Below are 69,206 nucleotides of genomic sequence, written 5' to 3'. Positions count from 1 at the left end.
AGCTGAGGGGCATCCATTAGGCTCAGTGAACCAACTCCAAGACCCCCGACAACTGGGCCAGGGGCAGCTACACTGTCCCCTGCACCCAAGTTCCTTCCACTGCCCTGTGCCAGGTGGCAGTGAGGGCGAGTCCCTGAACTCCACATGGATGGCCAGGTCACACCCACCACCTGCAAGCTTGGGGGTCTGTCCTGCTCACTCTGCACCCTGGCTCTGGGGACCAGTCCCTCCTGCCCCATTGGCACACAGAGACAGGCTGGGTGGGGGGGAGTCTAGGTGTGGGTAGGCGGGGTGGACAGGGGTGGGGCAGGAGGTGGGGGAGGAGTGCCCGGCCCTGGGCAGACGATGTGGACGGCCGGCCCGGGCCCTGCCCACTCCGAAGGCGGCTGTGCCAGGGCACCCCCGGCCCCCCGCGCCCCGAGTGCATTAGCGGCCTTGACTGCGGGAGCGGCTGCAGACGCCGCATTTATATTCCCGAGCAGAGGACTTGTTAATGCAGAGCCCGCCGCGGGGGGCGTGGGGGGCGCACGGGGTGGACAGTGACAAATCGCAGCCCCGCGGGCCGGCTGCGAGCGCGAACACTCACCCGCATCTCATCCATCAGGGCCCGTGGGCTCGTGGCCGGACACGCGCCGGGACTGGCTGGACGGCCGAGCACGGCCGGCCCACGCAGGGCAGCGCCCGAGCCGCAGAGTGGACAGGGCCGGGTCCGAACCCCAGGATTCATTGGGACCCACTTCTTCCTGCTTCCGGGACCCCGAGCTCCGCGGGGTCCTCCTGGGCCACAAGGGCCGCTGGCTGTGGCCCGTGTCCAGTCCGGCCTGTGGGTCAAACGGAGTCAGCCGCGGCGCAGGTTCCAGCAGGGGCGAGGTAGGAGCTGGACTCGCGCGCACACGCACGCAAGCACGCACACCTGCTCCGTACCTGCACGGAGGTGCGCGCAGGCGCAGGGCGGGGTAGAGCAGGGTCGGATGGGCAGGTGGCGCAGGGCAGGGCCGGATGGGCAGGGGCACAGGGCACGGCCGGATGAGCAGGTGGCACAAAGCAGGATCCGATAGGCAGGTGGCACAGGGCAGGGCAGATGGCACAGCGGGGTCCAGGTGGAGCAGGTGGCACAGGGCAGGGCCAGGTGGGGCAGGTGGCACAGGGCAGGGCCGGTCGCTGCTGTCGCAGGCGCGCGCAGTGCCGCTCCCTGGCGCTGGGCAGGGCGCGCGGGGTGAGTAATGGTGGGCGCGGGATGCTCCCGCATCCTGATAAGGAAGAATAATAACTTGTCAAAGATATATATGATATGTGTTTGCTCTCCGGCGGAATCGCTCGGGGCTAATTCATCAAGCCCGAGGGCTGGCTTTGGACCAAGGAGGGACGAGGGACGGGGAGCGAGGGGTGCTGCGGGCTGGCCCTGCCCAGCAGGGGCCAGCGGGATGACCAGCAGGCGGTGCTTCCTGCAGAGAAGGCGCGAAAGGTGGAAGTCTGGGGAGCACCCCAAGACCCCTCCACGCTGGCAGGGACCCCCACTCCCCCTTCCCACGCTGGGAGGAAGGCTCAGGACAGTCCTTGCAAGGACGCCTCAAAGCGGCCAGTGTGCGCTCACCAGACTGTCTGTCCTGCCTTCCAGCTCAGGAAGCCACATGCCCCCAGGGTCCCTCCCCTACCCTCCACCCCCTGCAGCTGCAGCACTGCCCAGAGAGCTGGGCCCATCCCCACAGCTGCAGAGACCCTCCTGGCTGCTCCCCGCCTCCCTGCTTCCCTTCTCTCCTTCCTCCTCCCTCCCTCGTCCTCTTCTTCCCTCCCTTCTATCCTCCCTTCCTTTCCTCTTTCCCTCCCTGCTTCCCTGCTTCCTCCTTCCTTCCCGTTTCCCCTCCCTCCTTCCCTCATCCCCTTGTTCCTCCGTCCCCTTCTCCTCCCTTCCCTCCCCTTCCCTCCCTCCCTTCCTTTCCATCTTCCACCTGCTTCTCCCTTCCTTCCTCCTCCCCTTCCTCCCTTCTTCCCTTCCTTTCCTCCCCCTACCCCCTCCTTCATCCTTCCCCTCCTTCCTTTCCTCCTCCTCCTCCTCTCCTTCCTCCTCCCTCCCCTCCTCTTCCCGCCTTCCTTCCACTCTTCCTCTCCAGCCCCTTTGCCCTTCCCTGGCCCTCTATCCCCGTGCACAAGCCTGAGAGATGCCCCCACCATGCTCACAGGCCCCCTACCCCAGGGACGTCCTGGCAGAAGCCGCCACCTCCCACGCCCCAGGACACCAACCTCTACAGCTCAACAGGCCTTCCCTGACCCCCTAACTGCCCTATCCCCACAGGGCAACAGCAGTCAGCTCGGCCTGGAGAAGCCCAGCAGAGGCACCTAGGATTGTTCACCTTCATCATCAGAGACACACTTGCCCCGTCTGACAGAGACACACCTGCCCAGTGAGACAGAGACACACCTGCCCAGCAGGCAGTGACACACCTGCCCAATCAGACACAGACACACCTGCCCAGTCAGACACAGACACACCTGCCCAGTCAGACAGTGACACACCTGCCCAGTCAGACACAGACACACCTGCCCTGTCAGTGACACACCTGCCCAGTCAGACAGTGATGCATCTGCCCAGTCAGATACAGACACACCTTCCCTGTCAGTGACACACCTGCCCAGTCATACAATGACACACCTGCCCAGTCAGACACAGACACATCTGCCCAGTCAGACACATATACACCTGCCCTGTCAGTGACACACCTGCCCAGTCAGACACAAACACACCTGTTCAGTCAGACACAGACACATCTGCCTAGTCAGACACAGACACACCTGCCCCGGGCAGATATGAATCACCTGACTCCTAGGGCTCCATGCTCCCTGCACTGTGCACACATGCACACACATGTACACATGCAAAATTTTGCTCACACACATTCAGACACATTCATACACATAATCACATAGTCATACATACAAACAAATGCTCACACATATTCACCCATTCACACACTGCTTACAAACACAGTCGCACGCATCCACACACGCTCATACACATGCACACGCTCACATGCATTCACACATATGCTCACATGTGTACACATGCACATATTCAGGCTTACACTCACAAATTCACTCACAAATACAAACACAAAGACAGCTCACACACTCACAAATTCACTCACGCTCACATATGCTCACACTCATGCACTCGCCTATGCTCGCACACAGACATACTTGCTCATACTTGCACACTCAAGTACAAATTCACACAGATGGCCATACAAATGCACACATGCAAACTCAAACACACGCTCACTCACATGCTCACAAACTTACACTCCCAGGCACAGACACATCCCATTCACACATATGAAAACAAACGTGCTCACACACTCACATGCACACTCATGCACTCACAAATCCTCAGATACACACCACACACACTCACCCCCTCACACCCATACACAAACACATTCGCATTTGCATACACACGCATGCGCACACACAGCCCTCTCTCACACTACACACACACACAAACACACACATGCACACACACACACCATGTACCAGGGTCCCCGTGTACACATCGGCCATGCTGGGCCGTGCCAGTGGCTGTGCACAAACCTATCTCCCGACCCCGTTGGGCCTCGGCTCACCCATGCTCCCTGCACTCGCTACTCCGCATCCCTGCACTGGACCAGCTGTGAGCTGTTCCACGCCCCGCATTGCACGCGGATGCCTGGCAGCTGCCTGTTGGAAAAAGCCGTCCGGAGACGCATGTCCAGGCCCACCCCCGCCCCTGACACACTCCTAAAAGCCACTTTATTTCAAGCACTGAGTTAATGGGGTACAAATGACATGCACCATGATGTGAAATTAGCATATGTCTGCTGCACTTTTTTTTTCCAGAAAAGATTTTGTATGTGCGTGGAAAAGTCGGCGGCTTGAACCCCTGTCTGCCGGGGCTGTTCCGATCGGGTTGTCTGACAGCAGGGACCTGGCTTTGTATTCGGAGGCAAAAGACAGACCCCAGGAGGGAGTGAAGGGAAGTGGGTGCAGAGGGCCCCCCGGGCCTCTCCTTCCTCCACCCACCCCTCCCCACCAGCCCTCACTATGGTGGCTCCGTCCCCCAGATGCCCTCGCCCAGGGACCCAGTGGCAGACAGAAAGAGACCCACTTGGGTTTCCATGGCAACTGCAGGCATCAGGAGGCAGCCGCCAACAAGGCAGCTGGTTTGAAGGTGCTGATCTCTCCGCAGACCAGCGAGGCATAGCCGGGGGCGCAGACGAAGCCACCGAGCTGGGTGGGGGGTGACGGACACAGGACCCAGCACAGGGTGTCCACGAGGGGGGAGCCTGTCTTCTGAGCTGGCATGTCTGAAGGTGTGAAGGTCCCCACACCCCCGGCCCTCCTCACATGCCCCCATCGAGGGCCGAGGCACAGGCTGAGACCCCCCCCCACCCCGATCTGTGAGTTACATCCCGGAGCGCCCAGGCCAGGGGCACCGACACAGACGCTCCCTCACATCCGACCACCCCAGCTGCACGGGGCCAGGCCCTGCATACAAACGCGACCACAGGGGACCTGCAGAGATGGACGGGGACCCCATGTGGACTCTGCTCTGTGCGCACACACTGTCCCTACCGCACATGCACGAGCACCCGCACACACCAGGGGTGCGCCCAGTTCCCACCCAGCCGCAGAGCGGAGCCTCCCAGAACTGTCACTGCAAAGGGAGCACCAAGTTGCACTCACACAGCCCTGCCCCGACTCAGCCAGGACCAGCTGCTGCCTCAGGACTGCGCCTGCCCTCTGCTCACAGGGACAGGGGCCGGCCGGCCAGTGGGGGTGAAGAGGGGCTTACCCCACATATGCTCTGACCTGGGGGCTCGCTGCCCGCTGCCCCTCGAGGTGGGCAGGATGGGAGGGGGTGGACAGAGGCCCTGGGGAGTTGCTTCCCATTGAGCATGCCCTGGAGCACCTTTGAGGACCTGTGGCAATGTGTCCCCAGAGAAGCCTGTGTATTTCTGAATCAGTGACTCCCAGAGCGGCAGTGTGAGTGCTCGGCTGCCATCATAACCCTGGTGTTTGGTTGCTTGTGAACATCACTGAGTCTGAGCCCTCAGTGGCTGCTAGAGTCTAAACACTCTCAGTGTTGGCGGCAGTAGCGCCAACGGCACCAGCACTGGTCTGGTCGCGCCCTGCACGGCTCCTGCGTGCCGGGCACCAGCTGGGTGAGTCACACAGGACTAAGATCCAGACCCAGGGCCCAGAGAGGCTTGAAGGGCCGAGCTATAGCTTCACAGGCAGGAGACCCAGAACCTCCAGGTCCCGAGCACGGCAGATCCCACCCCACCCCCCAAGACAGATCCTGAGGGACCCGCATTCTAGTGCGGAAGGGGATGGAGCCCCCGCCGAACTCGCTGCCATGTCACCTCTGGTGGTCACAAAGGTGAAGGACACAGAGGAGGGGGACAATGATTGACAGGAAAGGACCAGGAAGGGGCAGGAAATAAAAGCCATGGTGGGAAGGGGGTCACCTTCTCCGTCCCAGCCAGAGGCAGGGCTGCAGAAAGGGGGTGTCGCTCCTGGGAGACCAGATCCAGGGGTCCCAATGGGAGGAACGAAGCTACAGAGGTAGCTGAGGCCACATTCCCACTGGTCAGCGGGGACCTGTGGCCCGGTGAGTCCTCTGCGCTCTGGGGACATCGTGGGGAGACTAGGTAAAATCCCACCCCTCCCGGGACAGGCCTGAGCCCAGCACCATGGCGGGGCCTGACCACACAAGTCCTCCACAAATGGTTGCTAAGCCACCTGGTGGCCAGGAAAATGCAATGAAGAGGTAGGTGTCCTGGAGGTCAGTCCATGCCCTACTGATGGACTCCGGGAGACTGGCCACAAGTCACCCCTCTGGTCTCGATTCCCGCAACAGCAAAACAGGAAGGTCCCCACTCACAGAAGGTCTCAGCTCTGGGCAGGATGCAGGATGCAGGGTACAGAATGCAGGGTGAAGGATGTGGGATGTGGGATGTGGGATGCAGGATGCAGGATTTGGGATGTGCGATGCAACATGTGGGATGCAGAATGCAGGATGTGGGGTACGGGGTGTGGGATGAAGGATACGGAGTGCAGGATGTGGGGTGCGGGATGTGGGGTACAGGATGTGGGGTGTGGGGTGCACCCTGGCAGGCCCTTTCTGCACAACGTAGGGTGAGGGGCCTGAGGCTGATCTCACCAGCCCTAAGCTCCTCCTTTCCTTGCATTATCATGCAGAAAGAACTGGATATGGGGAACACTGGCTAAGAGCATGTCCCCATCTTCCATGGGCTCCTGGCACACCCCAGCAGGTGGCGGGCAGCTGGGGTCGTTGCCCCACTTCACCTGAGGAAAAGGGAGAGAAGGAGCTGGAACCAACGTGAGGCAGTGGGGGCCCTAGGATGCCACTCTTAGCTCTGGCAGAGGGACCAGCACTCCAGATTGGGGGGCACCACGTGAGGCTGCATGTCCCTCTCTCTGTGTGACCCCAGCCAGCCACATCTCCCCTGCTCCTGGGCTCCCTTTGCCTGGGCCCACTAGCCAGGCAGAGGAAGGGAGGTTTAAGAGCTGGGACCCCAGGGCGTCTCTTAAACGGGGAGTCGAAGGCTCTAATTGGATCTCTGCATTCGGGGTTGACCCCGCACTCCCCGGCGCTGCTGGGTGTGACCCAGAAACCAAAAGTAATGAGAGCAGAGATGGGACACAGGCCAACGGGCCCCAGTGGCTTCCCTTCCTCCTCCAGGAGTCAGATTCACACACCGGAGACCCCCCCCGCCCCGCACTCCTGCCACACCCCTGGGCAGGCTCCTCCAGGGGAGAGGGCATGGGGTCTGGAGAAAGGCCGTGAGTCACCAGCCCCAGCTGCTGTCACACCTCAAAGGGATTTATCTAGTGGTGCCCAGAAATCTCTGACCAATTTAAGAGTGTGACTTGTTGGCTGCCATTGGGTGTTGTTGGGCTGTTGTTGGGCTGCTGTTGGGTGTTGGTGGGCTGTTGGTTATTGCTGGTCTGTTGTTGGGCAGCTGGTGGGTGTTGCTGGGTTGTTGTTGGGTGGCTGTTGGGTGTTGCTGGGCTGTTGTTGGTTGTTGTTGGGCTATTGTTTGAGCAGCTGGGTGGTGTTTCTGGACTGTCTTTAGGTGTTGTTGGCTGTTGCTGGATGTTGTTGGGATGCTGCTGGGTTGCTCTTGGGCTGTTGTTGGGATGCTGTTGGGCTGCTCTTGGGTGTTGTCAGGCTGTTGTTGGGTTGCTATTGGGCTGTTGCTGGGATGCTGTTGGGCTGTTGTTGGGCTGTTGCTGGACTGTTGCTGACCAAATTCAAGCATCTGCTTTGATGCATTACTTTCGATGGCAACAGAGATGCCATCTCCATGTAATCCCCGGCTGCCAAGCTGGGGCATGCGTGGGAACGGAATCTCCCAACCTTCAGCCCTGATGTTCCACCTGCAGCCACCTCTGACCACGCCCACGAGAAACACTCCCTCCGGTGGGCTGGGCCGGGTAGGTGGGCTCCCAACTCCTCAGCAGGACTCCAAGGAGTTTGGCTCATCTGTCTCTGTCTGTGGACAGGCTTGGCCATGGCGGGCTGGTGACCTATCCAGAAATGCATCTACTTTACACTGATCACTGGAGATATTTCCCCTGTGGAGGGCAGGGAGGGGTCACAGCCATGGGGACAGGGATGGGAGGAAGGGACAGGACTGGAGTCTGGCATTACATTACAAGGCTCCTGTGTTGTTACGAGGGTGATGGTGACACGTCCTGGGCCCCCAGTCCTCACACCCTGGTCCCCCCACAGAGAATGGGCCCAACCTCCGGGCTCTCCTACACCATGCTGCCCCCCCGCCCCCGCACTTACCCAAAGAACCCCACTGGGGACCCTCGTGGGCTGAGGTGTGCACTGAGCCCCCATGGTCTGCATGAGGCACATTCCCGAGAGCTCAGTGAGCACCCAGAGCTCAGCCGGGCAGCACCATTCATCTGGGCGCTGGGCCACTGTCCACAGTGGGGCAGCGCCAAGAGGCCAGAAGGCCAGCAGGAGAGGGGCCAGGGCAGGGCACAGGCACCCCTCAGTCGGCCGCCAACAGTGGAAGCGACAGGTGGGCAGCAGGGGCTGGGCCTCACGGGGCCTGTGTGAGTGCAGGTGTGGGTGTGGGTGTGGGTGCAGGTGTGGGTGCGGGAGTGGGTGCTGGTGCGGGTGTGGGTGTGGGTGTGGGTGTGGGTGTGGGTGTGGGTGCAGGTGTGGATGTAGGGGTGAGTGCAGGTGTATGTGGGGGTGCAGGAGTGAGCGCAGGTGTGGGTGTGAGCACAGGTGTGGGTACAGTTTTGTGTGTGGGTATAGGGGTGAGTGCAGATGTGAGTGGGGGGTGCAGGTGTGGGTACAGGTGTGTGGGGTGCAGGGGTGAGTGCAGGTATGGGTGTGATAATCAGGGCTGGCACCTGGGCTCATTGCTCTTCCACTCCCATAGGCTGGGCGGGTAGGCTGGACACTCAGGGATCCTCATCCCCACCCCTTAACCCAGTCCCACCCCAAGCACCCAGTCCCCGATCCGAGGACTGCTGGACCCACTCAGGTTGGACCTTGCTGCTAGGCACCGAGCAAGAGGACAAATTCCTAGGCCAGGAAGCGGCCCTGCAGCCAGGGAGGGGACTACAGGGCCAAGAAGAGCCACAACCGAGGCTGGAGTGACAGTACAGTGGGTAGGGCATTTGCTTTGCACGTGGCCGACCCAGGTTCAATTCCCAGCATCCCATATGGTCCTCTGAGTACCGTCAGGAGTAATTCCTGAGTGCATGAGCCAGGAGTAACCCCTGAGCATCGCTGGTGTGACTCAAAAAGCAAAAAAAAGAAAGAGAAGCCACGACCAGCAGAAACTCCACAGGGCTCAGGGGAGCCAGGCCAGGAGGACAAGGTCAGGGCAGAGCAGGGAGAAGCACCAAATCAGGCCTGGGAGGCTCAGGGCAGGGGGCAGAGGGCAGGGGGCAGGGGGCAGGAGCCAGGGGCAGTGGCCAGGACCTGCCAGTGGGACGTCACCATGCCAGTGACAGGGACTGCGGGACCTGTGGCAAGCAGCAGGTTGGCACCCAGGCCCCCTCGGGGGAGGCAGAAGTGGAGGCAGCCAGAGAAGAGGGCAGGAGGGCAGAGAGGGGTGCGGAGGGCCGGGGACAAAGCGTGGGGGGAGGGGAGGGGCAGTGCCTCATCTGTTCCTTTCCGGCAGGTCCCCAGCCTCGGGGTGAAGGGGAGGTGAGGGGCCAGTACCCCCCCCCCAGCCGCGGTGGCCACCACAAGCAAGGACTTATGTCGAGTAATTAATCACTAGCTAATGAGAAATGTGTTTTCTCTCCCGGCCTAGCCCCACATCATCTTCTTATTAGCTGAGGTTATTACAATAGTAATCATGCGTGCTCCAGGCACAAATTGGGTGTTTTGCTCCACTGCCACCAATTTAGAAAACCATTAATGGCGAGATAAAGCCCCCAGTGGATCACACCAGGCCAGGCTGGACTGGCAGGGCGCCCCCAGCGGCTTCCCACTCCCAGCTCTGCAGCCACACCCCAGGCCACAGAGGGCGCCCCTCTGGACTCCCAGGGGCCAGGCAGGGTGGGCTGGGCTGGAATTCATCAGAAACCCCCTACAAGCACACACAACATATATGTGCACAGGGCCCGCACTGTTGCTCAGGCAGGATGGGCTCATGGATGGGGCCCAAGGCCTAGGTCACCCCAGCCTTGCCCTGGGGGCCACTCTCTGGAGGGGGCAGGCTCCACCCACGAACCCCAGCACAGTCCCCACCCGGAGCTCACTCACGAACACGCTTCATCAGAGAAATGGAGCGGGACCACGTTAGGACGGTAAAAGCACAGTTAATCGACGCTGGGAGAATCTTCCCATGGCTTGAGTTCGGGGCCACACCCAGTGGTGCTCAGGGTCTGCCCTGCCTCAGTGCTCAGAGGTGCTGGGGGTGGAACCCAGCCTCCTGCATGCAAAGGGGATGCCCCAACTCCAAGCCTCTCTCCAGCCCCAAGAGACAGTCTGAGTTCTGAAACTGTCCCTCTTATTCCATGGTTCTCACACACAGATGTGTGTGCACGCAGGTATGTACCTGTGTGCCCGTGTGCAGGTGTGTATGTGTCAACATGTGTGTGCATGTGTATGTGCACACTTATGTGTGCGCATGTGTTCAGATGTGTATGTTTGTGCATGTGTGTGCATGTGTGTTTGTGTGTGCATGTGCATGTGTGTACATGCATGTCTGTGTGTGTATCTTAGTCATATAGAACTGTTCTGATAATTACTCTAGACTCTCAGTTACCAGGAGACTGAAAGTGGGGCTGGAGCGATAGCACAGCAGGGAGCGTGTTTGCCTTGCCAGCGGTCAACCTGGGTTCAGTCCCCGGCACCACAAATAACCCCCCAAGCACAGTCAGAAGTGATCCCTGAGCACAAAGCTGTGAGTAAGGCCTGAGCACTGCCAGGTGTGGCCCCAAAACTAGAACAAACCAAAATAAACAAAATAAACCATCCTATACCGGGAACAGACATCTATCCATGTGAACTCCCTCTCGGGAACTCTAGGAAAGGCCCCAGATCATGGGGCCTGCAGAGGCCCCGTCCCTCACCACCACCCCATAAACACACACACACACACACACACACACACACACACACACACACACACACACCACACCCCAACATCAAAGCAAGTCTCAGCACCTCATGTAGCCACCAGGGCTGCCATGGCTCCAGCAACATCCCTGGGAGAGGAAACCTTTCAGACCTGCCCGAGATTCCTCACGGGGTCAGGTCAGGGTGCCAGTGCTGGCAGGGCCAGGCCGACATCTATCTGGAAGGTTCTCTCAGCCCGGAGCTCAGAGCACAGCGCCTGACAGAGGGAACTCCCCGTGCCTAGAGCCTGTGTCAGTGTGAAGATCTTTCCTGCACTCGGAGCCCCTGGGAACCCCCGTGCTCTCTCTGGCCCCCTCACGGGCCTCGAGTGCATCTCAGAAACGGCCTGCGAGCGCCCAGGAGCCCAGGGATGGCCCCATCTTTCAGGGTGCTGCTCAGCTCCGACTGACCCCCGTGGGGGCATTCGAGGTTCTTGGGGTGCTGCTGGCATTGTGGGAGGGGCATGCTAACACCTCAGCTGGGGTGCCTCCTTCCCTTCCCTTGAAGCTCTCACCTCTCTCTGCAGCACGTTTCCTTTTTATTTTCTCTCCCTTTTAATAAAAATTTCTCTACTTAAAAGATAAAGTAGGGGGCTGGAGCGATAGTACGACATGTAGGGCTTTGCCTTGTATGCACGCAGACAACCCAGGCTTGATCCCCGGCATCTCATAGGGTTCCCCGGGCACGACCAGGAGGGATTCCTGAATGCAGAGTCAGGTGTAACCCCTGAGCACCACCGGGTGTGACTCAATAAGCCACTGTAAGCACTGTCCTCCCATTGTTCATCGATTTGCTCGAGCAGGCACCAGTAACATCTCTATCGTGAGACTTGTTGTTACTGATTTTGTCATATCGAATACGCCATGAGGAGCTTGCCAGGCTCTGCTGTGCGGGCGGGATACTCCGGTGGCTTGCCGGGCTCTCTGAGAGGGACAGAGGAATCGAACCTGGGTTGGCTGCATGCAAGACAAATGCCCTACCTGCTGTGCTATCACTCCAGTCCATAAATAAATAAATATAAAGAAAAAGCAAACTATAATACAATGGGTAGGGTGTTTGCCTGGCACATGGCTGACCAGGTTTAATCCCCGGCACCCTCTATAATTCCCCTGAGCCCCACCAGGAGTGATCCCTAAACGCAGAAGCAGGAGTCAGTCCTGAGCACGGCTGGGTGTGCCCCCCCACCCCCCGCCCCCCAAAAAAATATTTTGAGAAGAGAAGCTGTCTGCCACCTACACCACATGAGGTTCAGGGGAGATGAGGCCGGAGAGAAGCTTCTGGGTGGCCAGCTGATTCGGCGCCCTGATTCACTCAGCACCCCGGAAATCTACCAAGCACACCAACAGGAAGTGGCCCTGTTGCACACACCCCACATCATGGTTCTGGCATTGGGGGGGGGGGGTGTCACTCCGGGAAAGACGCTTTAAGGATGGTATTTCTGTTTCCAGGGGGCCTGGTAGGGGGGGCGTCTCCTGATGTCAGGGGCTGGGGAGGGGTCGCCCAAGCTGAGCTGTGCAGGGGAGACTGAGGCAGGCAGACAGCCTCTCGCTGAGGCCCCAGGCTAACCCCTCTCACCACGCATGCCCTGGCTGACCTGGGCTGGACGGCAGAGGGCGGCCTCGGACGCCTGTCCCAAGAGAGCCAACCGTCCCCTGGGTGGGACCTTCCACGGATGCTCTGGCTCCCCATGGCCCTGTATCTCCAGTGAGGTCAAGACTCCCCGCAGCTAATTAGCCGCAATCAGCTCAGCTCCCGTGGCCCTGGGGAGAGGGGGCCCCCAGACTTCCTCCCCCCTGCAGCGAAGGCACAGCTGGGGATGGAGGCTGGGGGCAGGAAAGGGGAGGGCGGAGGGGCTGAAGTGGGTAATCCCGGGGGATGGAAGGTGGCGGCTTGCTGCTTTTCTCTTTTCCTTTTTGGCTAAATATTGAGTCCTTACAAGAACTAGCAAGAAAGTACTTTGTAGAACAAAGCCCTTTCCCAGACTTCTCATCAGTGAAGGCAGCAAACACGCCCGGGAAAGAGAGGGTTTGAAATGCCTTTCTTCTCTGCCTCCCCTGAGGGAGGGCGCCAGCCTCCTGGGCCCCAAGTGCAGGAGCCGTAGGGCGATGGACAGACAGATGTGAAGATAGAAGGATGGATGGATGGATGGATGGATGGATGGATGGATGGATGGATGGACGGATGGACGGATGGACAGATGAATGTAATGATGGAAGGGGTAATGGATGGAAAGGCAGATGGATTGATAGATGGATGAATAGATGGATGGATGGATGAATGGATCAATGGACAGATGGATAGACAAATGGATGAATGGACAGATGGATGAATGGACGGATTGATAGAGGGAGAGATGGACAGATGGATGGAAAGATGGATGGAGGGGTGAGCAGATGGATGGAGGGACGGGCAGATGGATGGAGGACGGGGAGATGGATGGAGGGATGGGCGGATGGATGGAGGGATGGAGGGATGGATGGAGGGATGGATGGATGGAGGGATGGGCGGATGGATGGAGGGATGAGCAAATGGGTGGAGGATGGATTGATGGATGGATGACAGATAGATGGATGGACAGATGAACAGATGGATAGACATATGGGTGGAAGATGGATGGATACATGGATGGAAGGATGGACAAGTGGATGGACACATGGATGCCGGACAAATGGACGGATGGGCATATGGATGGAAGATGGATGGACAGATGGATGGACGAATGGCTGGATGGATATGTGGAGGAATGATGGAACGGATGGATGGGTGGATGAAGGACGGTGGTCCTGGTCGGGACGCGGTGGGAGCGGGGGCCTGCTGAGAGCCAGCAGCCCGCAGTGTGCCAGCCTGTTTGGCCTGTGGCACGGGGGCTCGAGGGCTCCAGGCAGAGCCGGTGGCAGCAGCAAGACCGGGAGCGGCTGCCCGCGCATGCAAATGAAGCAGCTGCATAATTAATCAACATCAAATAGTTTCATTAAGAGACGGGGGTTTTGCGGCTGTTTGTCTTTAAAAAAGGAAAAAAGCAGAGCTGAAGCAGCAGGAAGGAGATGAGAGGAGGGAGGGCCGGGGAGGTGCAGGGGGGTGGGGGGGCAAGCCCTGAGGAGAGGAGGCCATGCCACCCCAGGCCGGGCCACAGGCTCCCTGGGGCCACCCCCTCCTGCCCACCCCTCAGCCGGAGACACAGGCAAGAGCCCCGCCCCACTGCTTCGCCCGGACTCAGTGCCATGAGGAGGGGTGCCCTGGGGAACTGGCCGCCCTAGCTCAGGCTCCCCTGGCCTCTGTTCCCCCCTTCCCCTGCCCCCCGTGGTTCCATGGCCAGCCCAGCCAGGAACATGCCTCCCGTGCCGCACGCCAGCCTGTGTGTGCCCGATCACACAGGCTTGAGAACGGGGCTGCACCCACTGCCCGGAACCCTGTCCCCGCCCAAGCAGATTTGGGCTAGGGCTCCCTGCAACAGGAGTCCCGATCAGTGTCACCTGGATGGGTGATACCGCCTGGGGGAGGGGGCTGAAGGAAGTGTCAGGGGGTCGGCAGCAGCATCAGGTGAACGGGGCAGGGGTGGGGGTGGGGGTTCTGCTCGTTGCCTTAAAGAAAGCTGATTTCGGGGGCTGGAGCGATAGTATAGTGGGTAGGGCTTTTGTCTTGCACATGGCCGACCCGTGTTCGATTCCCAGCATCCCATATGGTCCCCTGAGCACCGCCAGGAGTAATTCCTGACTGCAAAGCCAGGAGTAACCCCTGAGTATTGCTGGGTGTGACTCAAAATACAATAAATAAATAAAAATTTTTTAAAAATTAAAAAAAAATAAAGCTGATTTCTAGGGGGTATGGGGCTATATTTTGTTTTCTGGAAAGGGGCAGAGGTCAAATCCGTTTGGAGCGTTTGTGTCCTAGCTCAGGCTCCCCTGAGAATGAGAGTTCTTTCCTTCCGGAGGGATTGTTGGGCCCTGCCGGTGCCTCAGAGCCGGCTGGCCAGAAGGAAGGGGGTTCACTTTCAGAGAACAGGTGGTCAGCAGTGAATGACCCTTCACTGTCCTGGTCATTGGAAGGACGGAGGGAGGAGGCTCTGGGGTCCCCAGGTACAGGCTGTTCCCACCTGCTGTGCTGCCTCCACCCCCCGCCAGTCCCCAGATCGTGTCCGGCTCTGCACCCAGGCCCAGGGACAGGAGACGCCTGACTGACCGAGGGGATGCCCTGGCAGAGGTTGTTGGAATCCCAGTGAGGAGGCCGGAGTCTGAGCCCAACCCAGGTCACATGGGACAGGGCAGGCTCCATCCTGGGGAAGACCCCAGATGTTGCATGTTCTGCAGGTGGGAGGCCCCTGCGTGATCCCATACAGGAGAAGCACCGAGTCAGGGTGCCCCAGCACTGCCCAGTGTGGCCAAAGACGAGAGGGAGGGAGGGAGGGAGACAGACAGACAGACAGAGACAGAGAGAGACAGAGAGAGGAGAGGAGGAGGAGGAGGAAGAGGAGGAAGAGGAGGAGGAGGAGGAGGAGGAGGAGGAGGAGAAAGAAGAGGAGGAGAGAATGGAGGGAGGAAGAGAGGAGAAGGGAAGGGGAGGGGAGGGGAGGGGAGGGGAGGGAAGGGGAGGGGAGGGGAGGGGAGGGCAGGGGAGGGGAGGGGAGGGGAGGGCAGGGAAGGGGAGTGGAGGGAGGGCAGGGGAGGGAAGGGGAGGGGAGGGGAGGGGAGGGCAGGGGAGGGGAGGGGAGGGGAGGGCAGGGAAGGGGAGTGGAGGGAGGGCAGGGCCCAGGGGGGCACAGAGGTCAGTCAGCTCCACACCGACCTGGAAACAAGGTCAGCCCAGCCCGCAGAGCGCTCCCCTCTGCACCCCAGAGCCAGGTCCCTGCCGGCAACACCCCCTGGCCATGCTCCACGTGGAAACCCCACACCCACCACATACACAGACCCCACTGGCCTCTGCCCTGGAAGCAGCTGCAGAGGTGGGGGGTAGGGGGCACCCAGCTTCCACCCGGCTGCTTCTCCCCTCCAGGGACGGGCATCGAGGAACAGTGGGAAAGGGGCTGAGCCTGACCTGGGCTGAGCTCCTGTGCCCCGGCAGCCCCGAGCCCCCGCCCCAGGGAGCACTGGTGACACCCCCCTAATGAGGAAATAAGGATGCAGGAGCCAGCGGCGCCCCCGCGGCCTCCCCAGCCCGCCGCCTGCGCCTCTCCACCGGACTTATCGCTCGTCACAGGATGTTTACAATAATTTTTAATTTGGGCAATTATTAATCACTTTTCTATCTGCCTCATTTGCATAATAATTAGTCGTCTCACTGTTTGGCATGCCCGTGAATGACAGTGTTTTAAATTGAATTAAGATTTTAATATTCTATTTTCCTGCCTTCCTCCCCCTCCACACGCTAATCAAAGTCAGATTTGGCAGCCAGAGGAGGGCGGGGAGGCGGCTGCCATCTATGGCAGGGACAGCGGCCGCCCCCAGCCCACACCTGGCACCTGAGGACTGAGCCCCCTTGCCTGGGTGAGCAGAGGTGGAGTGAGCTGGCCATGGGGTACTGGGGAGGGGGGTCCACACCCGCGAGTGGGAAGCCACTTCCCTGCCTCCCTTCGCTGCCAGAGGAAGCGGAGAAGGACATCAAAGACCCCAACCTGCCCCCATTACCTTCTGGGCTCAGGCTGCCCAGTGAGCGGGAGAGGCTGTGATCTCAGGAACACCAACTCTTCAGTTGGATGAAAAATCCTCTCTCAGAGGGCCGAAGCTATAGTACAATGGGGAGAGCATTTGCCTTGGACGTGGACGACCCGGGTTCGATCCCCGGCATTCCATAGGGTCCCCCCCAGCACCGCCAGGATTTAATTGCATCGCTGAGTGTGACCCAGAAAAGCAAAAAAAAAAATCCTCTTTTGCTCTCTGAGCACAGAGCCAGGAGTAAGCCCCAAACATCATTGGGTGTGACCCAAAAAGCAAAAAGAAAAAGAAAAAATTAATGAAAAAATAAATCCTCTCTTGGGGCAGGAGCGATAGCACAGCGGATAGGGCATTTGCATTATATGCGGCCGGCCTGGGATCGATTCCCGGCATCCCATATGGTCCTCTGAGCACCGCCAGGAGTAATTCCTGAGTGCAGAGCCAGGAGTAACCCCTGAGCATCGCCGGGTGTGACCCAAAAAGCAAAAATAAATAAATAAAATCCTCTTTCACTGCTGCCTGTGCCCCTGGCCCCTCTCTGGGGCTATAGTCCCCTGCCCCCACCCAGGGCCACAGCAGAGGCAGCAGCCAACTGTCTCCCGCCCCCTCAGACCCCCCAATCCAGCCAAGCAGAGGGGAGGGACGTGGCTCCACTTCCTGCCTTTGCTCCAGGTTGCCACAGCAACCCACAGCCGGGCTGTTCCAATCCCCATAGCCAGCTCCAGAATCTGCTGGGACACCTGGGCACCCACTCTGAGGACAGTGGGCGGGGCGGGGCATGGTCATGATCCCTGGGTCAGAGGGTGACACTGGGCTGTCCTGACTGTCGGGTGAGTAGGGACAGAGGCTGAGGGTTGGGGGTGGGGGGCGTGAGAAGCCTGGACCAGCCCCTGCCCCCAACTCCCCCAGTCACTAAGTCCTGCCCGACCCTGCCCTTTCTCCCCCAAGGACCCCAGACCCTGATGATGCTGCATTCGGGGGTGGGAGAGTTGTCAGCAGAGTTGCCCAGTGCAGACGTGGGCACTCGCCATTCGCTCGCAGAGGTGGCAGAGAGGAAGCTCAGTGGTAGAGCACTTGCTTCGCAGGTAGGAGGCCCTGGGTCCCCTCCCCAGCACCACCAGAACTAAAAAAAAATATTATTATTATCATTTTTTTAGAATTCTAAAAAATAAATAAATAAGTTTTCTTATGTTATTTTATTTTTTTTGTCTTTTTTATTTATTTGTTTATTTATTTATTTTTTTTTATTGTCGCACCATATTTGATAGGGTTCAAATATGGTAACACCTACAAGGGTGATTAGAGGTCACCCCAAAAGCCTCTATACCTCTCGGAAAGACTGGCAAGCTACCGAGAGTATTCCGCCCGCACGGAAGAGCCTGGCAAGCTATCCGCTGTGTATTCAATATGCCAAAACCAGTAACTTATTTATTTTTGCATCGCACCCGGGGATGCACAGGGGTTACTCCTGGCTCTGCACTCAGGAATTACCCCTGGTGGTGCTTAGGGGACCATATGGGATGCTGGGAATCGAACCCAGCAGCGTGCAAGGCAAACGCCCTACCCGCTGTGCTATTGCGCCAGCCCCTGTTTATTTATTTTTTAATTTTATTGAATTAAAACGTTAACGTTAACTGCTTAACGTTCATTGATTGAAAGAAGGCCTTTGATTCTGTTGAGACGGAAGCGGTCATTGAAGCCCTAGCCAATCAGGGCATTCAAGCCCAGTACATCAGGATCCTCCGTGAGCTGTATTGCGGATTCACTACCAGGATCTCACCATTCTACAAAGAAGTGATCGTTGATGTCAAGAGAGGGGTGCGGCAGGGTGATACCATTTCACCGAAACTCTTCAGTGCCACCCTCGAGAACATCATGCGACGACTAGAATGGGAAAACATGGGAGTGAAGATAGATGGTCGGCAACTACACCACCTCCGCTTTGCTGATGACATTGTTTTAATAACTCCAAACATCAGCCAAGCGGCACAAATGCTGGCCGACTTTGACCGTGAGTGTGGAAAGGTAGGACTACAGCTGAATCTTACGAAGACAATGTTTATGAGAAACAGCCTCGTTCCTGACGCCCCATTCGCTCTCAATGGAACGACCATCTCCGAATGCAACAGCTATGTGTACCTAGGTCGAGAGGTCAACATGACAAATGACCTGGCACCCGAGCTGCGCAGGAGGAAGAGAGCGGCTTGGAACGCCTTCAAGAACGTCGAAGAAATAGCTAAGAGGACGAAGAACCTCCGGCTCCGGGCACATCTCTTTGATTCCACTGTTCTTCCTGCATTAACATATGCCTCAGAGACCTGGGCCCTACGCAAACAAGATGAGAACGCCATTCAGGTCTCCCAAAGAAGAATAGAAAGAGCTATGCTTGGAATATCACGTTTCACTCAAATGAGAGAACGAATCCGGAGTTCTGACATCCGTCGACGATCAAGGATCAGGGACGCTGTCTCATTTGCCAAGGTGTCGAAAATCAGATGGGCTGGTCACATAATGAGATTTAAAGACGACCGCTGGACTAGAGCTGTTACTGATTGGATTCCACGGGATGTCAAGAGACCGCGTGGCCGCCCACCTACCAGATGGTCAGACTTCTTCGTCAAGATCGTGAATGATCGGTTTGAGGCCCTTCATGTTCCCGGAGCGAACAGATGCCATTGGGCTACACTAGCACGAGACAGGGACAAATGGAGACGTTACTGGCGCCCGCTCGAGCAAATCGACGACTAACGGGAAGTTAAGTGATTAAGTGATTGAATCACTGTGAGATAGTTACAAGCGTTCCTGTTTGGGTTATAACCACACAATGGTCAAACACCCATCCCTCCGCCAGTGCACATTCCCCACCTCCAATATCCCTGGTATACTCCCCTTTCTCACCCTCCCCCTGCCTCCATGGCAGACAATATTCCTACTCTCTCTCTCTACTTTTGGGCATTATGGTTTGCAATACAGACCCTGAGAGGTTATCATGTTTGGTCCTTCATCTACTTTCAGCACACATCTCCCATCCCAACCGATTCCTCCAGCCATCTTTTTCTCAGTGATCCCTTCTCTATTCCAGCTGCCTCCTCCCCTTTGCTCATGAGGCCGGCTTCCACCTATGGCGCAATCCTCCTGTCCCTTGTGTCTACTATCCTTAGGTGTCAGTCTCATGTTATGTTGCAAAACTAAAAAATTTTTTTAAAAGTGCCCTGGTTTGCAGGATCGATCACACCTCCCTGAGGAGTCCAGAGAACCCGGGGAGGAGGTGGAGGACAGCATGGATGCGAGCCACCAAACCCTTCTGTTCTGTCCACACAGGAGGACAGGCGGGGCCCCTGCCTGGACGGACGCAAAGCCATCTGCAGAGCCCAGCTCTGGCAGAGGAAGCAGGACGAGAAGGGGTGGGAGGTGGGCAGAGGAGGGTGCTATCCCACATATGTCCAGCAGAGGACAGTCCGTCCTTCCCCTCCCCCCACCCCCACCTCCCCTTGCTTGCCCCAGCTCTTCCTCCCTCACCCCTTACTTCCTGCGCATGAATGCAAAATCAGCCAGGGGCATTTCACAAGCCACTCCCTGCAGTGGGGGGGCACTCAAAGCCGGGGAGGGGGCATCAGGCCGGGACCCAGCATCGTGCTCTGGCTGTCAGGTGTGCGGGGCCTGGAGGGGGGTGCCTGGGAGCAGGAGGTGGACATGGGCCCTGGAGAATGGCCCTCCATTAAATCAAGTCGATCTTCCACGTAGAAAAACGGTTTGCAAAGTCCAAGTAAAGGAGACTGTGGTCGAGATCTAACTCCCAGGAGGTCTCTTTCCAAACTGAAGACCAGGTTAAAGGGCCTGACTGAGGGGGCGGGGCCCACCCAGCCCCGAAAAGGCGAACCACACTGCCCTCTAGCAGTCAGTCTGGGAAATAGCAGCCTGTCCCCGGGGATGGGGCTCGGGGCAGCGGCCCCCCAGACTGGCCCTGACATGCCAAGTCTCAGAACTGGCGGCAGGAGAGTTTCTCAGCTCCTGCCAGTGCCCACGAACACAGCTCCCTGTGGCCCAGTCATGTGCCCGCCCCTCAGTCTCGAAATTTTTTTTTTTTCTTTTTGGGTCACACCTGGCAGTGTACAGGGGTTACTACTCCTGGCTTTGCACTCAGGAATCACTCCTGGCAGTGCTCGGGGGACCATATGGGATGCTGGGGATCGAACCCGAGTTGGCCGCGTGCAAGGCAAACGCCCCATCCACTGGACTATCGCTCTGGTCCCTGGAAACAGATTTTTAAACACGCCTTAAGAAAACGGTTTCCAGGGGCTGGAGAGAGAGCACAGAGGGTAGGGCATTTGTTTGCCTTGCATGCGGCCGACCAGGGTTCGATTCCCAGCATCCCATATGGTCCCCCGAGCACCACCAGGAGTAACTCCTGAGTGCATTGAGCCAGGAGTAACCCCTGTGCATCGCCGAGTGTGACCCAAAAAGGAAAAATAAAAAAAGAAAAGAAAAAAGAAAACGGTTTCCAAATCCCGGTGCTCCTGTGTCCATTTGGGCTGGTCGAAGAAAACTAACGAGGCTGGGCGGCTTCCACAGCCCACACTTACCTCTCAGAGCTGTGGGGGCTGGGAAGTCCAAGGGCAGGATGCCCGCAGAGCCAGGGGGCACCCGTGGATGTCTGGCTGGCCTTGCAGGAGCACACTGAGGGCCCAACTGCCGAGGGCTTCCTCTAGTGCTCCCCCTCCAGTGCTCCTCCCAAAGGTCCCATCAGCATGATGCAGGCTGGGATGTCGACCGAGGGGCTGGGACTGGGAAGGCCTTGACACAGAACTCACAAACACCCTCAGAGTGAGCTGTTCTGAGAACAGAACCTGCCCCACCTGGCCAATCCTGAAGGTAAGGGTGGGGTCCACTGCCTCCAAACTCAGAGCCGCCTCCTGCTGGGGGCTGGGCGACAGGACAGTTTACAGAGGACAGTCAAAGCAGCGCAGAGACAAGGACTTGGGCCTAGATCCCTGGGGGAAAATTTTTAATTGGGGGGGCACTATTGGTCATACCTGGGGTTACTCCTTTCTCTGTGCTCACGAGGGACCCCTGGCAGTGTTCAGGCAGGACTGAACCAGGGTTGGCCACATGCAAAGCCTTACCTCCTGTATTCGCTCTCCGTCCTCCCTGGGAAGTCTGTCTGGTCTGTCTGCTTTTTCTTTCTTTCTTTCTTTCCTTCCTTCCTTCTTTTCTTTTTCTTTTTGTTTCTTTCCTTCTTTGTTTCTTTCCTTTTCTTTCTTTCTTTGCTTCTTTTGTTTTGGGGCCACACCCAAAACCATATTTGAGTTTGATAAAAATGTAAGATAAAAATAAGCATTTTAGGAGCTGGAGCAATAGCACAGCGGGTAGGGCGTTTGCCTTGCACGTGGCCAACCCAGATTCGATTCCCAGCATCCCATGTGGTCCCCTGAGCACTGCCAGGGCTGATTCCTGAGTGCAGAGCCAGGAGTAACCCCTGTGCGTCGCCAGATGTGACCCAAAAAGCAAAAAAAAAAAAAAAATCATTTTAGATTAGAAAATTTTTGGATTTACAGTCATAAAAATGAGTTGATTTCATTTCTCAACTGTTAACTTCTGACATAACACTGTAACACTGTCTTCCCATTGTTCATCGATTTGCTCGAGCAGGCACCAATCACGTCTCCATTGTGAGACTTGTTGTTACCGTTTGGCATATGGAATATGTCATGGGGAGCTTGCCAGGCTTTGCTGTGCGCGCGAGATACTCTCCGTAGCTTTTCCAGCTCTCCGAGAGGGGTGGAGGAATCGAACCCAGGTCGGCCACATGCAAGGCAAACGCCCTACCCGCTGTGCTATCGCTCCAGCCCAACTTCTGACGTAACTGGCATGTTTGTCCAATTCCAGATCAATGTATTTCTATGAACTGAACTCCAATTTGAAGTTCAGCAAGTTTCACTACTTCTACCCTTGAGCCTTAAAAAATTGTTTCTAGAAGGAGTCACAGCACCCGACTGGCAATGTGGAGCTCAGTTTGGGCGCCTGAGTGGGACCCCCACCCCAGGCTCACTAATCAGTACCGTGGGGCTTCTTTCCTGCACCTGGTCCCCCCCTGGGAAGCCCCAGCCCACAGACGCTGATTTGAGACCCAACTCCAGGTCCTGCTTCTTCTCTCTGAGCTTTTTCGACAGCCCCTGGCCAGACTCAGGCAAATGTCACCCCTAAGTTGCCGGGCCCCCCGCTGAGACTCCCCAGCGGGGACGAGAGTTCCTTTGGGCTTTTCAGCTCTCCAGCGGCTCCAGAATCCACATGGCTGACAGCTGGTGGCCAGTCTTCCCCCGGGAGTCCTGAAGCTGCACATCGCAGCAGTTCTGAGGGGGGCTGCCCGCCAAGACCCCACTCCCCTTGCCCTGGAGTACCATCTGCATCTCAGACCCCCCTGAGGGAGGAAGAAGTTTTGCCTCTTCTAGGGTTGGCCTGGTACCTCTGCCGGGCCCCACAAACCTGGCTGTGCCCAGAGTAACACTGGCCAACCCTCTAATGCGCTGGAAGTCCACGCTCTCCCACTGGCCCCTTCTTTTTTTTTTTTTTGCCTTTTTTTTATTATTATTTTTTTTTATTAGTGAAACACCATGAGGTACAGTTATAGACTTATAAATTTTTGTGCTTGGGTTTCAGTTATACAATGATCAAGTACCCATTCCTCCACCAGTGCCCATCCTCCCCCACCACGGGTCCCAGCATCCCTCTCACCCCCCATCCCCCCCCCGTCCCACCCTGCCTCTGTGGCAGGGCATTCCCCCTTGTTCTCTCTCTCTTCTTTTGGGTACTGTGTTTTGCAAGAGAGGCATTGAGTGGCAATCATGTTTGGTCTATAGACTACTTTCAGCACGTCTCTCCGACCCTGGGAGGGTCTTCACAACACCCTTTATTTGGTGCTCTCTTCTCTATCTGGGCTGGAGCGATAGCACAGCGGGTAGGGTGTTCGCCTTACAAGTGGCCAACATGGCCGACCCGAGTTCGATTCCTCCGCCCCTCTCGGAGAGCCCGGCAAGCTACCGAGAGTATTGGATATGCCAGACACAGTAACAACAAAGTCTCCAATGGAGACGTTACTGGGCCCGCTCGAGCAAATCGACGATCAACGGGAGGGCCTTTACCTTTACCTTCTCTATCTGAGCTTCCTTTTCACCTAGCACATGTGGCTGGCACTGGCCCCTTCTGAGACGACCCTGGACCGTGCGTGAAGGAGGAGAGAAGGCTGGATTGAAGGCCAGAGGCTGCCGGGGCATTTCACCGCCTCTGACGAACACAGGTACCAGCTGCCAACTCAGGTGAAGCCAGACCTCGCTTCAGGGGCCAGGCTCGGGGTCTCGCGTGCAGAGCTCCGGGCTTCCCCGCAGGCCTGCGCACAGGACACGGATACAGCCTCGTGAGGTCCCTCTAGCTCCCCTCCTCGATTCCTCATTCTCTTTCAGTTTCCTGCCCTGGGAGCCCCCACCCCCAACACACACACACACCCGCCCAGAGGCATTCTAGTGAATTCGGTTCGGATCCTTTGAAGAGCAGCGTCGGCTGGCTTTGGCTGTCGCTGTATAGGACCCTCCTTTCCTCTCTCAGGTGACTCCTGCTCGGTATGCAGGTCCTGCACGTGTCTCTGCCCCGTTTTACTTTTCAACTCCCGAACGGGCCGACATCTAAGCTGTTGCCAGCTTCTGACTCTCCAGACTAGACACAGATAAACAGCCTGGTACAGAATTCCCGGTGGATTTGTGCGGGTTTCTCCGAGGACACAGCCAGGAGTGGGACTGCTTTGATGTGCACGCATATTACACGATGTGTGGTCTGTGCACACCTACTGCATTAGGCGTCTGTTGCAGTATTCAAAATCACCTCAAAAGCGAGCAGTTTAATATACAATCGCATCCTCAGAGTGAGAGAAAACGGCAGCAAATCCTCCGTCTGATAAGAGAGCTGCAACAAGAATCAAGAATGCTACAGGAGAGTTTGTGATTCTGTATGGTTGGGGCGTGTGTGTGTGTGTGTGTGTGTGTGTGTGTGTGTGTGTGTGTGTGTGTGTGTGTGTGGTGTCTGTGTGTATGACAAATAACAGCTGAAAACTGGCAGAGGACTCGAATATTTCTCCCAAGATGATATACATAAGGCTGTTCAATGAACATTAAGCTGGATAGTACAGAGGGTAGGGCATTTGCCTTGCATGCAGCCGACCCAGGTTCGATTCCCAGCATCCCATATGGTCCCCTGAGCACCGCCAGGAGTGATTTCTGAGTGAAGAACCAGGAGTAACCCCTGTGCATCGCCGGGTGTGACCCAAAAAGCAAAAAAAAAAGCATTAGAGAAATGTGGCAGATCAAAACCACAATAGCAACTCCACCCCCACTGGGCGGGCGATAATCCAGAAGATGGAGAAGAACAACGCTGGGGAGGGTGTGGATAAAGCGGGAACTTTCATCTACTGCCCTGGCTGTTCTGTAGTTCCTAAAGAAGTGAAATGTGGAGTTACTACCAGCTCAACAACTCAACAGTGAGAAAAAGGCAAACACGTGTCCACATGAAAAACCGTGATGAGGGGCAGGACCGATAGCACAGCAGGTAGGGCGTTTGCCTTGCATGCGGCCAACCCAGGTTCGATTCCCAGCATCCCATATGGTTCCCTGAGCACCGCCAGGACTAATTCCTAAGTGTAGAGCCAGGAGTAACCCCTGTGCATAGCCGGGTGTGACCCAAAAAACAAAAAACAAATTAAAAAAACACGACAACAGGAACGAACAAGAGCTGCGAAGTGGAAACAACTTAGATATCCACTGACTAGTGGACACATCATGGAAATAGGTCCCAGCCACACCGAGAAATATTTCGCAGCCAGGAAAAGAAAGGCAGCACTCATTCATACTACAACGTGGGGGAGCCTTGGAAATATGCCGTGAGAGGAAAAAGACAGAAATGGGACGATGGCTGCGTCGTGTGCCAGGGCCTTCACACCTTCCACAGGCCAGGCTCCACGGAATGGACGCAGGCCAGTGGCTGCCCAGAGTTGGGGACACAGAGTGTGTGGGGTGACTCCAAGTGGACGCAGTGTTTTTTTTTTTCCCCAGAGTGATCAAAATGTTCTGAACTCATTGTGGCACAGGTGTGATATGCTTAGAAACCACCGACTCGGATGCAATCAATGAGTAACGTGTACAGTTACTGGAGTGATTCGGTTTAATCAAAGCTGCTCTGAAAAAAATAAAGATCTGTGAGCTCAAAGTTGGTCTGGGTCAAGGATCTGGGTCTGGCTGACGGACGCTTGCTCTCCCGGGCGTGTGGTCCCGCTGCTGAGGGTCTGAGTAGAGCCAGAGACCCCCTTCCTAGGCGGGAACGTGCTGAGATGTCTTCCTTGGGGGAGCTTCTCCGAAGGGCTGCATCGCAGTCTTCAGGTGTGGCACTTGGCTTCTTGCAGAGTAAGGGATCCGAGGAGGAGGAGGGCACTGCAATCGGGTCTCCCCGTCACCGATCTGCCCTATTCGTCGCAGACGGGGGCTTCTCAAGAGCTCAAACATGGGGCCGCCATCTCTGGAGGACATCCTGGAACCAGGCCAGGAAGACTGGAACAGGCAAGGCAGCAACACAGTAGCGGCACAGCTGAGCACGAACTACATGGCAGGCACTGCACTGAGCTCACTCTAGATCCGTGACGTAGACGCTGTTTTCTCCACAGGTATTAAAAACAACCTGAGGCACCGGGTAGGTGAATGACCTAGCAGGCCCCACAGCGTACTCAGGACACAGCTGGAACAGTAAGCCGAGTGGCTCTGGAGCCACCCTAAAGAGGGATGGGTTCAGGGTGCCCGTCTGCACCCCAGGGAGCTCATCCCCATGAGTTTTCAGTTCCTATCGGTGCCATCTCTCATTTATTTCTAATGACTAGTAGATAAGCAAAGAGTTCTAATTTGTATTCTCTAATTACATGAAGTAATATACTACAAACCTCTCTGGTTTGCCCTTTAGACTTGACCTATTTTTATTCTTTACCAAACGATAGCACAGCGGTAGGGCATTTGCCTTGCACGCAGCCAACATGGCCGACCCGAGTTCGATTCCTCCGCCCCTCTCGGAGAGCCCGGCAAGCTACCGAGAGTATTGGATATGCCAGACACAGTAACAACAAAGTCTCCAATGGAGACGTTACTGGGCCCGCTCGAGCAAATCGATGATCAACGGGAGGGCCTTTACTTTACTTTACTTTACCATTTTTTTTTTTAGGTGGGGGAAGGCCACATCTGCAGTGCTCAGGGCCAACTCCTGGCTCTGTGCTCGGAGATCAGTTCTGGCAGTGCTTGAGAGACCATATGGGGCGCCGGGGATCAAACTTAGGTCTGCCGTGTGCCAGGCAGGGGCCCTCCCTGCTGTTACTCTCTCCAGCCCCTTATTTGCCATTTTTTTAAAAAATTCTGATTTGCAATAGTTCCCCATTCAATTCCTCGCATGGGGAATCTCTTGCTGGTTTTAGGCACTGAAGACATTTACCCTGTTGACTGTTAATGCTGTCAAGCTACCAAACGCCATGTACTGTGCGCTGGAGAATTAGAGTGAGCAAATCCATCCTTGTCCCAGAGTCATTCTCCCAATTTTGTTTAGGTCTTCAGTGACTTTGGGAACTGTCTCTAGTGCACTGTGAGGTAGAACTTCCGCTTTATTTCTGTCCCTACAGTGAGTCTGTTTTCTGAGACCACTAGCCACTAAGTTCATCACACGACATGCGCCTAAGCACAAATGTCCCCTCTTAAGTCCCGGCTGGCATTAGTCTTCTTTCCCGAGAGGCAGGATCCATCACTGGGGCAGTTTTCAGATTCGTGGAAAATCCAACTATCGCCCACTGAGATCCCAGCGGATCCGTGACCCTAAAGCTGGCACATTAGCCTGAGATCTTGCTCCCACACGGAATACCCAGTTAAGGAAACGAGTTAGAAAAAATAAACGTGTTTTATTACAAAAGGAAAACCCTGACCAAGAACAGACCCAGGACACGAAGGGGCCGGTGCGTCCCCTGGAGGCCAGCGAGTGCCAGTGCCTGGGCAGAGCCTGGACCCAAACAGGTGTGCGATTCTTCTGTGGGCAAACTGGCACTCCACAAGTGGCCAGGACATGCTGACTCCGATTATGACCCGAGACACAGTTACTGCTGGACAACGGGCCGTCCTACGTCCACCGCCACGATCCATCGTCACTCCCACGGCCTCCAGACAGTTACATATCCTCAACACTCCACTTATAGGCCATCTCCTCAATCGCCTTCTTGCTGGCAAGCCTGGCAAAGCGCTTCTGTTCGAATCCGTTGGACCTGCAATCAAGAGACACACTCATAAGGGGCAGCCCGGGCCGGGCGCTTGCTTATGAGGACAGCAGAGGGCACAGGGTGGTGGTGAGTGAGGAGGGAAGGCAGGCGGTACGGCAACACTTGAAGCACGAGAGGCAGAAGCAACGGCACAGGTCAAGTGTGGCACCCTCTTGCCATCCCTGCTCAGATCCTTCCAGCTGCTCACACACCGGGCCCTCTCTCAGGGTCCGACCCCTTGTGGAGGGGAACTACCTCTTATACTTCGGCCTCTTCATTACACATTCAGTGAATTCCGATTTTACAACGGGCACTGAATCATAAAGATGAGTTAGGCGCTTCATGAGGAACACAATCCTTCGAAGCTGACGGACTCGGACAAATGGAGGAGATGGACATTTACGCAAACAGTGCTGGGCAGAGGACCAGGAATGTGGCCTGACTGTACACATGCCTTGTCCAGGTGAGGGCCTGTGCTTGAAGCGCCCTCACTCCCCAGATGCACTGCCCTATGGTTGGTTCCTTGTGGACTCCAAGTACTGCCAAGAGTGGTCCCAGGACTACCCAGTGTACCAAAACAAGAGAATCAATTATTCTGTCAATTCAATGAAACAATCTGATTCTGTTAATTCAATTAAAAGGCACAAGTTCTGGTGGAAATAAGCACTAGATAGGAAATGAAATGGGGTGTGAGGGGGGGAGTTAGTCTATGGGGAGATGGGCAAGAATGTTCAAGAAAAGCATGGAGGAGGTGGTCCCTGCACTCATCCTGAAGGCTGGGAAGAACAGCAAGCACTGAGGGTCTTCCAAGGGCAGAGGTTTGAGAACAGGAACCAGCCTGGTGCGTGCAGGGACCCATAGGCAAATGGAGGAGAGAGAAAAATAAATGGGGGGGAGGGGCAGGGAGGGAGGAGGGAGAGAGAGGGAGGTGGGGGAGAGAGAGAGAGAGAGAGAGAGAGAGAGAGAGAGAGAGAGAGAGAGAGAATGGAAAAAAGTAGCCAACAATCCTCTTTTACTGGGGGCCAAAGAGTTGTAATGAGGTAAGGCCTTGCACTTGGCTGAACTTGGTTCAGTCCCCAGCAGGGCATACAGTCCCCCAAATACTGAGAGGAGTGGTCCCTTAGCACATAAACAAACAGAAAACCAAATTCTTCCTAAATGGAAAACAGTAACAAATCCAGGAGCTCAACACACAGAGAGAAGGATAAATACAAATAAAACCATTTCTATATATATCAGAGTCAAGCTGCTAAAAACCAAAGCCAAGAAGGAAGCAATGAAAGCTGCCAGGAAGAGCCAGGAATCCCGCTGTGTGCGTCCTGAGAGGGGCACGGAGACAGGGAGCAGGTGGGCAGTTTTGGGTGGTTTCTCATCATGAACGGCAGAGACCACAACGCGGCACTTTCCACAGGGCTTCGTGTCGATTAGGTCTCCAGAAAGGACAGCAAGAAGGTCTCTGGCTTCATTAAGGTCGTGTCAGTGTCGATTTTCTGACTGTGTCCTAGGGTCACGGAGGACACGGCAGGGTGCAAGCAGAGGATACGCCGTCTGATACGCCGTCCTGCCTGCTCAGCTCCTGGCCACTTACATAACACTGACATCTTTCAAAAGTAAAGGTGGACGCCAGAGAGACCGTACAGCAGGTAGGGCACGTGCCTCATCTGGATCCGACCTGGGTTTGAGCCCTGGCATCCCACATGGAGTCTCCAAGCCTGCTAGGAGTGATCCCTGAGCACAGAGACATGACTAAGACCTGAGCATCACAGGGTGTGACCCAAAGCAAAAGATGAATAAAAGCGAGGGTCTGAGAGATAGTAGAGTGGGAAGGGGGCTGGCCTTACTTACACACACAATCTTGCCAAGTACAATCCCTAGCCCCCTTATGGTACTCTGAACCTATCAGGAGTGATCCCTGAGTGCAAAGCCACAGTCCTGAGCACTGCTGGGGTGTGCCACCCCCCACCCCCCAAAAAAAACTCCAAAAAAACAACAACAAATGCTGAAGGTCTGAGAAAGTCAGCTGTGCTCAATGGCTGAGTGCAGGGAGCCAAGGTTCACTCCCCCAGGGCGTATGTCCTCTGGGCACCACCAGAGGAAGCCCCGATTATGACCTATCCCGAGCACCTGAGTGTGGCCTCAAAACAATAAAAACTGTCTTTTCAGTGAAAATAAAAAATGTACACCTATACGCAGCCTTATTCACAATCTCTGAAAATAAGATAAATAATAAATGACTTAAAATATCCTCCAACTGGGAGATTATGGTACAGCTATACAATGGAATATTTGGTGATAAAAAGAAAAAAGTAAACTTATGTTGTTGTTTTGAAAGTGATTAACGGAGAAACACGGATGAATTTTAAATGCACTATACAAGTGCTACAAGTCAGACTTGAGGCTTCATACCGTGTAATTCCATCCATGCAACATTCCAGAAAGAGGAAAGTTATAGGATGAAAATTAGCTCAGTAGTTAAAGGGGTCTGGCGGAGGGGAGGAAACTGGTGACAGGGACACTTTCTGGGTGCTGAAAGAAGAGGAGGGTGGTAGGCAAGGGATACAGCCCTCACAGAACATACACCATAAAGAGTCAACTCAGTCAACTCGAATATAAATAAACTGTCACTGTCCTCCCGTTGTTCATCAATTTGCTCGAGTGGCAGTAACGTCTCCATTGTGAGACTTGTTGTTACTGTGTTTGGCATATCGAATACATCACGGGTAGCTTGCCAGGCTTTGCGGTGCGAGCGAGATACTCTCGGTAGCTTGCCGGGCTCACTGAGAGGGGCGGAGGAATCGAACTCCGGTCGACTGTGTAGGCCATGTGCAAGGCAAACGCTCTACCAGCTGTGCTATCGCTCCAGCCCTCGCAACACGGGAAACCTCACCCGGCCCAGACACGGACAGGACTGACAGACTGATAGCTCTTTCTCGATTCCGTGGGTGGTGGTACATGGCCGTTCTTAGTTGGTGGAGCGATTGGTCTGGTTAATTCCGATAACGAACAAGATTCTGGCATGCTAACTAGTTACGCGACCCCTGAGTGGTCGGCGTCCCCCAACTTCTTAGAGGGACAAGTGGCGTTCAGCCACCCAAGATTGAGCAATGACAGGTCTGTGATGCCCTCAGGTGTCTGGGGCTGCACGCGCGCACAGGTAAACTGAAAGCAGCAAAATCCCCCAGGAGATGTGTAAACACAAAAGGGGGGGGGCAGCGGCACTCTCTCTCTCCCGCCGCCCGCGTTCGGTAGTCGCGGGCCACTTCCCCCACCACGGGGAGGTCGCTGGCAATGGGCAGGCGAAGGAGGGAAACGAGGGCCAGGCCGGTTGGTGTCAGTTGCAGTTTATTTCATTCCCATCTCTATTCTCTGATTCTCCTCCTGCTTCTTCCTCCCCCATGCTACTTCATCCTCTTTCTGGAACCCACCTCATTCTCCTTCCTCCTCTCATTCTCCCTCTGGCCCTGGAATCAGGATCCCCCAGCCCACTCTTACAGTCTATTTAAATCCCAAAGCATGAGGGGTTGGGGCTTACACAAAGGTGGTCACAATCAATAGGACCAAAGTTCTTTCCCTTTGTTTTTGCTGGTAGAAACACTGTATTCATTTGTGAGAAATGCTGTTTTAAGGCAAGTGTCACATGTACAAAACAGGAAGAGACGAGCGAGCGGTATTTACAATAGCACATTAGCAAAGGGTACAGGGAGACACCTCTTCAGACCCGCGTCTGTGCCAGTCGCATCCCTCTCAGGGGATGGGCTGAAAAGCGGGGAGAGCCGGCCACCTCCTCTCTCCTTTGCTTGCCTCTCAGGGGAAGGGGGCTAGATCGAAGGACAGATGCAGACTGTGAGGAACCAACCTGACTCATAGATGTCAGCAAGACAGTAACCTAACGCAAAGAACTGACCTTGAGGTAATGCTGGGAAATGATCTTCTGGCTAGAACAGAAGGTCCTAGGACGGATAAAAGGAACTACAGGGAAACGCCAAGCTCTGGTTGGTGACTGTGTTCATCACTCGAAGGTGAGGAGAATGGATGGTCTCTGTGGTTGTCAGGGTCTCCGTGCGGAGAGAAACTAAAGTGAAAGAAGGAGGAAAGGTCCCACAAGACCAGCCAGTGTTGAATGCATCAGGCGTCTGGAACACATGTCCGTGGAGGGGTGAATCCATGTTTATATATGTCTGTGTGCGGAAGTGATTTCCATGGGACATGGGACGCCCAAAAGCTCTCCCAAGAGCCAGAGGATGGAATGATCGGGCAATATGCCACTGCATTGGAGCCCAAAGTATGAAAGACACATATCTATGCTGTTTCAGCAGCTGACGGGACAAACGAGAAAACGACAAATGTGCTTTAAGGGAAAAGTCAATATACCCCCACCCCCCATCCAAACACACAGGACTCCTTTTGGGTATGTGCTAAACTCAGCAAACTGATCCAGAGAAGAGGCCAGCAGAGGCAAAAAAAAAAAAAAAAAAAAACCCTCCAACAACAGGGAACCGGGCAACTCTCACTATGACTGAAACAGGGACATCAGGATGACCGTGAGAAGGTATCAAGAACCCTCAACTTGAAGCACGAGAAGGCTTTGCCACTACTGGGGCAAACTTTCCCAGAAGCCACAGCCTCAGTCTAACCGTGGAAATACCACACAGACCTGACCCGACCCGAGGAACACTCACAATATTCCTGACCATACTTCAAGGACTTGTCAAGGATGGCTGGAATTAACCACAAGTGTGTGGGGGGTGGAGGGTAGGTAAGATAGAGAAGGGATCAGTGTGACAGGAATATCTAGGAATGATCATGCTGGGCAGAACTGAGGGTTGAAAGTAGGCAAAGGGCAAACTGGATAATCCTTCAGTATCTGTACCAAAACCACCATACCAAAAAGGGGAGGGGGGGAGCGAGAGAGAGAGAGAGAGAGAGAGAGAGAGAGAGAGAGAGAGAGAGAGAGAGCCTGCCTGCCACAGAGGCAGCTTAGTGGGGGGAGGGGGGTGATGGGAGGGAACCTGGGGACACTGGTGGTGGGATGGGTACTGGAACACTGACTGAAATCTGCACATGAATAGCTTTGTAAGGTTCTATCTCACAGTGATTCAATAAAAAAATTTTAGAAAACTGTCAAGGTTACATAGGAAAAAACAAAGATCAAAAAGTTGTCACAGATCAGAAAACATAAATGGGAGAACTAGAGAAATCCAAATGAAATTTGACCATAGGCATTATCAAATTGGTTTCTTAGGGTTTTTGCTTGAACATACTGGATACTGTAATAAATGGTAATGAAAATGAATGAGTATACAGGAATTCTTTACACTACCTATGCAGATTTTCCACAGATGCAAAACCAGCAAAAAATTGTCCCAAATAGCTGCATAACGCACATTATCTTCTGGCACAAATGAATTAGTCACCATGGTTAAACCAGAGCTAGGCGGAAAGACACAACTAAACTGCAAAGATCAAACGATTACAGAGTCTATTCTCTGACAAAATTAAAATGGAAGTCAATAAGAAAACTGAAGGTCTAAATTCTTGGGATTAAAAACAATGCACCCTAAGTATATCATAAACCAAAAAAAAAAAAAATTAAAATGCTTCGAACATTCTCCACCCCTGAGAAGAACTCTGAGCAAACGAGGCAGAGCCAAGAGTTTCTTGGAGCAGGGGTACGTGTAACAGTCTACACAGCAGAACCCATGGCAAGCATCTTTGAAGCCCAGACGTCTCCCCAACCCCACAAGGCACCACCAGGCCCAAGCACCCTATTTTGGGCCGAAGAACTGCTCAGAATGCCCAAAGCCTGCAGTGTGACCCTACTGAAAAAAAAGATTCAGGGCCAGAGAGATGAGAGAGAGAATACAGGGGTTATGCTTGACTTGCACATGGCTGGTCAGATCATTCTCGGTATCATGGACAGGCCCTCAGCACCGCCAGAAGTGAGCTCTGAGGGCAGAGCCAGCATTTAAATCCTGAGTACCACTGCCTGGTGTGGCTCACCCCAAAGAAAGAAGAAAAAAATCCCCCCACCCCCAAATTAAGCTTTCAACAACAATTAGAATTTTGAAAAACACACATCCGCTACCATGCACTCTTGCACCCCATTATTTAAAGATTTTGGCCAGCAGATCAAAGATACAGCATGAAGACACCGGGGGAGAGACAGCACAGGGGCTACGGCATGTGGCTTGCACGTGGCGATCTCTGTTCGATCCCCCGGAGCCCTGAGCACCACCCGGTGTGGCCGCAGAGACCCTGATCCCTTCTGGAGCGGCATGGGAGCCTGGGCACGGCGGGACCAGTGCACTGCACCCGAGTCCTTCTATGAACTGAGGTTGGGCTGGCTGAGACTCTGCAGGAGGGGCCCTCAGACCGAGCACGCTGGGGCAGTCCCCAGAGAAACACTGTGTCGACTAAGGAAAGCCTGGAAAAGGCGGCAAACCAGTATTTCCAAAATGAGCAGTGCGTGAAATCTTGAGCCTGACAAAGATCCATTTAGAGTCAGGTGTGTGGAAAATTAGTTTTTTTTTTTTTTAAGTGCCAGGGATCGAACACCAGGGGCCAAGGGGCTGCAGGTCAGGACAGCACGAAGAGTGCTGGCCTTGCATGTGGCCAACCCAGGTTTCACTCCTGACACCGAAGATGGTCCCCCGAGTGACCCCTCAACAGACGGCCAGGAGTACGCCCGGGCACCGCTGGATGTGACCCCAAGCCCAAACCAGACCAAACCAGACCAAAATGACGGCTATACATAGGACTGGGGGATCAATTCAAAGCGCTGGAGCACATGCTTCACGCTCAGAAGGCTCGGGCTGGATCTGGCCCTGCATGATCCCCCAAGCACTGCCACGAGTGACCCCAGAGCTCTAAGCTAGGCGTCCCCAAGTGCTGCAAGCTGTGCCCTCCCCAAAAAATATGTATTTGAAAATTATATTCATAGCTATTATTTTAAATTACTTAATGAACATTTTTTTAACATCTCAGTTTAATTTCTGATACGTAAGTATTAACAGCTAAAACAACATACGTCAAGTTTTCTGAGATCTTCATTTTTTTTTTTTTTGCTTTTTGGTTCACACCCAGAGATGCACAGGGGTCACTCCTGGCTCTGCACTCAGGAATTTACTTCTGGTCGTGCTTAGCGGACCATATGGGATGCTGGGAATCAAACCTGGGTCAGTCGCGTGCAAGGCAAATGCCCTACCCACTGTACTATGGCTCCAGTCCCGTGATCCTCATTTTTAAGAGAGCTAAGGTGTCCTGACGTCAAAATGTTTGAGAATCAATGTGCTCATGACTAGAATGATGTCCCGGGACAGGCAGACTCTGCCGCACAGACGAAATGGCTGACCCTGCTGGAAAGAGCTCACCCAGACGACAGACAGGCAGCGAGAGAAGCGAGGGCAGAGCGCAGGGTGAGGCCAAAGGCATCGAGGAGGAGGCCGCACGGTCATGGAAGGGTACACACAGAGAAGGCTCCTATCCCCCATCACTCAGCTCCTCTAAACCCCAGAGATTATCACCATCATCATGAGGGTGAGCATAGAACACCCTAACGGACCTCTAAATGCCAGCAAAGGAATACACCTCACGAAACTAACGCACATCAAAAAAAAATTTTCCCCTATGTGGCCAATGCCCAAACAAACAGCGTCCTAGCTGAACCACCAGTGTCCTGTCCAGAACTTTGAACGCCATGAAAGGAAGCAGAGGCAGCGTCCCGAGCGTGGGAATGACAGCCGAGAGCCTGAGGACTGAGGACAGAAATGAGCAAACCGCGGGTCACTGAGCTCATGACAAGAGCAGGAACTGAATGACACAGCGTGTGGCGTGACATCAGGATCAGCAGGGGAGGGGGAGACGGCAGGATCAGGGAGACAGAAATGCAGGGGACACGTGGGCTCACCTGTCCACGCCGTCCCAGCGATATCCAGGCCAGATATTGAATCTGTTGGGGGGCGGTGCCGGACCGTTGTAGCGGGGCCTCGCTAAGGGGAGAAGGAAAAGCAGTTACCTCGACCTTCGCTCAGCCTGCAGCGGGGGACCCCAGGCAGCGACCTCTCCCGTTGAGTCCAATCTAAACGCAGTAGAGCACGTAGGACATAGGCTGGACATAAAAAGGTAGCAGAAGCCCTCTGCGCGGAGCGGAGCAGCGTCACCCGAATGACGCACTCTCTTCGGGGAAGTCCCCTCCACCTCGACGGCGCCCAGGCAGCTCACCTTTCTTACTCTTGTTTTCCTTGGCCTTATTCTTCTTGATGAAGTTGGCCATGGGGTCGCCCTCTCTCTCCTGTTCTCTCAGCATCCGGTCCAGATCTTCGTCATCAATGTAGCGGGCCAGAGGCTTCTGCATCTCCTTCATGGCGTCCTCCACATTCTGTTGCTGCTGCCGGCTCTGGACCAGCCTGGGCAGAAGAAACCAGGAGCGTTTGCTCTAGCCCCAAGTCTCCCCTCACGCTGTGGGGGACCACGATGCTCCATGCAGACTCTGCTCACTAGCACAGGCCCAAAATGGACAAGGACAGCCTGGAACAGCAACGGAGGTGTGGAGTGGGCCCCACCTGACGGGGACACCAGGCTCCCGCAAAGAGCCCAGAGCACCGCCTAGCTGGTCAGAAGAGGAAAGAGCACTTCGTCCCGGGCCCGCAACCTGCCCTTCCTCCCAGCCGCTCCCCCTCCCGGCTGTCCTCCCTCTTGGCCTACAGCCTGCCTTCCCGCCCCGGGAGCCCTCTTACCCTTTCCCCCACTGGGCATATAGCTCGTCTCTCTCTGAGTCCTTCTCTGCCTTTTTCCTTTGCTCTAAACGTTCCATCTTCAAATTTCTCTTACGACCAGATTTATCTCGAAATACAGTTTCAGCATGTTGGAATTCAGCTGCAGAGAGGAAAAAATATTTTATTTTGATCCAGGTGGTTTCAGTCCCTGACCCCATAAGGTTCCCTCAAGCATCGCTGAGGGCAGTGCCAGAAGCACTCGGCAATCTGGGGTGACCCAGCTAACCCCCAGGTCCACAGGTAGCATCCTTGGGGGCCTTGCACTGAACCACCAGCTTGGCTGGTGGAGAATCACTGGGGGCAGCACAGGGCTTCCGCGGGGGAGCCTGCCTCCAAAATCGAATCAATCAAACGCTGAGTATCAGAATCAGAAATACTCTAACTGCTGAAATCCACTGTTTGGGGTTTTGATATGGGTAACAACCTCTGTGGCCAGATCACAGTTCGTCCCAACCAATATCTAAGCTGAGGAGCCTGAAAACTCGTATTTTTTCAAGATGGAAAAGACCCAGTGAAAAGTAAATAATCAGGGACCAGAGAGATAATACAGTGGACGGGGCGCTTGCCTTGCATGTGGCCGACCCAGGTTTGAACTCTGGCACCCCATTATGGTCCCTGAGCCCCACCGGGAGAGATCCCTAAGCACAGAGCCAGCAGCAAGCCCTGAGCATCGCAGGATGTGGCCCAAAAGCCACAACAAAAAATGTTCGAGTTGTTCATAAAACTAGAGCTGAGATCTGATAGAAAAGTCTGAACACTAAGGTCCGGGCCAGAGAGATGACTCAAATGGCTGAGGCACGTGCTTTGCAGACAGGAGACCCGGGTGCGACTAGCACCTCATGGATCCCCAAGCCCCAAGCCAGGAATGGCCCTCAAGCAGTGCTGGGTGTGGCCCCCAAACAACAACATAACAAAAGCAGGCATAAGGAACAATCAGCTATGTTGTCACAGTAACAGTAAGCCACACGCGTCTCAACCACAACCGTCTCTAACTTTCCCCGGTTTACCTTCAAGTGCCACAGTCTCTTGGTCCCGTTTCCTGAGCTCCTGCTGTTCCTGCTGTATGTCTGTTAACACCAGCCCCGTTTTAGCTCCAGAATACATGTGTGCAGCCTGGGCAGTGGAGAAGGGAGCATGCAGCATTAATGAGACAACAGGCCGTGTGGGGATACACAGGGAGGGGTTGTCATTGCTGTCTGATCACCCGCAACAGCCAAACCCAGGACTCTGACTTTGTATTCTCACCATTGCCCCCGGAGTCACAACACAGGAAAGAAAACGGCTCAATTCCACGGTTTGGGAGGAAACAGAAGCCCAAACCCACACAACCCTAGGAGGCAGTTCGGCATCTGTGTTGCTGAATTCTCAGCATATAGAGCACATGTATGAAGACTCACACTCAAGGCGCCGGGTCAGGGACCAGTGCTGAGCGCTCAGAATGCAGACACACACAATGACCAGAGGGTACACTGAGGAACAGACACAAGCAGGACTCACAATCTTCCATCGTGCACGTATTTCGGGGTAATGACAAAAAAAAAAAAGGCCAAGTGAAACCGTTCCTTACACTCTACTCTGTCAGGCAAACAAACCAACTCACAAAGAGAAGATACAGTAGACTCTGATTTTCCTTAGGCCAGCTCAGTTGAAATGGGCCATGGACTAAAGAGGGATGTAAAACTGAGGAGTTGTGAGTGAGACACAGACCTCACTCGTTCCCCCAAAGAGAAGAACCCCAGGTCGCAGGCTGGCGACAGGCTCGTCCACGCTGCATGGGCTAGTAGGGGGTTACATCCAGGACTCCCTGGGGAGACTATAAGAATCAAACGTGCACACCACAGGCCTGATGGTTCTGCTTGTTTTGTTTTGTTTCCAGGGCCTTCCCGGTGGTGATGCAGGGCCTAATCCTGGATCTGTGCTCAGGGATCGCTGTTGGTGTTGAGGGGAATCAGATGCAGTTGGCCACCTGGAAGGCAAGCACTTAAACCCCTCCCCCAATGAACTCTCCAGCCTTGAAGTAGAATTGGAGGAGACCCAAGCAGAAGTCACTGAGGAAATCTGGAATTTGCTACTGCACCTGGTCTGGGGTAGAGCCGACTCTGCTTTCAGCAAGGAGGAGAAGACTCTAAAAGGTCTTTGGAACTAGAGTTACTAGCATGGGCATCAGCGTCACCACCCCCTCCGAGGGCTCAGGGAGTCACAGGCAGGGCCCTACCTTCTTTCCCCGAGGCTGACTCCTTCGGGGTGGAGACAGATCTGAATCAGAAGAGTTGGCCCTCCGCTTCCTCCTGGGCGGGGAGAGGTCGGAGTCGGAGCTGGCCCTCTGCTTCCTCCTTGGTGGGGAGAGGTCGGAGTCGGAGCTCTGTGGCCGGGGTCGGTTCCGTGGAGGAGACAGATCGGAATCGGAATTCCGGCGCCCTGGGCTTGGTTTACGCGCTGGAGGAGGAAGACAAATCAGAGGAGTTCCTAACGTCCCACCGGAGACACTGAGTTTCCCAGGCACAGAGCTTGGATGGATTCCTGGGGCTCAGGGGAAAGCCCGGAAACCCAAGACTACAATCTCTGAGCTTTGGGGGAAGACTGTTTCCTCCCGTGAAGAAGGATTGCTGATTTAAATATGGGGGACAGAGGGGAAGAGCAACATCCGAGATGACTCTGAAAGTCGGTAGCAGGAAGGATGGAGGAACACAGAGAAGGAGCACGGCCGAGGGCAGGGCAGCTACTCGGAACCAGACTGCCTCGGGGGAAACACAAGGGGAGATTTGTCAAAACCAACAGAACTGTATGACGCAGGAAACGCTCGTGTGACCATACAGGACACGTGCATCACACAGTAACCCAAGACAGGAATAGCTTATGAAAGCAAGCACTGCCCCTGAGGACTGGGAAAAAAGGGGGCGAGGTGGCAGAAACTCAATTTTCTGCAGTTTTCCTGTGAACATTCTAAAACTGTTCTTAAAACAGAAACTTATTTTTTAAAAAGGAGTTGAACAAAGCTGATAGGGAGAAAAAGCATGACATTAAAAATAAAATGAAATACAACAAGTTAATGATCTCTTAATATCTCTTAATAGAGGCTTGATGGCTCCAAGATGAGATACAATTTTCACACTTTCCTCTAAGGAAATCTTTTTGAATCACTTTGAGTCAATTATTTATAACAAGCAATACAAAATAAATTAGCATCTGCTTTGAGGTCGATTAGCACAGCGGGTAGGGCGTCTGCCTTGCACGCGGCCAACATGGCCGACCCGAGTTCGATTCCTCCGCCCCTCTCGGAGAGCCCGGCAAGCTACCGAGAGTATTCGATATGCCGGACACAGTAACAACAAAGTCTCCAATGGAGACGTTACTGGGCCCGCTCGAGCAAATCAATGAACAACGGGAGGGCCTTTACCTTTACCTTTTTACACTAGGTAAGGGCTGGAGCCATAGCACAACGGTAGGGCGTTTGCCTTGCACGCAGCCAACATGGCCGACCCGAGTTCGATTCCTCCGCCCCTCTCGGAGAGCCTGGCAAGCTACCGAGAGTATTCGATATGCCAGACACAGTAACAACAAAGTCTCCAATGGTGACGTTACTGGGCCCGCTCGAGCAAAACGATGATCAACGGGAGGGCCTTTTGAGGTAGGTTTGGGTGGTGGCGGGAAAACTCAAAATAATGGTGGTGGTAAAGTGTTGAATAGTGGTGGGACTAGTGTTGAAATACTAAATGTGAACAAGCCTTTGAAAATATAATTAAGGGGCTGGTGCGATAGCACAGCAGGTAGGGCATTTGCCTTGCACACGGCTGACCCAGGTTCAATTCCCAGCATCCCATATGGTCCCCCGAGCACTGCCAAGAGTAATTCCTGAGTGCAGAGCCAGGAGTAACCCCTGTGCATTGCCGGGTGTGACCCAAAAACAGAAAGAAAGTCACTAGGCAAAGAGAGTAGTTGGGGTTCCGGTGCTAAGTCCCTGTCACTGTCTGATGTGACCCTACGTCCTGCCACACTTATCCCCACAGAGAACAGGTCACACCACCTGCATGCAGACCTGGGGGGAGGGGCCCAACTAAAGCTATACAGAATAGATTTGGATGTCCTTGGGCCAAATTCAAGGTATTCTAATTTTAAAATTAAAAGTTTAAAAAAAAATCTAAAGAAATACAAACTGAAAGTCCCAGGGCCGGAATGATAGTACAGCAGTTAGGGTGCTTGCCTTGCATGCAGCTGACCAGAGTTCCAATTCCTGGCATCTCATATGGTCCCCGATGCCCCACCAGGCGTCAGCCCTGGACAGAGACAGAAGGAAGTCCTGAACATGCTGGACATGCCCCCCCACACCAAATATATGTATTTATTTGTATTAAAATCACTCCTAGAGATAAAAAAAATGGACCCACTTTTTCTTTTTTCTTTTTTCTAAATATCTGGCAGTGCCCAGGATTTGCTCCTGGCTCTGAGCTCAGGAATCGTTCCTGGTGGGGAGACCAGATAGGGAGACCAAGTCGTTGCCTGCAAACCTGCTGTGCTGTATCCAGCCCCACATTTGTAAACATTTTAAAGCTTCTGTAACAGACACACAGCTCTCTCATATGAGGGGGAGAAAATACAAAGGGCCTATTAGAACCTGCACTGTCCTCCCGTTGTTCATCGATTTGCTTGAGCGGGCCCAGTAACGTCTCCATTTTGAGACTTGTCGTTACTGTGTTTGGCATATCAAATACGTCAAATACGTCAAATCTGCCAGGCTCTGCCGTGTGGGCGAGGTACTCTCGGTAGCTTGCCGGGCTCTCCGAGAGGGGTGGAGGAATTGAACCCGGCTCGGCCGGGCTGGCTGTGCGCAAGGCAAATGCCCTACACTATGAATTTCTAACTCTCACCACCTCCCTACTGCTTCTGCAATCTCTCCACTCCCTTCTTATGATCACAAGCATCTGAAACACGTGGAGGGTCAAAGGCAAGGACCTGAAGAGCCACGTCCTTCTGAGGCTGACGCTCCCCTTTCGAGCCAAGCTGCTCACCTGTATAGTGGGTCTTGGCTTGCTTTTTCCGGGGCGGGGACAGGTCTGCGTTGGAGTCGTGCTTGCTAGAGGTTCTTTCTGGGGCTCGGGTGCTCTTGGCTTTGGTCAATGAATGAGGGGCACTTGTGTCCAGGTCCCGGGAGTCAGGGTGAGCTCTCCTGTGCTGGGCTGTATTCGAGTAGCCACGAGTCCTTCCTGACAGGGATGTTTCAGGGGGGCTGGGACGCGTCTTCCTAGGAGGGGACAGATCTGGTGTGGAACGACGGGTCCTCCGAGGAGATACACCTGAAGGATGATGAGGCTTCCGGCGGGGAGAAGAATCCGGGGTGTCATGACGGGCCCTCCTGGGGGGAGAAGGGTCCGGGGTGTCGTGACGGGCCCTCCTGGGGGGAGAAGGGTCCGGGGTATTGGTACGGGTCCTCCGGGGGGGAGACGGATCTGGCGTGTCGTGACGGGTCCTCCGGGGAGAAGGGTCTGGCGTGTCATGACGGGCCCTCCGAGGGGGAGAAGGATCCGGTGTGTCGTGACGGGCCCTCCGGGGGGGAGAAGGGTCCGGCGTGTCGTGACGGGCCCTCCGGGGCGGAGAAGGATCCGGCGTGTCGTGACGGACCCTCTGGGGGGGAGAAGGGTCCGGGGTGTCGTGGAGGCTCTTCTTAGAAGAGGAACCCGGGGTCTCGTCCTGGGAGTGTCTTTCTGAGAACAGCTCTTCCTTCTGGCCTTAAACCAAACAGCAGAGTCAGGTTCCTACCAATGCACTGTTCGCCCCCAGCTCCCAGTGCTTCCCACAATGTCCCAGTAGCACCCGTCCCCCAAAACTAATCGGAGGGGCCAGAGAAACAATCCAGTGAGCAGGGCATGTGCCTTGCATGCGGCAGACCCAGGGCCGATCCCACGCACCCTGAGCGATTCCTGAGCACAGAGTCAGGAGCAATCCCTGAGCACCCGTAGGTAAGCTCCCTCCAGCCCAGAAAAGGTGGGTGAAGGGTCCGGGGTATCCCACGAGAGTCACCAGACTTTGAAGAACAGGCTTGGCTCCCCAGAAAAGGAGAAACTACCCTGAAAATCCAGTTTTATATCTGCAAGAATGAAAATGGGAGTGAAACGCTCGCACACATGCCCCCTGGCCACACAGAGCCCCCAGCAGGATGGTGACCCTACTGTGACCAGGATGTAGGAAAGGGGAAATGATGGTTACGCCTCAAGTAATGATCTAACAAAGAGAACTAGAGAGACAGAACAGGAGGGAAGGTGCTTGCCCGTCCTTAATGGTTCTGCTACCAGCACCACCAAGAATGATCCCTGGGCACTGAGCAAGGAGTAAGTATTCCCTTGAGCATCGTGGTTGTGGCCCCAAAACCAAAACCAAACAAATACAAGAAAATGTATTAAGAACAGCATTTAGCAGGTGAGAGAGACAGTACAGCAGGCAGGGCTTTTGCCTTGCCCACGGCCGACCTGGGTTCAATCCCCCGCACTCCATATGGTCCCCTGAGCCCACCAGGAGTGATCCCTGAGCAGAGCCCGGAGGAAGCCCTCTAGACCACTGCCAGGTGTGACTCCCCTGCCCCCCCCCAAAAAAACCCAACAAAAATAAAAGGAGACTAGCATTGGGAAAACAGTGATTAACAAGGAGTAGCAGACCACAAAAAAGCAAATGACTATTCGCCACTCAACAACTCAAGAATATTTAAGAATGGAACCTCCCCATGCTGGGCACAGGGAATCTCAGTAAGACACACGGGGCTCTGGTCACAGATGACAAAGTGCCCTTAATCCAAATCTCAAAACCTCAAAATACGCCTTAAGTAGGAACTTAATTGGCCAAGGGAGAAGAGCCACTGCCGAAGGCTTCAAGCCTGTTCTTCAAAATCTGGTGACTGCCCACTAAAAGTCCAGCCTATGTCCTCCATGCTCTACTGCAGGCCAGGGAGGAGCAGGCACTGAGAGGCCCCACAAGCCACTGCCTAGCCTGGAACCCCAACACCAGAACGCAAGAGAAAGTGATCACTGGCCCTAGGCTTGCAATCTCCAGGCGTTATTACCTCTGAAGAAGGCCTGAATTCTTTCCTGGGGAATCAATGACACGCCCAAGTAAGCTAGGCCCCGCTCTCAGAGAAGAGACGAGAAGAGAAACGCAGGCCCCCTGGACAAGACAGCCGCCGCCGCTCACCTCCCAGAAGCTTCCACTTGGCACTGGAGCGGAAGACTTCCATCTGCTTGACCTCTTCCGGCCGCTCGTCCACAAATTCAGCCACCTGGGGGAGTTGAGCACATGTGCTGAGGGCTCCACAGGATGCAATCAAGGAGAATCACGGTCCCGGCCCGTGATCCCGGCCCGTTCCCCTTCCTGCTCTCCACGGCAGACCAAATGTCGTGCAGAAACGGGCAGTGGCCTGAGCCATGTTTGCTCCAAGAACACCTGAGAGCTGCTGAGGTGGTTTCACTGAAGGTCGTTCTCGGCTAATCCGACTCCCTTCAGCAGGCACTTGTACGGCCAGCCTTTGCAGCCACCTGCCAGGCTCGCCACTGGCCCTTGAAGCCAAGCTAAACCCTCTCTCCCCTGACTTTTGTGCAATCGAGCAGAGCACCCTGCCTGACACTGACCCAGGGCTTCGGGCACTTTAGGAAATCTTCGGACTGGAAGAAGCCGGAGCAGCAGAATTTCTGAACACAGCCAAAAGGCGCTACTATTTCAAACAATTAAACCCTTGGGGCTTTTTAATTAATTGGTAACAATAAAATTGCTCTGAAATAAAAATATTTTTTAATTTTATTATCATAAATATAATTGATTCAGGAAGTATCATACAAATGTTGAGACCCCCCCCCCCCAAAAAAGTTACCGTGATGTACACAGAATTAAGAGAATCTTTAGGGGATAAAACCACATTTCATATCACCCAAACTCTCAAGCAAACCTTGACGCTTCCCTATGGTACCCCCGAGAGATGATCCTTCATTCAGTTTGCCCCTTGATGGGAACCCTAATTCACTCTCAGTTACAGGGCGGGCCATGTAGGAAGTTACAGGGGCACTATGAGAAAGTTCTCGATTTTGTTGTTACTGTAGTTACTGTGTCTGGCATATCAAATACTCTCAGTAGCTTGCCGGGCTCTCTGAGAGGGGCGGAGGAATCGAACTTGGGTCGGCCATGTTGGCCGCTTGTAAGGCGAACGCCCTACCGCTGTGCTATCACTCCAGTTCTCGATTTTACTGGACCCAAAACTACTTTCCCTGACCCAGTCCCAACCTCTGCTCTAACTAATCCCCTTTCCACAGGACAGACTTCCTTTTACTATTTTGGTGTCACTCAAGGGGCACTCCCAAGCAGAGCTGGACAATCATGTGGTGCCAGAGATCAAACCCAGGGCTCCAACCCAGGGCTCCTGCGCTCCTTCATAACAAACACATATTCCAGTGGGAACGATAGGCAGGGCGCTTGCTTTGCACATAGCAAACTGGGGTTCGATCGGCACCCCAAAGGGTCCCCCGAGCCCCAGCAGGAGCGAGCCCTGAGCAAAGAGCCAGGATTCATCCTCGAGCACAGCCAGGTATGGCCCAAAAACCAAACACAAAACAGAGATAAGAAGCTTGCTGGTATATGGCTGACCCCAAGTATTCACTCCCCAGGCCTGCAGTATGGTTCCCCCAAGCAACACCAGGAGTGATCCGTGCACAAAGCCAGGAGTAAGGCCTGAGCACTGCAGGTATGGTCCAAAAAAGAAGAAAAAGGAAGGGGGGGGGGGGCAGAAATAAATAAAGAACAAACCCAGTAATCTGAAAAAAAAATAACAAAGTGAAATAAATCATAAAGGTGACAGGAGTATTCCACAAGAGAAGTTCAGGAATCCATATAGAAGAATCCAAATAAAATCCACTGACAGAAAGCCTCTCTGCAGGAATCCTCCAGACAGTCCGTGAGCAAGAAGGACCTACAGCCCCCGAGGGAGGCTGGGAACAAGGGCCTTAGCTAATCCCAAGGAAAGAAACCCGCCAGTCCAAGGACTCGAAGGTAATTACGAACCAGTGGGGTTGAATCTGAAGGTGATCATGCGAGCCAGGAATCTTTAAAGGAACACTTGAAAAATCAGAGAGAGAACAAAGCTAAACCTGAGCACTGTTTTTAAAGGCGATGCCAGCCCATGGGAGCGGGATCCATTCTGGGCATGGCTCTGCGCTGAGGCCGAGGCCTCCCACCTCTCTGACTAGCTCCTCTCTTCAGGCTGACAGGACACTCCAGAAACAAAGAGAGGTGTCTGTTTGAGGCAACACTCGGTGACTCAGGGCTTACTCCTGGCTCTTCACTCTGGACCGCTCCTAGCGGGGCTCAGGGAACCATAAAGGAGCCTGGGATCACACCTGAGTCAGCTGAGTGCAAGGCGAACCGGCCCACCTGCTGTGCTACAAAACATGGCTATTTTAAAATAACTCAGCGGCCCCCCTAAAATTCTCCCCTGCAGAGGTAGCTGAGTGCACGTCCCCGGTCACCAAAGACATATACCACAGGCAAATCTCCATCGTCTTCCTCTTCTTCCTTCTCCAGTTTCGTGGCGGAAATTGATGACCAGCTCACATCGTCATCCACGATCCGCATCCTAGATGTGAAATATCAGATTAAGAAGGGAAACTCATTCTCAGATGAACACACGAAAGGGTTTTAGGAGAGCACAACATGAGACAACATAATACCAATCAACCTCATCTTGACCTGCGTGGACTTCATCCTGACGCCCCCACCCCTTCCCTGTGATCTTGTGGTACCTGGGATTACCCAAATTCCTTTCACTCTTAGAGTTCATTGCACAGAACCGTCTCGAACCTGCCCAACTCTTCTCCCTCTTGGCTGGGAAACCCGGACCCATTCTGCGGGTCCTCACAGGGGACTATCACATATACATATCATTTCCTGCCCCACTACACATTCTTGGAATAGTTTACTTGCATCTGTCACAGAATTTCCCTTGTGAATCAATTCACTGTGTCATTATTTGGCCATCCCCACTAAGTGACAAGCTTCATCAGGAGGACCCTGCCTCTCCCAGCCGTGCTGAATCCTCAGCACCGGCAATCGCTGTCCTGGGAAGCATCCAGTAAATGCTGGCAAAGATAAACAACGGGGAAGTCCAAATGACAAGGACTGCCACAAGGCCGAGTTAGCGGACGAAGTCTCTAATCACAACTACAACTCTGAAAATACTCAAGCTCAGTGCAGAGATAAATTGCCATGCCCAAGGTCACACAGCCTACAAGGTGGCACAACAAGGAAAGAATCCAAAGCGGACCTGTGATGCCCCTGAGTACGTTCACTACCTGGACTACCCCTCCAAGACCCCATCAGTGAGAGGAGCAGGGAGAGAGAGAGCAAGACTAAGGTAAGAAAGAACCAAATGTGGGGCCAGAGGGATGTGTAGCACAGCAGGGAAGGGGCTTGCCTTGCCCGGGATGGCCTTGGGTTAGTTCCCCTGCATCCCTGAGGGTCCCGGGGGTGTGCTCCCTGAGCGCAGGGCCAGGAGTTAGCCCTGCGCAGCGCCGGGTAGGGTGCCAACACCAAAAAAAAGAAAGACTCAAACTACAAACTGGATCAGACTAATAAGACGTGGGCTCTAACTGACAGTTCTTTGGGACGATGTGGCTTGGTGGCGTTCAAGCATCCTGGGGCCACCTCAAAGCACACCCAAAACCCGGGTGGCCTTGAAGAACCGAAACGCCACCGCGGTCGTGCAACTTGGCCGCGCGCGGGCAAGGAGACTCCCAAGACGGTGCTCGGGGAGCTTGGGTTGGGAAGGGTCTTCCCTTGCCGCTCTTCATCATTCCTGCACCCTGCTGTGCAGACAGCCCGCCTGCTCCCGCGCGGTTCCTGGGTCCAAAGTTCTCTTTCTCGGGGCGGGGGGAGGGGGTGAGGGGTCGCCCGTCACTTGCATTCATTCATCCCGGGGCACAGTAACCGCCTGGCCCGGGCGGAGTCCCGGCGTCCCAAGGAGTCCAAGAGCCGGTTCCGGCGGTCCTGGGAGGTGGGGTCAGCGCCGCTGGCCCGGACCTCCGGCCCGTCTCGGCGCCCCGCAGCCCCCCGCGGCATCCCGAGGGGGCAGGGAGCGGCCCTAGGGGGATCCGGGCACCTCGGGGCGCGCGGGGAGGGGCCCCGTCCCCAGGTCAGCGGAAGGCGGCGGGCAGCAGGCCGCGCGGGCCGGCCCGACGGACACTGGGCGGCCCCGGGGCCCTCGAGGAGCCCCCGAGACACGCCCCCGCCCCCCAGCCGGCTCCCCACCCCCACCCCCACCCCCAGCCCGCGGCCCCGCCCGGCCCGGGCCCCGCTCGCGCGCCCACCGCTCACCCCTTGCCGCTGGCGCCGACGGGCTTCGGCCGCTTCTTGCGGCGCTTGCGGCCGGCCTCGGGCCCCCCATGGGCGCCGGCCTCCGGCCCGGACAGGTACCGCTTCAGGTACTCGGCCTTGGAGAGCGGCGGAGCCGCCGCCATGGCAGCGGCGCGGGCGGGCGGGGAGACGGCGCGGCGCCCGGGCCAAACTTCCCAGCGCGAACGCCCGGCGGCGGCGGGCCGGAAGTGGCCGCGGCGACGGGCCGGAAGTGGCGGCGCGTGCGCGTGCGCAGCCGTCAAGGCTCCCTCCTCCTGGGCACGTCTGTGATTTCCCCCCCACGCACCCACCCACCCCTCGCCCCTCCGCCGCTGTCCTGCGCTGTCCCGGCCATCTCGCGACAACCACGACCCCAAACTGAGGTCCTGCCCCTGGGCAGCTTCAGAAACCGTCATGTGGCGATCCAGGGCTTAGGCCTGGAGCTGTCCCTTGGGTCAGTGAACAAAGTGGGCACAGTGATGACACCTAACTCAGAAGTTGTGAGATTTATAAGCAATACCTATTAAAAAGAAGTGCTTTGAACGGCATCTGGCACATATGCTTGTTAGGATAAAGTATGTATCTGGTACATGTTTATTAGAATAAGAATGTAGGGGGCAACGGGTGAGATCTCTTTAATTTTCCAAGTACCTTTCCAGGGCGGAAAGCAGGGATCCCAAACAACGTGATCACTATGAAAAATGTGGAGGGTGCAAGAGGTAGTACAGGGGTTAAGGTACTTGCATCCCTCTGACCTTGGTTAAATCCCCAGCAGTGCATATGGTTCCCCAAGCACTGCCAAGTGTGGTCAATTTGTCCCATCCTGGGAGGGGAGGGGTGTACACAGACCTCTGAAAAATAAATAACACGTATCTTAAATAAGCTTAACCGAAAATACACCAGCTTGGAGATCATTGCCTGGAAAGATGCAGAGTATTATGTGGTTAGGAAGCAGTCACTGTAAGCACCGGCTCTCCTACGGTTGATGACACTGCCATTTCCCCAAGCAAGTTTGCAAACACTTCCTAAAGTCAAGAAGCACGGGTTAGCAGAGGCATTAACTCCCTGCAGTGGGCAATGGAACTGAAATTCTTCAGGTGTGCAAAGAAACATAATCACTGGTACATAAAAGACCACCCACAGGCTCACAGCTGCTAATGTCCCCCCTCGAAGTAGCAAGGCCCCAAAATAGGGAAGAGAACCTTTGGGAACAAATATAATTAAGGAAGCTGGAGACTGCAGATTCTAAATAAAGAAGAGAGGCCGCGGTATAGTTGCAGATTCTAAATAGAGAGGCAGCGGTATAGTATCATGGGAGTCTCAAAAGGTCCAGGGGGCCAATTCATTGTTCAAAGCGACAGAGAACAAGGACACTGAGCATGGTGACCTGGGAGAAGAGTTTAACAAAGTAGCAGGGTGAAAAGCGGGGACCACTAAGTTATCTGAAATGAGGCTGGAAGGGCTGTCATCGAGTCTCAAATACCAGCAGGGCTTCACTGAACAGCCTGCGGCCAGGACCAGGGGAGTCCTCACTGGCTTTGGTGCTACCCAGAGCACCAGCGAGAGAGTCCGGAGCCTGGGCATGAGATGCTCCCTGGATCCTTAACTGCCAATGTTGGCAAGCCTCTCCCTCTTTTTAAGTTTTTTGAGTCACACTAGGCAATGCTCAGAGGTCACTCCTGCCTCTGCACTCAGGAATTACTTTGCTGGCAGTGCTTGGGGGAATCATACGGGGTGCTGGGGGATCGAAGCTGGTCAGGCAGAGGCCAGGCAAGTGCCCTCCCTGCTATCTCTTCACGCACTGCCCCCTCCTTCCCGTGGCCTCTCCCTCTCTGGACAAGCCTGCTCCCCCAGGGCACAATGGGCAGAGGAAGAGCCGATCTCCAAGACCCCCTCTAATCTCAGAACTGAGTGTCTACTGCCCCTTGTGTACTTGGAACACACATTCCCCAGCTGTCCCCACCGCTTACTCCCTTACTCCTCTGCTCTGCCTGCATGTCCAATGATCTCTTTGCAAGACTTTCCCTGGAGCTGGCACATGACTGACCTGGGTTCGAGTCCTGAATATCCCTGCTTTATCATCCTGTATTACACCGGTCACCATCAACCACACCATTTCAACTGTCATGGCTGTCACCTCGAGGTGACACCAGACAAAGCCCCTTTCCAGTTATACACGAGACTCGTCACATGCAATTTCATCTCGTTCACCACTGTGGCATGCCTGGCATAAGGCAAGCACTCAGATATCTACCAGAGGGACAAATGTCAACTCGAGGGGGAAGACTTTTTCCTCCAGGCTGACTGACTTTCCTCCAGGCTGACTTCCATCCAGGGGCCAAGTGTGGAACAAGAACACAGTGGATTCACAGGTGCGTGCCGCTGCTGTTGTGGTTTTAATGAGATCCCGGCCACCCTCAGTTCTGGAGTCCAGTGCCATGGACAGTTGGGGTTTAATACACCCCCCAACCAGGTCCCAATCTCCGAAGGGGATCGGCGCTGCTCCGCTCCAACTTCAGAGTGGTCACCAAGAGGACAGCATGTGGTGGGCGGGGAAGGGAGGGGCTTGGTAGGGACGGAGCAAGGATGACTTTCCCCGTGGTTCACTTCTTGTTTCCTCCCAGGCCGATGCAAAACCTCTAAGAAAAGTTCCAGGACACTCCGAGGGCTCGACTCAGACTGGATGTTCCACCGTCGACAAGGCCTGGTGGAGGATGCGCGGCCTGTCTCTCCGATCCCTGCTGGTCCCCCTGCCCTCCGAGCCCTGGATGCTGGTCCAGTTCAGAAGTCGCTACCGCTGCGCAGCCTGGTCCGCCTCGTAGCCCTCCGTCTTCATGTCGTTGAGCCCCAGCTCCTCGTTCTGGTCGAATGTGCGCTGGTAGCGCTCCACCTTCATCTCGGGATCTGCTTCGGGGGCGTACACGTTCTGCCAGCCAACAGCAGAGGGTCAGTGCCTGATTCACCCTGCTTTCCCCACACCGCCCATCCCCATGACCTCAGTGATGGATTCCACGGGGAATCCTCTGGAGTTCTCAGGAACTCCAAACCCCAGTGGGGTCAAACGTGTGTGTGTGTGTGTGTGTGTGTGTGTGTGTGTGTGTGTCTGTCTGTCTGTCTGTCTGTCTGTGTGGTGTGTGTGTGGGGGGGGGGGGAGGTGGGCACTCAAATCATGGGTAGTCATGGGGTCCTAGGGGCAGAAATGGACCAGTGTGGCGTCAGGCAGAATGGGGAACAGTCAGCCTAGTTTCTTTCTTTCTTTTTTTTTGCTTTTTGGGTCACACCCTGCAATGCACAGGGATTACTCCTGACTTTGCACTCAGGAATTACTCCTGGTGGTGCTTGGGGGACCATATGGAATGCTGGGAATAGAACCCAGGTTGGCTGCGTGCCCTACCTGCTGTACTATCACTCCAGCCCCCTGGATGCCTCAATTTCACTTTATTTATTTTTATTTATTTATTCATTTTGGCTTTTTGGGTCACACCCAGCAATTCACAGGGGTTACTCCTGGCTCTGCACTCAGGAATTACTCCTGGTGGTGCTCAGGGGACCATACGGGATGCTGGGAATCAAACCCAGGTTGGCCTCATGCAAGGCAAATACCCTACCACTGTGCTATTACTCCAGCCCGGGTCAGCGTAGTTTCTACCTGTGTCTTCTAATGAAGAACACAGCGATGGGGCCTGTGGCAGGAAGCCTCCAGTTTTCTGTGACCCTCACGGTAAACGGGAAAGCTATGGTCAAACACAAGAGTAGTTCTTTATGTGCTTAAAGCCTCTCGGCTTTCCTATCTGTACCCCTGGACAAGCACAATTTCTCATTGTGTGGCCACATTTGCAGACTACGAAGTCTGCAGCTGGGAGGCCCTGGGTCTGGCGACAGTGGGGTCACCATCAGCACGACCACTGAGCCCCTTAACCCCTACAGAAGAAGCCACTGCTACAACTAGGGGGAAGAATGGGGCCACAGGAAGAAAGTGCTGAGGGGCTGACCTGGAAGAAAACGCTGAGGGAGTGTCCTTTTCCCCTGACAACACACTTAGAGTCCCTCCCGACTTCCCCACTCTTCCCTCGTGTACCAATTCAATCAAGAGGTTTGCCGGCCAAAAGCCTGGATCTATTCGTTCCCGGGTAAACGACACATGGTCGAGGCAGGCTGCAAGTTTATCTCCAGCCTGAAAGATCATGGAAGGTCTCCTCACCTGCAGGTAGCTGTTTCCTGCTGGGTCGTTCATGATCAAGTGAGCCTTCATGTTCCCCTCCAGGATCTAAAGGGGGCAGAACACAACAGGTTCACAGAACAGTTCCAGAGAAGGGCCGGTGGCCACAGAGGTGAACCCAAGATACATTGCAGGATCCCCTCAGAGTTTACAAAACAAACACTGTCCTCCCATTGTTCATCGAGTTGCTCGAGTGGGCCCAGTAACGTCTCCATTGGAGACTTCGTTGTTACTGTGTCTGGCATATCGAATACGTCACGGGGAGCTTGCCAGGCTCTGCCGTGCGGGCGAGATACTCTCGGTAGCTTGCCGGGCTCTCCGAGAGGGGCGGAGGAATCGAACTCAGGTCGGCCATGTTGGCTGCGTGCAAGGCAAACGCCCTACCGCTGTGCTATCGCTCCAGCCCTCAGAGTTTAAGAAGGGTGAAAAGAGGAGCCACACAAAGTGGAGAGGATCCTCAGCCAAGACCTTCAGAAAGCGGCCTGAGATTCGGATCTCAACTTCCACTCCCATCAGAAGTTAACAACTGCCCTTTGAACAGAGGGTTTCTCGGACGCCACCACGGTACACATCAGCCAGGGGGTTCGGAGTCAGGAGAGAGGTCAAATGCACAGACATCCACACGCTCCATACCGCCTCCCTGCTCGCTCCCAACCTGGGTTCAGTCCTCGGCATCCCATCTGGTCCCCTGAGCCCACCAGGAGTAATTCCTGAGTGCAGAGCCGGGAGTAACCCATGAGCATCGCTCAGGGTGGCCAGGAAAATAACAAAAAAGAAAGACAGATGGCATGGATCTGAGCACAGATCCCCCACATCAATGGTCAGGTATCTCACAGGTGCTAGGAACTGGGTCTGCTGCCCCATTTCCCTGAAGCCCCAGACAGCGCGCTCTGACGAGCCAATCCGCTCACCTGGTCCAATTTCTGGCTAAACTCCTGCAGCTTCTCCGCCTGGTCTGGATTGGAGCTGTCACCCAGCGTGAAAGGATTCTTGGTCACCTGCAATAAATGGCGTCCAAATAGCTAGGACCTTCTCCACTTTTGTGAAGCCTGGCCATAACCTTCTCTGTGTGTGTGTGTGTGTGTGTGTGTGTGTGTGAAGGTATGTGTGTGTACAGGTGTATGTGTGTGTATATGTGTGTGTAGGAGAGACACTGCCCAATCAACTGGAAGAGTGTGTATGTGTAGAGATGTGTGTGCATGCGTGAATGTACAGGAAAGACACTGCCGGATCAACTAGAAGAGTGTGTGAGTGTGTGTGTATGTGTGTGTGTGTGTGTGTGTGTGTGTAGGGGAGACACTGCCCAATCAACTGGAACTGTGTGTGTGTGTGTGTGTGTGTGTGTGTAGGCAAGGGAGAGACAATAACCCTGTGTGTGTGTGTGTAGGCAAGGGAGAGACAATAACCCTGTGTGTGTGTGTGTGTGTGTGTGTAGGCAAGGGAGAGACAATAACCCTGTGTGTGTGTGTGTGTGTGTGTGTGTGTAGGCAGGGGAGAGACACTGCCCAATCACCTGGAAACCATCGCAAAGTCCTCCAGTGAGCTCTAGCTTGAAGCCCATCTGAAGAAATACCAGGTTAGGTCCAACTAACAAGAACCAAACACCAATCAACCGAGAATCAATTCAGAGAAAAGATTCACGGAGAAGAGACACGCACGGACATACATGTGTATGTAAGGAGGGAGCTTGAGAGTCTGGAAGGGACCCCACTTGCCAATTTCACGGTGAAACAAATAAACACGCCTCTCCCCACCCCCCTCTGCTCCCCACCCCCACTACCGCCGCCACACTGTTCATCCGAGTTGGGACTGGGAATTTTCACTTCCGTGAGCCCATAAACTTACCACCCCAGCCCCAAACACTCTTTGAGACTCAGCTTTAAGGCAAAGACATCCCCCGCCCCTCCCCCAACCCCAGGCACCAAGCCAGTCCCAGTCCCGTCCCTGTGCTGAGTCTTACCAGCTCCCGGATGTCCTTCAGCAGCCCCTCCAGGGTGGTGAACTTGCCCCCCAGGACAGCCATGCCCAGTTCAAACTCCAGCTCTGGGATCTCCACACTACACGTCTCAGACTGCGAGGTGAGAGGGCAAGGTCGGCTGAGTACAGGTCCCACCTGTTCCCTCCGCCAGACTCCTCCCCATGGGGACCAGGGGAACACGGGGAGCACCAGCTGGCACAGGCCCACCAAGTCAGGGCTCCTGACTGCCAGGGTCCCAGTCAGCAGCGGCCCGGGGAGTGCCCTTCTGAACACAGGGACACAGAGAGCTGTCATCTTCTGAAGATTAGGGAGTGAGGGGGGCGGTTACAACAAAGACCATATGAAGTTTAAGGGCATCTTCGCCTCTGTACCGTCTACCAGGGGTCATCCCAGGTGGGAAAGGGGGGGGGACCTTCCCCGCTCCCCAGGCACCAGAATGGACGTTCTAATGAGAAGTCAGCCACCTCCCGAGAGGTTACCTTGAGGAGGTCTCGGGTCATATCCGAGGGGTCTGTGATGTGCAGGGTGATCTTCGTGCCCAAAGGCTCCACCGCGCCTCCCGACTTCACCTGTACAGGTGACCATGGTCAGTCCATGGCGGAGATGCCCAGGGTGGACACAGACCTTCCATCTGTTCAGCCACCTCCCAGGACAGAGCCTTCAAAGCACCAGCGACACAGGGACCCAAACCCAGATCCCCGAGAGAGGGCAGCAGCAGTGCATTTACACCAGTGCATTTACCAAAATGCAGCCCACACCGCCAACAGGCTCGAAACCTACTTCCTGAAAAAACTCAATTCCTGGGGTTGAAAGGGGCTTTGGAGAACTTGGCCCAGCCCTATCATCCCATGGGCTCCTTTGTAATATTTATATCAAGAATTGATTAAGCAGAGGCTGGTGACAGTCAAGTGGGTAGGGGGTTGTCTTGTAGACAGCCGACCTGGGTTCAATCCCCGGCATCCCATATGGTTCCCCGAGTGATTCCTGAGTGCAAAGCCAGGAGGAACCCCCCTGATCGTCAGATGTGATCCAAAGAGATCCCCCCCCACCAAAAAATAAAAACTGACTAAACAGCATAGGACCAAGGAGACTGTTCAAAAGGCTTTTGCCTGCAGGACCCCCAGCACTGCATGTCTCCTACGCACCGAACAGGGAAATGGTAACCTCAAGCCCTGCCAGGAGTTTCCCCCAAAGAAACAAAACAAAAATTTCTTTAAAAAAATAAATAAATAAAAGGAGAACTGCCTGGGTTCAATCTCCAGCATTCCATAGGGTCCCCCAAGCCCACCAGGAATGATCCCTGAGTGCAGAGCCAGGAAGAAGCTCTAAGCTCTGCCAAGTGTTGCTCAAAACCTATCTCTCTCTGTCTCTTATCTCTCTCTCTCTGTATATGTGTGTGAGTGTATATATGCATATGTACACACACACACACACACACACACACACACACACAAGTATATAATATATATGTATAGTACCAGTTTCTGGCTAAAAATACTCAGGTAATGGCGATCTACAATTCTCCAAGCAGCGTGTTCTATTTTCAAACACCTCTGGAAAGGTCTGAGTCAAAAATGCCTCCAACTTCCACCCCTCAGAAGGGCAGGTCAAGGAGCTGGAGAAGGAGTGCAGCAGGGAAGGCATTTGCCTTGCACGCAGCCGGCCCGGGTTCAATCCCCGGCATCCCATAGAGCCCCCCAACTAGTTGGCAAGAGTAACTACTGAGCACCACCAGGTGTGGCCCTCAAATCAAGAAAAATAAACAATTTTTCTTGCCTCCTGGGTTGGAGAGAGAGCAAGGAAGGGCGCTTACTTGGCAAATGGCCAAACCAGACACCCCAAACTGTGCCCCACCAGGAAGGATGAGCTTGTATGAGCTCCGCCAGGAGTGATCCCTGAATGGAGAGCCAGGAGAAGACATGAGCACTGCCAAGCGCCGCCCCAAAACGAAAGAAAGTAACATAATCTGCCCTGCTTTCCCCACCATCAGCCTGGAACACGAGTGAAACACGGGGTGTGTCAGATTCCTCCGTTAGGCTGATTCCCATCTTCCTCTTGGGTTCCTCATCCCTCTAGGCCCAGAAGAAAAACCGATGGCAGGTGCCCGCTGCCACCCCATTCTTGAGCAGACTCAGGGCGGGCAGGAGTCGGCCAGCGTCCCTCCCCCTGGACAGCGCCACTTGCCTCATTGGTACGATGGCCGCAGACCTCGCAGTTGGTAGCCATGATGATGACCTCCTTAAAGTGTGGGATTTCTAGATGCGGCTAAGGAAATCTGCTTCCGGGGCAGCCAGACCACCCTCTGGGGAAGAAAGCCGCAAGCTCCAGGCACCAGGGCTGCACGGAACTGAGGCACAAAGGCAGCTCAGTCATTCAGTCCTCCAAGGGGGCAAGGGCGCAGCGTTGGGGACACAAACACTCGTGGCTTCGGTGGCCTTGAACTTGCAGCCTGATTATGTCTTGGAACCCAGAGCCGAGGGGCAGTCTCCTCAGAGGCAGCCGCCATCCGTCTCCACCCTAGCCAGGGCCAGGTGCCTTCCTCCGGGATGCTGCCCCCCGGCCTGAGCACAACTGTGTGTACAGAGTTATTCACGGCCCCACAAAAGATACGGACTAGCTTCATGTTGGTCTGAGCCGAAGCGTTGCACTCTGGGCAGTTTGTGTTGAACTGCAGCACCTGGAACAGAACACCGGGACACGGGTCAGCCCACCTGGGCACGTGCTTGGGCGAAAGACCGTCAGTGGGGCCAGAGCGATAGGACCTCGGGTAGGGCATTTGCCCTGCACGCGGCTGACCCGGGTTCAATCCCCAGCATCCCATATGGTCCCCTAAGCCCCACCAGGAATAACCCCTGAGCATCACTGGGTGTGACCCAACAAGCAAAAATAAATAAATTAAATTAAATTTGCTCGAGCTCGAGCGGGCCCAGTAACGTCTCCATTGGAGACTTTGTTGTTACTGTGTCTGGCATATCGAATTAAATTAAAAAATAAAGACCGTCAGTGGACAGACTGGAAGTCGCCCGGGTGGGTGGGTGGTGAGGAAGACAGACAGGGAACCACACAGGACTCGGCCCCTGGGGCCTGCTCCTTGCTCTACACCAACGGGCGCAGCACTTACTTCATTTCGGAGGTCTTCCTCTTCCGGCTCCCCTCCTGACGTATCTGCCTGAAGTCACGGAGAGGCAAATCACCAGGTGTCTCAATATCACAGCAGCACCCCCCTCCCCCAAACAGCCCTCCCTGCCACGGGAGGAAATGCTCGGGCTAGCTCACACATGCCCACCAGGGACAAGAGAGCCAGAACGCAAGCCCTGGGCAAGGGCAGGGCAGAGCGGGACACAGCCCTGCAGCCACTGCTACCCTTTCATGTGACACGTAGCCCGACGTCCCCGCCGCGAGCCCGATGGATGATGAATAAATATGCTGAGACCAGGAACACAGGCGGCAACCCCCAAATACGGTCCCTGGTGATCCGGATGCAAGCCAAGTCCAGAATGTTCTGCGTACCCGGAGCCCAAGCATCTCCTCCTGCTGCGGAGTCCGGTTATAGTGTGTGATCCCCAGGGCATCGTCTTTGCGGGGAGCGTGTGGGTTTTCCACAAAGCTGTTCCCCGAGGGATCGTCGATGACCTAAAAGGGGGGGGGGAGGTGTTAGGACAAGAGAGCCTCCACAACAATCCCTCACCGACCGGCGCATGCGGCACCGACGCAAAGATCCCGGTCTGGACGGCCTCCCCTCTCCCCAGGCTCGCCACGGCCCCGCGAGTCTCACCAGAGTGAAAGGCGAGGCCAACTGCTTGAGCTCTTTCAGTTTGCCAATGAACTCATCGATGCTTTTGGCCACGGCCACATCCTTTGCCTGCCATGAAGAAAGTTAAAAGCTTCGGTGCTTGTGCGCCTCACCCCTAAGACGGTAAGTCCCTCTCGGAGCCAGTAAGAACAGAGGCTAAGTTTGCACCAGAAAACGCAGCTGAGCCAGGAAACTAGCGCAGTGGACTGGAAAAGCAACCCCTGGATACGGGAGTCCTGGGTTCACCTCCCAGCACTGCACAGGTCCTCAGCAGTTGCAGGTATGCCCCTCACCACCTCCCTCCCCCCAAAAAAAGCAGAAAGAGGGACTGGAGCAATAGCACAGTGGGTAGGGTGTTTGCCTTGCATGCGGCCAATCCAGGTTCGATTCCCAGCATCCTATATGGTCCCCTGAGCACCACCAGGAGTAATTCCTGAGTGCATGAGCCAGGAGTAACCCTTGTGCATCGCCAGGTCACTATCACTGTCACTGTCCTCCCGTTATTCATCGATTTGCTCGAGCGGGCCCAGTAATGTCTCCATTGTGAGACTTGTTACTGTGTTTGGCATATCGAATACGTCACGGGGAGCTTGCCAGGCTTTGCCGTGCAGGCGAGATACTCTCAGTAGCTTGCCAGGCTCTCCGAGAGGGGTGGAGGAATCGAACTCAGGTCGGCCAGGTTGGCTGCGTGTAAGGCAAACAGCCTACCCGTTGTGCTATCGCTCCAGCCCACATCGCCAGGTATGACCCCAAAAGCAAAAAAAAAAAAAAAATTAGAATTCAGAGGCAATACCACAATGCCCATGTGCCATGAGGCCTTAGGAGAGTAACAGCTAGAGCGAGAGCCATATCCTTCCTTCCCAGAGTTCTCTGCAGACACAGATGGGCTACAACAGGAAGCTTAAACCCTCTTGCCAGACACTCCCCACAAGCCATTATTTCCTGGGCGGCGACGCTCCAGAAACCCCCAGCTCACCCTCCGGAGCGGCTGGTCCTGCTCCAGGCCAGAGATGGCGCGGCTGATTAATCCCTCCACAGTGGTCAGAGCTGATGGAGAAACAGAAGTCAGGGAAGACTGGACGCTACTCTCCAGGGAGTATCTGAGCCCGGACAGTTCACGTGAACTCTCTGCACCCTCCTGTCCTCATTTGCTGAAGGAGGCGGCCTGGAGCCAGCTTCCCTCCGTCTCTAATAACAGTGACGCGGACGCGCTGGAGCCTGTACATCACAGCCCGTCCAGCACTCCCTCGGATCTGAGCTAGGCTTCCCTCTCACGCGACATCCATAAAGCGCACGATGATCACAGGGCCAAACCCACACACACACGCCGCCAGAGATTCCGCCAGAAAGTCAGCTGTCCCGGCAGCCCGATGACCCAGACCCTACCTCCCTTCTGGCTGAAGGCAGGAATTTCAAAATCCAGTTCGGGGATCCTCGCGGTGGCCGAATCCGTCTTCACTACTTCTCTGTTCAGGTCCTGGGCACAAAGAGAAGCGTTCGGCCCAGAGAGGCTGACCGCGGGGGCCCTCCGCAGGCAGGTCCGCTCCATCAGACTTCAGCCCCACGGTTTCTTCCTCCCCTTTCCACCTCCAAGAGCCCAGTACCACTCTGCTCTGGCAATGAGCAGAGACGGTGTGAGCCAGCATTTTTCTTTTTGTCCTTTCTTTCGGTAAGCGGGTCACATCTTTTGATATGGACTTAACTCCTGGCTCTACACTCACGGATCACTCCTGGTGGTTGGTGCTGGACACCGCAAGAAGTATCTAGCATCAAACTGGGTGAGACGCATGCAAGGCAAGAGCCTCACCAACGGCACCGTCTAACAGCACCGTCTCTCCAGCCCCTTAATATCTAGGTTCATCGGGTACCCCCGACACAATTCGCAAAGTACATCCTCCCCACCCTCCCCTCCCTGCCCGTATTGTCTCTGCAAAGCAGATGACCCCCGCCCCAACCATCTCGCAAAGAGGAAACTGAAGCTTGGACACTGAAGCTTGGACCCAGGAGTTTTCTATTTTCTTTTCTTTTTTTTCTTTTTTTTGCTTTTTTGGGGGTCACACCTGGCTCTGCACTCAGGAATTGCTCCTGGCAGTCCTGGTGTGTGTGTGTATTGGGGGGGGGGGGGGGCTATATGGGATGCTGGGAATCGAACCCCAGTCGGGCGCGTGCAAGGCAAACGCCCTACCCGCTGTAGTATTGCTCCAGCCCAGGACACAGAGTTTTCATTCTGGCCCCAGCTGCCAGCGCCCACGCTCGGGCTCCAGTGCCCCGGCTTCCTCCAGCGAGCCTGGACACCTGTCGGGGCCCGCCCTCACCTCCCGGCTCCTGACGGCCAGCGTGTAGCACACCCCCTGGTCCTGGATCCGGCCCGCCGACTGGATCTCCGTGTTGCTCCAGCCACAGTGCTCGCAGGAAAAGGAGCTGACGATGATCTCTCGGAAGAATGGCACCTTGGTGAGCAGGAGACGCGTCGTGCCCTGCGCAAGAGCCAGGGGAAGGCGGGGGGGGGGGGACGACAGTGAGGGTCCCGCTCCCCGCGCAGCTGAGCCCCGGGGTCTCCCCACGCGCCCCCGGCCGCGCCCCCGGCTCACGTTGCGGTAGCAGTTCATGCACAGCGACTCGATCTCGGTGGGCTGCTGCTCCTCATCCTCGGCGCTGATCGGCCGGAACAGGCTCTTCTCGTGGGGCGCCGGGGCCCCGGCGGGCGAGGGGGCGGCGGCGACCCCCGGGAGCCCCGACGCCACTGCTTCCCCGGCCGCCATGGCAGCCACGCGCAGCGCCGGCCCGACTTCCGGCTTCCGGCTTCTGGCCCGCGGTTGACCCGCCCCTTGCGTCACTTCCGCCAGCGCCCGGCCCCGCCCCTTCCCAAAGAGGCTGCGGGCGCCCGGGCTGATCCGGGCTTAGGTGCCAGCCTGGGCATCCCGTGCTCAGTGCTCCCCTTCCCAGGCTTTGCGGCCACCTCAATGCTGGCGTCACTTCCGCCACAGGACGTCTTTGGAGACCCCCGGCAGTTTTCGCTTCACCTTGGCACAGACTTCCAACCCCTGGTGCCGGAGTAGGGCTGCAAGAGCCTGTGCCCAGCGTCTCAGCCCAGGGGCGCATTGACTCGGACTTTCTTTCAACCCACCCCAGGGCCTGACTCTGCTACCCACTCCAGTTTCCACTCTCTCAGCACCTCCTTCCTGTCAGTTCTCATCCTCACCGTGTCTTCATAAACATCAGCCCGAATTCCAGCCTCATTTTTCATTTTTTTATTTCCCCTTCGCCCCCCCGCCCCCCATTCCTTGCCTATTCAGCCTCAGCTCCTCAGCTGACTCACTCTTCCCAGTCCCAACAAAAACACCTCTTGAGGGGGCTGGGTGGATTTTCTTTTCCAGCACCTCTCTTCTCTGAGCACTGACCCCCCAATCCTGTTGCAAACTTCAGGGCATCAGGGGAGGGGACCAACCTGGAGGCTATGAATCCAGATTCACCTGCGGCCACTTGCAGAGAGAGCAGGCAGGTGCTGTGGCAGGATAGGGCATTTCTAAGTGAACGAGGTGTATTTTCCTTTTCCTTCCCCTCCTTCCCCCCACTCCAACACACACACACACTCCCTGTACCTTACTGCAATGTCAGAGTTCCCAGAACATCTAAGAGGAGTGAAAGTGCCTACATAGGAGAGAGAGAACAAAAGGGAATGCTCTGCCACAGAGGCAGGGTGGGTCGGGGGAATGGGGGGTGGGAGGTATACTGGGACCCGTGGTGGTGGATAATGGGCACTGGTGGAGGGATGAGTGTTTGATCATTGTACAATTGAAACACAAGCACAAAAATTTGTAAATCTACAACTGTACCTCATGGTGTTTCACTAACGAAAAATTTTTTTAAATGTAAATGATGGAGAATGGGCACTGGTGGAGGGATGGGTACTGGATCATTGTATAACTGAAACCCCAGCACAAAAATTTGTAAGTCTATAACTGTACCTCATGGTGTTTCACTAATAAAAAATGTAAATAAATAAAATCTTAATTGCTTTAAAAAAAAAGAAAGCGCCTATAATAGACGCATATTCAGGGGTCAGGAGATTAAGACTCTGGGAATCTTGGTTTAGAGAGAGATCAATGGGCTGGAGTACATGCTTTGTGGGTGGCAGATCTATGTTCAAACTCCAACTCAGAGTAGCTCTTGATCACTGCCAGGTGTGGCCCTCCTCCCATCCCACCCGCCCCCCCCACACACACACAAACACACACAGCACATTGGAAACTTGTGTCAAGAAGACAAGGGGGCTGTAGAGAATATAAGAGGTAAGGTCCCAATTGCAGTCCACAATATATGGTCCCCTAAGCCCCCCTGAGCCCAGGGCCAGCAATACCTTTTGTGATGCAAAGCTAAAAATATGTGTTAAAAAAATGGAGGGCCAGACCAATAGTACTTGCCCTGCATCCATCGAATCTGGGTTTGATCCCTGGCACATTATACGGTGATCCCTGAGTATAGAGCCAGGAGTAAACCCTGAGCATCACCAGGTGTGACCCCAAAACAAAACCAAAAAAAGGGGATCAATCATAAAAAGGGGCCGTCCAGTGTGTGAAGCAGAGGGAACAGTGGACTCAGGTCACCCAGAAAGGAGTACAGCACCCTGGGGGCAGTCCCCACTCGCCCTGGGGGCAGCCCTCACTCGCCCTGGTGGTAGCCTTTCCTCTGCATGCAGCCCTGAGCAGACCAGTGACCAGTGTGCTGCAGAGAAAGGTCTGTCTGCCCCATGTCCAAGGGAGAAAGAAGACTGTCCCTTAACACAGAGCCCATCTAGAGCCAGAGCCCTCTGACCGCCTGGACTGGAGCTGGGGGAAAAGCAGTCAAGGGCTCCAGTGGGGACAGAGTCCTCTGGGGGGTGGCGGGGATGTCCCTGCTTTCAGACATGGTCCAAATGAGAGTCACACGAGGCAAGTCGGCATCGTTGTAAGCATCTATTTCCTTTGCTTCCAAGTCTAGCTTTGCCCCCAGAACACGAGGGGGGGGGAGGGCAGAGCTGGAGAGACACAGCAGGGTCCCCCAAGGGCACTAGGGAAGCACCTTCAGTCTAGAGCTGGCAATTCCAGCCAGGGAGATTCTCACAGCCCAGCCCCCAGCAAGGAGAAACACACACATCACATCACATCACATCACATCACATCACATCATTATCATCATCATCACACGCTTTCCTCGCATTATTTTCCCTCTTTCTCCCTTTTCCTCCTCCAACCAGGCAGGGATGGGAAGACCAGACCCGGTCTTGGAGGGTCAGCTGACTGCTTGCAGCGGCCACCAGGTGGCCACAAGAGACTGGGCTGCGGCAAACCCCATGCCATGCAGAGGCCCACCCCCAGTTACCGGCACCATGGCAACGGGACTGGTACACACAGGGCTCAAAAGGAGGGTGCCTGTCCCCCTCTCACTCCCGGCACCGCACAGCGCCCCAGAAGCGGGGCGGGGCTCCTCCTGAGCGCTCCCAAGTGAGCACGGGAAGGCGGGTTTGCAGAGGCCTGCAGCGTGTGATGCGTCTGGATGTGGACAGGGGCAAGAGGCCGGCGCTGCCCGGGGACAACAGTCCCTGGGTGGCCTCGTCTCTCCTGCGCAGGGCCCCTCCACCCTCTGCCCAGCAAGCCACTGTCAAGGACTGAGCTAGGGGCCCTGGGTGCCACCCACACACCACCCCCTCCCACCCAAGGAGCTGGGAAGTGAGCCTGGGCTAGGGACCCCTCAGGGCTCCCCCGGTGGGAGGAGCCGGTCCTCCAGGCCGTAGCTGATGTCCTCCCACAGGTCGTCCAGGCGCGCCTGCAGTTCCCGCCGCGCCTTGTCGCCGTCTCCCGCGGGGAAGTCGGGGGCGAAGGCCTGGTGGCCCGGCGGGGGCGGCGCCAGCTGCTGCTGCACCTGCGCGGTCTCCCGGTCCAGGGCGCGGGTGAAGGCGGCGACCTGCAGGAAGGTGTCGCTGCGGAAAGCCTGCAGCTGCCGGCGCACCTCGTCGGACAGCTCCTGCGGGTCGCGGTCGGCGGCGCCCGCGACGGCGCCCAGCTCGAGGCGCAGCTGCTCCAGGTTGCGCCGGATGCGCGCGTGCAGCGCCTGGGCCTCGCGCGTGAGCTTGCGGGACAGCGCCTGCACGCAGCGGCCGAGGCGCGCGGGGCTGGCGTGGGCGGCGTGCGGGGCCACGCTGCGCTGCAGCTCCTGCACGTGGCGCCCGATGCCGCTCACCAGGCGCTCGGCGTACGGGTGCACGAGCTCCTGCACGCGGCCCGTGTGCGCGACCACGCGGCCGGGCAGCTCCCGCAGCCGGGCCTGGGCGTCGTCTCCCAGCAGGCGCAGCTGTTCCTGCAGCTCCTGGACGCGCAGGGCCACCTGCTCCATCAGCTCCACGGTGTAAGGCAGCAGCTGCCGCCGCAGGCCCTCCAGCTGCCAGCCCACGCGCTCGTGCACCTCGGCCATGTAGGGCTCCAGGCGCGTCCTCACCTCCTGCAGCTCCTCCTGCAGCCGCTGCCTGACGGCTGCGGGGTCGTGGGGGAGCCCCGGAGACTCCCTGCCCTGCCCTCCCAGAGGACCCAGCTTTTCCAGCAACGTATCCATAGCCATAGTGCTGAGGTCTTGCTCCAGGCTGTCCTTCAGGCTGCTGGGGGAGAGGAGGAAGGTCCGGGCTGACTGTCAGACTGCAAAGGCCCCCCATCTTCCTCCCGCCCCCTCCCCAAACACGTGACCCGGGTCCTCTGCGGAAGCAACGGGAGATGGTGGCTCCAGAGCAGGGCTCTCGTCCCCCACCTCCCCACAGGCGCGCCACACACTTGCTCAGATGCCCCTCACCGCCTCACACGGTCCTTTCAACCTGGGGGCCACGGTGGGGCTCCTAAGTCCCATGCCTCAGTGGGAGCAAGTGGCTATAGAGAGGTGGTGGTCCGTGCTCCTAGGGATGAAGGACTGTGGGGAGCAGGCGGGGGTGTTGGGGTCACACACCCATGGGTGCTCAGGGGCTATTTCTGGCTCTGTGGTCAGGAGTGAGCCCTGGTGGTTCTTGAGGGGGTGCTGGGGATCATACTGGAGTCTGGGTGTGCAAGGCAAACGCCTTCAGCCCTGTTCTATCTCTCTGGTTCCAAAAAGTCTTTTTGTTTTTTTTGTTTTTCTTTTTGTCTTTTTGGGTCACACCCGGCGATGCTTAGGGGTTACTCCTGGCTCTGCACTCAGGAATGACTCCTGGCAGTGCTCGGAGGACCATATGGGATGCTGAGAATCGAACCCGGGTCAGCCGCGTACAATGCAAATGCCCTACCCACTATGCTATCGCTCCAGCCCCCCAAAAGGTCTTTTTGTTGTAGCACTGCACTGTCCTGTTGTTCATCGATTTGCTCGAGTGGGCCCAGTAATGTCTCCATTTTGAGACTTGTTGTTACTGTGTTTGGCATACCGAATATGTCACGGGGAGCTTGCCAGGCTTTGCTGTGCGGGCGAGATATTCTCGGTAGCTTGCCAGGCTCTCCGAGAGGGGCGGAGGAATCGAACCCAGCTCTCCCGGCTGGCTGTGCGCAAGGCAAACGCCCTACTGCTGTGCTATCGCTCCAACCCCTTCTTGTTGTAGATGTTGTAAATTTATTGTTGTAGTGCTGGGAATCGAACCCAAGTCCTGGGCATGCAACATATTCTTCACTGCTGAGACATATCCAGGGTCCAGGTGGAGGGTTCAGGGGAGCCCAGAACCACCAGGGTTAGGGTTTTGGGGGCAGCGGCAAGCAGAGGAGGGAGAAGTAAGAGGCAGGGCAGCATCCTGGGGTCCGGCTGTGCCCTCCCTCCACCCACACCGTTAGCCCTGGCCACTCACGGGGACTCCAGGGCCAGTTTCTGCTGTTGAGTCTGCTCCGCTCTGCCTTTGTTCCCACTGCTCTGGCTGAAGTAGTCCCAGAACCCTTTTCGTGCCTGGGCAGCTGAAAACACTGTGGACAGGGATGGAATGGTGAGGGGCTGGGTTCACACGGGCTCGGGCACACACACAGATGCCCACAGGCATGCATGTGTGTCTGCAGATGCATCCACACGTATACTTGCACACGTGCACATGCAAACATACACATAGGTGCTTACACGCTCACATGGGCACCTGCTCTCATGCACGCACAGACTGCACAGCCCCCAAGGGACACTCCCACATGGATGGCAGGCGGGAGACCCACCTGTGAGGAGGGCCAGTGCACAGGTCAGAGCGGCCGCCACGTTCGCCATGATGAGCCCTGAGGAGGCGAAAGGAGGCTGGTTAGAGGGTGGAAGCCACGGGACTTGGATCTGGGGCCTGACCTGGGACCCTCAGTCAGGGGTGGGGTCTCCCTTTCCTCCTCCATCACGCCATGTGGAGTGTGACTTGGCCCCTCGGGGCCCCAGAAGCAGTGTTCTAGGCCCTCTCTAACCCCTCCACCCCAAGCGCTTCTTTTCCCACCCACACCCATTTCGTGGCTGGAAAAACTGAGGTCTCCCCAGGGATAGCTCAGGTGCTCCAAGAGCCTGTCTTGGGGTCCCATTCCCACTGCTGTAATCCTCACCACTCCCTCCCCGGGATCTACAGCCTGGTGCCCCCCGCACACGCCCAGCTGCTCACCTGCTCCGTTCTGGGCACAGAGACTGACTTTCTGCTTTATACCCCAGGGCCTGTACCTCTGGCAGAGCTTGCCCTGGGTAAATACCACGTGGAGGGTCAAAGGATGGCCTCGGCTGCCTCCCAGTTCTCACCTCCTGCCCTTTCCTGGCACCGAGAGGGTTAATGGTGCATCGGTCCATCCGGAGGGTCTGCTCCGGGGAGACAGGGGCTTGCTGGGGGTTACATCCAGAGTGCGGCTGAACTGCCCACCCCGTTTGTCCAAAGCAGGATCTCCCCCTCCTCTGGCCTGCTGATGGCCCACCAGCCTGTTTGCGAGGGGCTGAGGGTTCTGCTCTTACTCAACCGCAGGGCCACGGTGCCCCAGCCAGAGGGACAGTCCCTGCCAGCTTCCAACTGTGCCAAGACTGACCTGAACAGGGCTGCCCGTAGAGGGTTAAAGGCCCTCCTCCTTGATGAAATAGTCCCAGAACAAGCAGGGAAGCCAGAGCAGGTGAGGAGGGGCTGAAGAAGGCAACTGGACCAGGAGTTCCTTCCGGGGGAAATGCTATTCTCCCCACCCCAGGTGAGGAGGAGGAGGAGGAGGAGGAGGAGGAGGAGGAGGAGAAGGAGGAGGACGAGGCCCAGCGCAGAGACCCAGACCTTCTCTCATCACGTGCCCACTCCATCTCCCTTTTGGTGATGGGGGGTACACCTGGGGCCCAGGTAATTCCAGTCACACTCCAGCTCATGCAAAGCTCATGCTCCAACCCTTTTTGCTTTTTGTTTTGTGGACACACCCTGCAGTGCTCAGGGATTACTCCCGGCGGGGCTCACAGACCAGATCGGGTGTCAGGGATCAAATCTGGGTTGGCGGTATGCAAGAGACGCACCCTCCGCTCTGTACGATCACTCCGGCCCCACGCTCCAGTCCTTGTACAACATCCAGGGCCCCGACTTCAATGCACACATTTCTAGCTCCTGATTGTTGCGTTTTGTTTTGGACAGCTCCCACTTACAGGTGTATTGATACAAACCGCACGGGCAGAGCCTCCGCAGGGAGCAGCCCGGGCTGCTGGACCTAGCTGGCTGACCTAAGCTTCTGATACAGCCTTAGTGGGGGCCCAGCACTCTGGGAGCTTGTGCTCGGGCTGGAGCTGCCGCTGCCAGGGGGTCTAAACTTCGGGTTTCGGCCGGCAGAGCTCACAATTCCTGGCAGTCTGGGAGAAGCCCTTTCCCCAGGCTTGGCATGACCCATGTAGGCAAGACAGCTGAACTGGCAGCTGCTTGCCTTCAGGACATGGAGCCAGGGGCCTGCCTGGGCTTCACTGGGGCCTTGAGAGTCTCATAGTTGGCTCGCAGCTTCTTCAGGTCCTTTTTTCTTCTGCTTCTTATTGGCAAAGCGCGGGTTCCTCCAGAATCGGGGTCCACCCCTTTAAGGGACTCGTATCCCCTGTGATCGGGGTTTCTTGATGCCATTTTCAAGACTGGTGTGGTTCTCGGACTTATCCCTGTCTACACCTTGCCTGCGGCACCTTAGGTGCTAGAACCAGAAGCACTGTCCACTGTAGCACTGTCCTCCCATTGTTCATCGACTTGCTCGAGCGGGCACCAGTAATGTCTCCATTGTGAGACTTGTTATTACTGTTTTGGGCACATCAAATACGCCATGGGGAGCTTGTCAGGCTCTACCGTGCAGGCAGGATATAATCAGTAGCTTGCCGGACTCTCTGAGAGGGGCGGAGGAATCGAACCTGGGTTGGCCGCATGCAAGGTAAACGCCCTACTCACTGTGCTATCACTCTAGCCCAGAACCAGAAGGGGAAAATAAAACTTTTTGGGGGAGGGGGGTGTTTTGGGGTCACTGATAGGTGTCCAGAGGCTGTTCAGAGTTCTGTGTTTGGAGGCACTACTGAAGGTGCCAGAATCCGGACTCCCAAATGCAAAGCTGTGCTCCAGCCCTTTGAGTCACCCCCAGCCCATGGTTCATGCTCTTTGGTGTAGTGTGTGTGTGTTAGGGAGAGAGAGAGAGAGAGAGAGAGAGAGAGAGAGAGAGAGAGAGAGAGAGAGAGAGCTGAGGTTGAGTGCAAGGCATCGCACATGCCCGGCACAAGTTCTCCCACTAAGCTGCCTCCCCAGCCTCCTCAGTTGATCTGGAGGAGAGAGGTGGTTTTTTTTTTTTTGCTTTTTGGGTCACACTCAGCAATGCTCAGGGGTTACTCCTGGCTCTGTACTCAGGAAGCACTCCTAGCAGTACTTGGTGGACCCTATGGGATGCCGGGGATCAAACCTGGGTTGGCTGTGTGCAAGGCAAACGCCCTGTCCCCTGTACTATCACTCCAGCCCCTGGAGGAGAGAGATTTGTCTCTTGTCTCTCTTCTTGGTCACATTCACAGCCTCATGTCATAGGTTTTTAATTTATTTTGGGGTTGCACCCAGTTGTGCTCAGGGTTTATAATTCCTGACTCTGCATTCAGGAATCAATCCTTGGTGGGGCTTGAGGGACCATCTAGGATTGGTTCAACTGGGGATTGAACCCAGGTTGGATGTGTGTAAGGCAAGCACCTTAACCATTGCACTATCTCTCTGGCCTGTATGTCACAGCTTCTGTCCAAATTTCAGCATCTCTCATTTCATCCAGCACAGGGAGGAAAAGGGTGTGTTCCCTCCTTAAGACATCTTTCAGAAATTGCACTCACCACTTCTACTGACATCCCATTGACCACAGCATTGTCACATGGGTAGCATTAGCTGGAAAGGAGGATGGGAAATGTAATTTTTTTTGAATGTCTGATTTTGTTTACTTAAAAATATTTTTTTAAATTAGTGAATCACCATGAGATACAGTTACAGACTTACAAACTTGCATGTTTGCATTTCAGTCATACAA

At 55.3% G+C, this 69,206-nt stretch overlaps 3 protein-coding genes across 6 annotated transcripts; all 3 read right to left on the bottom strand.

The window, feature by feature from the left end:
* Positions 1-27,301: 27,301 nt before the first annotated feature.
* BUD13 (BUD13 homolog) lies at positions 27,302-47,926 on the bottom strand. Of its 2 annotated transcripts, none has more exons than XM_056107610.1 (10): positions 47,737-47,926; positions 45,907-46,000; positions 43,576-43,660; positions 41,406-42,122; positions 38,615-38,835; positions 37,407-37,512; positions 36,361-36,499; positions 35,846-36,030; positions 35,532-35,613; positions 27,302-27,631 (listed from the first exon to the last, which is right to left on the bottom strand). In XM_056107610.1, exons 1-10 carry the CDS (start codon positions 47,877-47,879, stop codon positions 27,538-27,540), a joined length of 1,866 nt encoding a protein of 621 aa, XP_055963585.1. In that variant the 5' UTR covers positions 47,880-47,926; the 3' UTR covers positions 27,302-27,537. The 2 variants fall into 2 exon arrangements, with proteins under 2 accessions (XP_055963585.1, XP_055963586.1); XM_056107611.1 differs by having other exon boundaries at positions 41,406-42,117; positions 47,737-47,877.
* A 2,198-nt stretch (positions 47,927-50,124) lies between these two features.
* Positions 50,125-60,532, bottom strand: ZPR1 (ZPR1 zinc finger). The gene is made up of 14 exons (XM_056107588.1): positions 60,336-60,532; positions 60,060-60,221; positions 59,131-59,221; positions 58,721-58,791; positions 57,727-57,813; positions 57,462-57,584; positions 57,073-57,120; positions 56,562-56,628; positions 56,136-56,206; positions 54,431-54,520; positions 53,934-54,044; positions 52,885-52,971; positions 51,956-52,021; positions 50,125-50,680 (listed from the first exon to the last, which is right to left on the bottom strand). The coding sequence occupies exons 1-14, from the start codon at positions 60,504-60,506 to the stop codon at positions 50,546-50,548; spliced, it is 1,380 nt and encodes a 459-aa protein (XP_055963563.1). The 5' UTR covers positions 60,507-60,532; the 3' UTR covers positions 50,125-50,545.
* A 2,154-nt stretch (positions 60,533-62,686) lies between these two features.
* Positions 62,687-66,361, bottom strand: APOA5 (apolipoprotein A5). Of its 3 annotated transcripts, none has more exons than XM_056107676.1 (4): positions 66,341-66,361; positions 65,922-65,978; positions 65,573-65,684; positions 62,687-64,375 (listed from the first exon to the last, which is right to left on the bottom strand). In XM_056107676.1, exons 2-4 carry the CDS (start codon positions 65,968-65,970, stop codon positions 63,475-63,477), a joined length of 1,062 nt encoding a protein of 353 aa, XP_055963651.1. In that variant the 5' UTR covers positions 65,971-65,978; positions 66,341-66,361; the 3' UTR covers positions 62,687-63,474. The 3 variants fall into 3 exon arrangements, with proteins under 3 accessions (XP_055963651.1, XP_055963653.1, XP_055963652.1); XM_056107678.1 differs by having other exon boundaries at positions 62,687-64,372; XM_056107677.1 differs by having other exon boundaries at positions 66,285-66,344.
* Between the last annotated feature and the right edge of the window lie 2,845 nt (positions 66,362-69,206).

This window comes from Sorex fumeus, unplaced genomic scaffold, assembly GCF_029834395.1.
Source record: "Sorex fumeus unplaced genomic scaffold, SorFum_2.1 ptg000169l, whole genome shotgun sequence".
Classification (NCBI taxonomy): domain Eukaryota; kingdom Metazoa; phylum Chordata; class Mammalia; order Eulipotyphla; family Soricidae; genus Sorex; species Sorex fumeus.
The sequence above is the reverse complement of the archived record's forward strand: the minus strand, read 5'-3'. Positions and strand labels throughout refer to the sequence as shown.

Bases quoted from the DNA above. Each gene is read 5' to 3' on its own strand.
- APOA5 (XM_056107676.1), bottom strand. From the start codon at position 65,970: ATGGCGAACGTGGCGGCCGCTCTGACCTGTGCACTGGCCCTCCTCACA. The intron at 65,685-65,921 runs GTGGGTCTCCCG...CCCTGTCCACAG, and splicing joins TGCACTGGCCCTCCTCACAG to TGTTTTCAGCTGCCCAGGCA. The intron at 64,376-65,572 runs GTGAGTGGCCAG...CCTCTCCCCCAG, and splicing joins AAACTGGCCCTGGAGTCCCC to CAGCCTGAAGGACAGCCTGG.
- BUD13 (XM_056107610.1), bottom strand. From the start codon at position 47,879: ATGGCGGCGGCTCCGCCGCTCTCCAAGGCCGAGTACCTGAAGCGGTAC. The intron at 42,123-43,575 runs GTGAGCGGCGGC...GTTTGGTTTAAG, and splicing joins CAAGTGGAAGCTTCTGGGAG to GCCAGAAGGAAGAGCTGTTC. The intron at 35,614-35,845 runs GTGAGCTGCCTG...TTCTCCCCTTAG, and splicing joins GGAAAACAAGAGTAAGAAAG to CGAGGCCCCGCTACAACGGT.
- ZPR1 (XM_056107588.1), bottom strand. From the start codon at position 60,506: ATGGCGGCCGGGGAAGCAGTGGCGTCGGGGCTCCCGGGGGTCGCCGCC. The intron at 58,792-59,130 runs GTAGGGTCTGGG...TTTCTCCATCAG, and splicing joins TGCCTTCAGCCAGAAGGGAG to CTCTGACCACTGTGGAGGGA. The intron at 52,972-53,933 runs GTAAGACTCAGC...CATTTATTGCAG, and splicing joins TGAAGGACATCCGGGAGCTG to GTGACCAAGAATCCTTTCAC.